Source organism: Eublepharis macularius, chromosome 12 (assembly GCF_028583425.1).
Source record: "Eublepharis macularius isolate TG4126 chromosome 12, MPM_Emac_v1.0, whole genome shotgun sequence".
NCBI lineage: Eukaryota > Metazoa > Chordata > Lepidosauria > Squamata > Eublepharidae > Eublepharis > Eublepharis macularius.
Window position 1 is genome coordinate 63,284,684 of NC_072801.1, and position 68,233 is coordinate 63,352,916.

General features: G+C 46.3%; 7 protein-coding genes across 17 annotated transcripts in view; 2 read left to right on the forward strand and 5 right to left on the reverse strand.

The window, feature by feature from the left end:
• Positions 1–2,649: 2,649 nt before the first annotated feature.
• On the forward strand, positions 2,650–12,949 carry TBX6 (T-box transcription factor 6). Its single transcript, XM_054995033.1, has 8 exons — positions 2,650–2,773; positions 3,673–3,901; positions 4,818–5,085; positions 5,804–5,947; positions 10,387–10,457; positions 10,786–10,853; positions 11,493–11,685; positions 12,700–12,949. The coding sequence occupies exons 1-8, from the start codon at positions 2,650–2,652 to the stop codon at positions 12,947–12,949; spliced, it is 1,347 nt and encodes a 448-aa protein (XP_054851008.1).
• An 801-nt stretch (positions 12,950–13,750) lies between these two features.
• Positions 13,751–21,474, reverse strand: PPP4C (protein phosphatase 4 catalytic subunit). Its single transcript, XM_054994960.1, has 9 exons — positions 21,368–21,474; positions 18,935–19,040; positions 18,772–18,823; positions 18,618–18,668; positions 18,420–18,521; positions 18,105–18,278; positions 17,498–17,624; positions 15,441–15,630; positions 13,751–15,227 (listed from the first exon to the last, which is right to left on the reverse strand). Exons 2-9 carry the CDS (start codon positions 19,030–19,032, stop codon positions 15,098–15,100), a joined length of 924 nt encoding a protein of 307 aa, XP_054850935.1. The 5' UTR covers positions 19,033–19,040; positions 21,368–21,474; the 3' UTR covers positions 13,751–15,097.
• Positions 21,475–25,003: 3,529 nt separating this feature from the next.
• On the reverse strand, positions 25,004–38,001 carry ALDOA (aldolase, fructose-bisphosphate A). Of its 2 annotated transcripts, none has more exons than XM_054992916.1 (9): positions 37,897–38,001; positions 31,614–31,739; positions 31,277–31,488; positions 29,773–29,827; positions 29,465–29,625; positions 28,268–28,351; positions 27,925–28,099; positions 25,763–25,962; positions 25,004–25,460 (listed from the first exon to the last, which is right to left on the reverse strand). In XM_054992916.1, exons 2-9 carry the CDS (start codon positions 31,723–31,725, stop codon positions 25,365–25,367), a joined length of 1,095 nt encoding a protein of 364 aa, XP_054848891.1. In that variant the 5' UTR covers positions 31,726–31,739; positions 37,897–38,001; the 3' UTR covers positions 25,004–25,364. The 2 variants fall into 2 exon arrangements, with proteins under 2 accessions (XP_054848891.1, XP_054848892.1); XM_054992917.1 differs by lacking the exon at positions 37,897–38,001 and adding an exon at positions 32,592–32,617.
• A 2,215-nt stretch (positions 38,002–40,216) lies between these two features.
• LOC129340736 (crk-like protein) lies at positions 40,217–43,955 on the reverse strand. Its single transcript, XM_054995693.1, has 3 exons — positions 42,337–43,955; positions 41,698–42,153; positions 40,217–40,940 (listed from the first exon to the last, which is right to left on the reverse strand). Exons 1-3 carry the CDS (start codon positions 42,508–42,510, stop codon positions 40,815–40,817), a joined length of 756 nt encoding a protein of 251 aa, XP_054851668.1. The 5' UTR covers positions 42,511–43,955; the 3' UTR covers positions 40,217–40,814.
• Positions 43,956–45,830: 1,875 nt separating this feature from the next.
• On the reverse strand, positions 45,831–49,774 carry LOC129339871 (uncharacterized). Of its 5 annotated transcripts, none has more exons than XM_054994444.1 (5): positions 49,451–49,774; positions 48,726–48,799; positions 48,013–48,150; positions 47,407–47,553; positions 45,831–46,109 (listed from the first exon to the last, which is right to left on the reverse strand). In XM_054994444.1, exons 2-5 carry the CDS (start codon positions 48,729–48,731, stop codon positions 45,984–45,986), a joined length of 417 nt encoding a protein of 138 aa, XP_054850419.1. In that variant the 5' UTR covers positions 48,732–48,799; positions 49,451–49,774; the 3' UTR covers positions 45,831–45,983. The 5 variants fall into 5 exon arrangements, with proteins under 5 accessions (XP_054850419.1, XP_054850422.1, XP_054850417.1 ...); XM_054994447.1 differs by lacking the exon at positions 49,451–49,774 and adding an exon at positions 49,307–49,325; XM_054994442.1 differs by lacking the exon at positions 49,451–49,774 and adding an exon at positions 49,245–49,310.
• A 4,352-nt stretch (positions 49,775–54,126) lies between these two features.
• On the forward strand, positions 54,127–60,230 carry TLCD3B (TLC domain containing 3B). Its single transcript, XM_054994441.1, has 5 exons — positions 54,127–54,384; positions 55,490–55,573; positions 59,083–59,314; positions 59,435–59,530; positions 59,753–60,230. The coding sequence occupies exons 1-5, from the start codon at positions 54,260–54,262 to the stop codon at positions 60,065–60,067; spliced, it is 852 nt and encodes a 283-aa protein (XP_054850416.1). The 5' UTR covers positions 54,127–54,259; the 3' UTR covers positions 60,068–60,230.
• Positions 60,231–63,336: 3,106 nt separating this feature from the next.
• The window catches only part of MVP (major vault protein), a 17,357-nt gene continuing 12,460 nt past the window's right edge, over positions 63,337–68,233 (reverse strand). For all 6 annotated transcript variants that reach the window (XM_054992707.1, XM_054992702.1, XM_054992705.1 and 3 more), the window contains exons 12-17: positions 66,854–66,989; positions 66,180–66,391; positions 65,038–65,154; positions 64,820–64,946; positions 63,864–64,052; positions 63,337–63,692 (exon numbers count right to left, since the gene is read on the reverse strand). In XM_054992707.1, coding sequence (XP_054848682.1) covers positions 63,570–63,692; positions 63,864–64,052; positions 64,820–64,946; positions 65,038–65,154; positions 66,180–66,391; positions 66,854–66,989 — 904 coding nt within the window. In that variant the 3' untranslated portion in view covers positions 63,337–63,569. The remainder of the gene's footprint in view (positions 63,693–63,863; positions 64,053–64,819; positions 64,947–65,037; positions 65,155–66,179; positions 66,392–66,853; positions 66,990–68,233) is intronic.

Below are 68,233 nucleotides of genomic sequence, written 5' to 3' on the forward strand. Positions count from 1 at the left end.
TTTGGAGGAATATAACCTCTCTTTTTCACAGGGCCTTCCTTAAAACAACTCATAAAGGTGCTCAAATATCACACCCTGAGAACTTTATAACATGAGTCATAGGGATATATGGCTCTTTGCTCTGTATGGCCCCTCAGAAGGAGACAGAAGGGGCACTCCACTTCAAATTTTGGGGGGGGGGGCAGAATTTGAAAATACAGTTGCTACAAACCTAGTATTTCTTAAAGGAATGCTCAAGAAGAAAAACTGACTTCAGGCAGTTTTGTCAACTATATCTCTTGCAGCTTTATGGAATTCCACCAACAAAATGTTGGTTTCACAAAAAAGGCCCATATGAGCCTGGCTATAAGGCAGAGGGAAAGGCAGCAGGGTATAGCCCTGATCTCATCAGATCTTGGAAGCTAAGCAGTGTCAGTACTTGGATGGGGGATCATCGAACAAGACTCTGCAGAAGAAGATAATGGCAAACCACTTCAGCTTCTCACTTGTCCTGAAGGCCCCTTGTTGGGATTGCCATAGGTCAGTTGTGACTTGAGAGCACTTTACACATATATACGGCAGAGAGAGAGAGAGAGAAAATGCAGAAACCTTCCTTACAGTAGAACTTGGGAATTCTAGCAAGCAGCACAAAAACACACTTTCAAAGAGTTCTGGATTCCAAGGCATCTAGGAGCCTGTAGCAGCTTTCCACAACCCTAAAAATAACCACCACCACCCTTCCTCCTCACCACCTCCAATCAGCATCATCCTGCCTGTCTTCTGCCATTCATGATACTCTAGGACTCATCTTTGGATGCTATAAACAGAAGCAGCTCTGCATTCAGAAACAGCAAGTAGAAGTAATCAATCAGACTAACTAGGAAGGCAAACTCCAATGCACACGATCTCTGGAGTACACAGAAGCCTGGCCAAAGCTGAAAATGACTAATCTCCATATGATTTAGCACCACTTATAGAGAGGGAACAACACTGGTAATATTTTTCCTTATGGATACAGTTTCTGCAGGGGGGCTAAAACCCACCTGACATACCCTCATCTGACGAACAACAGAATTTTGTGATAACACTGGTTGTCAGGGATGTTTGTTGTGTGGTGTGGTTGACAAAGTGGAGAAACAGGTAAGAGTGCAGGATTTAGCATCCTTAGAATAAAAAATTCCAGTTATTTTCTTTTTTAAGTACTAAGTATCTAGCCCTTAAGGTCACAAAAAGACTTGGAAGCATGTTCCAGCTGGGTAGTCATGTTGGTCTGCTGTAGAATAGCAAGATTAGGGTCGAGCAGCCCCTTAAAGACTAACAAGACTTTCAGGATATGAACTTCTGACAAAGGCAAGCCCGAAGGACTTCAAGCAGTGAGAAGTGGGGTACTTTTTTGCCCTAAGTCTCTGCTAGCAGAGAATACATTATGTATAGTACTGGAAAAATATTTACAAGTTATTCAGGTTGCAAAATTCAGCTTATCACAGAATATAGTTGGAGGATACAAAACATTTTTTTTTAGTGCAGAGTATATCCTACTGGCTGTAGACACAAGTGTTGAGCTTCAAATGGCATGATATGTGCATTGAATTTAGGCAAGTATAAATGGTATTATATATTACTGTGAACAATAGTATCAACAACTTCTCTCCATAGCATTTGACTATGTACACCCCTTTAAAGTGGTTACCATTACCACTTAGAACGACTGTAACCAATTTTATACACAGAAAGAGTTGTATTAGGAGGCTACAAAGAAGATAGGCATTAGCCACAATTTGGGGACCAGAATAATTCATTGGACTCCATTCCCAGGATCTTGCAGCTGTCTATCCCAGCTGCAAAAACATCTGGATGACAAATGACCATGGCACCTCCCCCCTCACCCACTTGTAAACCAAGGACCCATAGGTCAGGATCAATCAGGAAACTTTGGAGTCAGGGTGTTAATTAGGCAATTAGGAGGATTCAAGTGGTGGGCACAGAAAGGGACTGGGCCAAGCCTCTTAATGAAGTCTGAGATGGACGGGGAGAGCTGAGTGAGGGAACCACAGGAGGGGCCTTGGGCATCAGAACTGGAGTTGGGGTGGGTGATGGTAAACGGGGATCTTTGGAGGACCTGGGCTGAAGACAACTGTATGAAAGAAATACCTGCAAAGATGGAAGAGGGATAAAATAGAGGGGCACTGATAGAAATAGCTGGAGGGTGTGTAAGGAGAAGACATCCTGGGACTGAGAATACACGTCCCTGCTACTTCTGTGCGCCAGTTCCCCTGCTTTCAGCCCCAAACCCCTCCCCCCTCGAGGTGTGAATGTGCCATTTGGGGTTTCACTTCAAAGAGTCTTGGCGGAATCATAAATACAGCCTCAGCCAGGGGCTTCTCGGGGAGAGAGAAGGATCAGGAGGTGGAGGCATCCCACTCTGGGCACAGGAGACAGAACCAAGAAGACCTGGCCTCTCAGCCCCTCAGCCCAGTTCTACCCCAATAGCCTCCCCTCCCCTCCCTCCTGCTCCTACACCTTGTACCTCCTTAGGCCCCTAGAACGTACTGCCTACCCACAAAAGGCAGGAGCCCTGGCTCCCAACCTCACCTGTTCTACTTCACAAGATCCCCACTCCCTTCCCAGAAAACCCAGGAGTCCTGGCTCCCAGACGCCCTTCAGCAACCCATGTATCACCCTTCAGAGATGTTCTCGCAGTATGGGGGCTCCTATCCACTGAGACCTCCTCCACCTCCAGGAGCCGGGTATCCCCAGAGTCAGGCGCCCCAATATGAAGCCTTCAGATATCCAGGTGAGAAACTGGGACATGATGGGGTGACTGGGAGATGGAGGGGGGAAGCTGAAGAGAGATTATGTGGAGGAATGGGAACTAGGCATGCTGGATATTGATCAAGTAAATGGAGCAATAGGCTGGGAACAGCATTTTAATAGAGGAAGTGGCATACAAATGTTTCAGACTAAACAAGAATATAAGATTTCTATGCAGAAGGAACGGCAAAATTCTAGAGACCCTGGATGGGAATGGTTCAAAGGGTCTGAGAGCGGAGGAGGAGGAGCTGCAAGTCAGGACTTCCAAGTACTTTAGAGAGCGGAGGTGGCTAGCAGATCAGAGATGCAGAGTTGTCAGCCAGGACTCCTGGCTTTAGCAAGAGGGGGGTGGGATTTGAGCAAAATGAGACCAGGAAGCAGAACTCCTGGACTGGTAGGAAAGGCTGGAGAGAGCAACAGGGGCCGTAAAGCCAGGGATGCTTTGTGCTCCGGGGAAAGAGTGGGATTTAATCTGAACAAGCAACAGGATGGCTCACAGCCAGGCAGAAGCTGGGACAAACCAAAAGGCTGGACCACAGTAGTACCCAAAAGAGGAAAGCAACTGTTGGTTTGAGACAGATCAGTGGGAGGCCAGGAGTGGGATAACAAGGCTGAAGAATTCACAGAAATTCAGTGGCTTACTCTTCCCACCCCCCAATCCCCAGTCAGCTGGACTTTTAGCACCTGAAAGAGACCAACTGGTCAGGAGAAGAGGTTGGGGGGGGTGAGATTGGGCGGAAACCAGCAGAAGGGTGACAAATTCCTGGATGATGCTCCACAGCCCTGACTATAGCCCCCCCCCCAATTCTGCCTCACCTCAAGAAATACCCCTCTATCCTATTAACCTCCTTCCTAGACTTGTTTTCTCTTCTCTGCCCCTAGACCTCGATGCTGCCCCCAAGCTGGATAGCTTCTTCCCCAGCTTGGAACCTTCAGGGCGTCTCTTGCCCCCAGCTCCCGGCCTCCCTTATGGGTCAAGCCAGGCTCTGCCGCCAGGTCCCCCACCAAACACACGCCTCCCCTCTGGAGTACGAATGAGTCTGGAGAACGGTGAGCTTTGGAAACGGTTCAGTGCCATTGGCACAGAGATGATCATCACCAAGGCAGGCAGGTGAGATGTGATGCAGAGAGGAGAGAGAGCGCTTACCTTGAGTCAGGGTTCTTCAACCTCATAGGTGCCCTCCCTGAACCAGGCACCAGTCCTGAGATACGGAGAGACAGCGATTCTGGACAGATTGCATTATTTTTACCCCTAGGTAACCACAGCCAGGAACTGCCCTATCCCATCTCCAAATACTTGCTTTTTAAAAAATTAAATCATTCGCCAGAAACTGTTAACAAAACCCAGAAAGTTTACCTAGAGATCACATAAAAAGATTGTTGATGTTTTGGCCTGGGCCCCATACATGTTGTCATCTATATATTTGTGTATCTGGGTGTAAGGGTGTGTCTTTCCTACTTCCATAATGATTTAATATAACAGTACCTGTAATGCTCTGAAATGGAGGAAGGAAGGGGTGGGGCTTTGTGGGGAGCCCAACGAGTGAGCAGCCCGTTTGCTGTCCAGGAGCAGGGATTTGTTGGAATGCTCCTTAATGAATGAATAATGGGGATTTGCCTCTAAGAAATTAAAACACGGAGAAATTAAGGAAGGGGTACCTCTTCTGCTCCAGCCACCCTAATATGGGTGTTTTGCATGTTTCCATCTTCCTGCACAGTAGCTCACCTGTACATGCTGTATGGGGGAAATTTTAATTTGCTTCCAATGCCTTAAAGAAGTCTAAGGGCCAAAGATATGAAATGCATCAAGAGTATCTTTTTCCTTTAAAGAAGATGGATGCCAAACAGTAATCAGTAGGCAGAGTCTTCCCATCTTCTAGTTTCATTAGTCTGAAATGGTTAGCCTCAAATATGAACAATGATGAGGTGGGGGGAGAAGATTTCGGTCTTTCCTGCTCTTTCCCTGCATTCTACTTCAACCTTCCCCTAATTAGAATTCCTGACCCTCTTTTTAATCAACTTCCCAGGCGTATGTTTCCACAGCTTAAAGTTTCAGTAACCGGACTGGATCCCGAGGCCAAGTATTTGCTGCTGGTGGATGTAGTCCCAGTAGGCGGCTCCCGATACAAGTGGCACGGCAAGCAATGGGAAGCCAGTGGCAAGGCTGAACTGCCTCCACCAGACCGGGTCTACATCCACCCTGACTCACCTGCATCAGGGGCCCACTGGATGCGCCAACCTGTATCCTTCCATCGGCTCAAGCTCACCAACAATACATTGGACCCCCATGGGCATGTATGGAAAGAGGGAGAGAAGGGTTGTTTGGGAATGGCAGTCAGGAGACAACGTATGGGGAGAAAAATGCACCCGGGGAAGGCCTCAATAGGCTCTAGTGGAGAATTTCATATGATGGAACTGAAAAATATATGGGAGGATTTTTAGGCTGATTATGGGAGTGGGTGCAAAATGGATTACTGTAAACTGGTATGAACCATAGCTAGGCCTGTGAATTTATTTGCCATTTTATTTACTTCATTTATACCACACCTTTCTCCCCAATGGGACCCAACGCGGCTTATATTGTTCCCCTCTCCTCCATTTCATCTTCACAACAGCTCTGTGAGGTAGGCCCAAAGTCACCCAGCAAGCTTCCAAGGCAGAGAGTCGAAGCTGGGTCTCCCAGATCCTACTCTGACACAGTAACCACTACACTACACTGGATTGGTGCTTAAAATAAATTTTAAAAATCTTCCTCCAAGGTATCATAAAATTTACAAATGACTAGAAACTTGTAATCTCTCTCACACTATTTTCTTAATAAAACCCTGAAATCTGATTTTCTCGGGATGATGAATCCTGAATCTGCACTTGTGCAGAATTACAGAACGTGCCTTCATGGAGAGCTAAAGGATAAGTTGAGGAAGTGGGTAAACATGAGCTATGCTAGGGTGAATATTATCAGCAGCCGCTAATATGGTTATGATGACTCACCTCTGGCTCTTGTGCTTCTCAGCTCATCGTCCACTCCATGCACCGTTATCAACCGCGGGTACACGTGGTTGGAGCTGGAGGGCGCCGCGGTGCAGGAGGTGGCTGTGCTTCCTTCACCTTTCCAGAGACTCAATTTCTGACTGTCACAGCCTACCAGAATCCACAGGTGAGACCAAAGCCATCACTATATAATGGTACATCTCTCCTTAAAACTCTCCCTTTACTAGACACTCTAGAACTAGCACAAGCATTAAATCTTCAGTACATTCCAGAGTAAACATCATTACTTTGATTTCAGACATTGAAAGAGCAGCAGGCAAGATGGGCCCAAACCATGGGGTTCAGTTTAGGGAAATATTCCCCAAAGCTTAGCCTTGAAGTTGGGGTATGCCAGTGCTCAGTTGTAGAGTATGGATAGCTTCTGGGGGGTGGGGGGACAGCAGCCCTACTTCCAACTTATCGCAACCCTATGAATTAGTGATCTCCAAAATGTCCTGCTTGCTCAGGTCTTGCAAACTGAATAATATTTGATTTATACACTATCCTTCAGGACAACTTAACACCCACCCAGAGTGGTTTACAAAGTATGTTATTAATATCCTCACGACAATCCACCCCCCTCCTCCTGTGAGGTGAATGGGGCTGAGAGAGTTCTGAGAAGCTTTGACTGACCCAAGGTGGCTTCAAGCGGAGGAGTGGGGAATTCAACCTGGCTCTCCAGATTAGAGTCCTGCCACTCTTAACCACACCACCAAACCGGCTCCAGCCATGAGGTTCTCAGAGCAGTTGTCAACCGGCAGGAGGCGGTTGGAGATCTCCCAGAATTATATCTGATCTCCAGGCCACAGAGATCAGCCTCCTTGGAGAAAATGGTTGCTTTGGAGGATGGACTCTATGACATTATAACTCTAGCCCCTCTCCAAACCCCGCCCTCTCCAGGCTCTACCCCCAAATCTCCAGGAATTTCCCAACCTGGATCTCGCAACCCTGCTGCTGGCTATGATAACACCCTGTGTCTATGGTTAAGGAAAAGGCCTTCCAAGCAGCATTCAATATTGCATTTTATAAAGGTTTACAATGCAAAGATAAAATCACAGTATACTAAAAAAAAATCATTAAAACATTCAAAGGCAAAGTTAGCAATTGCACGAACATGCAATTTTAAGGAGGTTCTGCACAATTAGATCTCCCATTTTGTTCTACTCAGGGCTTTTTTTCAGGGAGAACACGGGGGAACGGAGTTCCGACACCTCTTGAAAATACTCTGCAATAGTGCTTGAAAATATGATTTCAAAGAATTCCATGCGTTTCTTCCTCATTTTCTTCTTGAGAGTTCCGCCACCTTTTTTCCCAGAAAAAAAAACCCTGGTTCTACTCGTCTCAAACCAGGCAAATGTCAAATTACATTATGTCTGCAGGGAGGTCTAGTATTGTCAACAGGCACCCCCACTATCAAATGAGCCTCCCAGCTCCTATTTGCCCCCTTCCAAAAAGCATTTCATGGATCTCAGGCCTTTCCCTGACTTCCCAATATACAGCCACTCCTCTCCTGCCTCTATACAACTCCATACAATATGCCAAACACATTTTACTACAGCCAAATCATGAAGTTAAACCTTTCCCATGTTAGTCTTCCGCCTCTAAATGAGCTCAACTCCTCCCCTGGGAATGTCTGTTCTCCTCCTGACATTAAACAATATCTTTCCACCTCCAAAAGGGTAAACATAAAATTTCTGTATGCTTCCTTCGATTTACCTTCATGTAGTACCCTATCTTCTCTCACCCCCATTATCCCTGGATTATGAAAAGAAGAACCATCTATGCTCTTACCTCCCCCTCCCTCCCCCTTCATTCAAAATACCCTTTCATCTTAGTAGACGTGTAATGGAAGCTCCCATCTTTATTATATCCCTCTGCTTCCACTCACCAGTCTGCTGACCCTTTCCCTTAACTATTTAGGAACGGCTGTTTTATTCTCATACACACTCCATTAAATGGCATTTCTTCCTACTTTTAAATAGTCCCTCATATCCTTCCGCCTCTTATATAGTCCCTCAGTGCCTTACCATTTATAGCTGTATCCTTTCAAGCCAGCCCACACGTTAATTGCCTTTCAGAACTGCGATGAGTTACAGTAAAGAACTATCTTGTTCTCCTTCAGTGCACCTCAGTTGAGTGGTTTCTTCAGGAACAAGAACAACTCATACAAGCAGTATTAAAAGTATATTGGAAGGTTGCCACTTCACATATTTTGTGGGTAGCTAAAACCTGGTTCACACCCGAATGAGGTAGTAGAATAGACTGCTGTGCTTCAGAATGCAGGTTGCGGATTTCATTTTTATTCCTTTGCATTATTTTATTTTTTTTATTTATGTCGTTTATAGTCCACCTTTCTCACCGAAACTTGCAAACAGAAAACCAGCCCAGCATGAAAACAGAGGGTGTAGAACCTTTTCCCCTGCTAAACTGGAAGCTGGACTACACCCCCTGCAGTCTGAAGTGATGCATTACTCCATTCTACCTTTTCAAACTCCTGAATGAGGAGTACACAGGGCTTTTTTTCAGCGGGAACATGGTGGAACGGAGTTCCAGCACCTCTTGAAAATGATCACATGGCCGGTGGCCCCGCCCCTTGATCTCCAGACACAGGGGAGTTGAGATTGCCCGCGGAGGGCAATCTAAACTCCCCTCCGTCTGGAGATCAGGGGGCGAGGGCCACCGGCCATGTGATCATTTTTGCCGAGGGCAATTTAAACATTAAAAAACTCCCTCCTTGTTCCAGCTGACCCAAAGTGATGTCATTGTGCGGTCCTGAGTTCCACCGCCTCTTTTCCCAGAAAAAAAGCCCAGGGAGTACATATGAATCAAACGTTAGACATAAGCTATGCCAGTAACTAGTGGTTTACTCACATGAGCAGAGTAACATTTGAAGTGGGAACACATGGAAAATTACAGAAGCTATTTTCACAACTAGAAAAATCAGATGCAGTCCCCACTCTCCCACCCCTCCAAAGACATAGACACTGATATTTGCGATTAAGAGTTGCCAACTCCACCTTGGGAAATTGCTGGAGATTTGGGGGGGTGTCTGGCAAGGGTGGGTTTTGAGGAACGGAGAGGCCTCAACTGGGTATAATGCCATAAATTTACCCTCTAAAGCAGCCATTTTCTCCAGGGGAATTGACCTCTGTTGTCTGGAAATCAGTTGTAATTCCTGGGGGTCTCCAGGCCCCACATTGGTTGGCAGCCCTAGGTAGCTTTTTATATATTAAATAAATATACCAATCACTATCAGTAACAGTAGGGAGTAAGGAGCCCAGCAATCAAGTACTTAAGGGAACCTGTCTCCCAGGATCATCCTGTTGTCCAGGAAGAAGAGAACCAATTCAGTTATGGGGCAGTCGGGGTGGGGGGCAGGGAGTAGTTGTGAATTTCCTGCATTGTGCAGGGGGTTGGACTAGATGACCCTAGAGATCCCTTCCAACCCTATGATTCTATTATTCTCGTTCCAGATCTTTGAGGTTGAATTTTGTCATGGCTAGGGTAAGAGGAGAGAAGGTTTGGATAGAGAACACTGGCTACTAGCAGACACATAGAGTTTATTTCTAGCTACCCACCACAGTTTCGTCTGTTCAGTGTGAGACAATGGCAGCTAAACTTTTTGTCATGTCAGGTTGTAAAAAAGGTATGAGCAGTGCAGACCCACTAGGGTTACCAACCTCCTACTTATCTTCCGACTACAGAGGTAAGCACTGCTATAGAAAATGGTTAGTTCAAAAGACAGACTCTATGGTATACTATAGAGACTAAGACAAATGGAAGCCCCTTCCCTAGAACTGCCCACAAATCTCCAAGCCAGAATTTCTCACTGGCAACCATACAGAACAGGGAAATTGAAAAAGATGTTACACCTACACAGGCAGCAACTGAAATTTAAGACTGGAATTTTAATACTAGTGACGTTGGTAGGTGCTATGCAGTGCAATGCGCCAACTTTGCCACCCCACCCCTTTGCCAGAACAAGCAGAGTGTTTCCTCATTCCTGCCAAGTTTCAGCTGTCATAACACTTCCAAATCAATTCCTCGCTCTCCCTGTCCTTCCTTCCCAAATAGATCATTGTTCTATATACATATACAAGACTGTATACTTAAAAACAAAAGCCAAAATGTTGCTTGAAGGTAAATTCAATTGTGCAGCCTAAATATATTAAATTGGGCAAACTGAACACATTTTAATAAATTTTCTTTATGCAATCTATTCAGTTTCTTTTAGACACAAGGAGAATTAACATAGGACATTTTTGTGCGTCAGAATCATGCTTCTCCCAAACTTCCTACGAGTTCCACAGGCATTACTCACACACCTTTCAAGCTTAATCTCACAGCAATGAGAACTAGAAATGTTTCACGTTGAAAAAGTGAAAAGCTAAGAAATGTTTCACTTTGAAAAAGTGAAAAGCTAAGATTCTCAGAACATTCAAAAAAATGTCTGTACATGTGCATTTTACATATAAAAACAGATGAAATGTACTGTATAGATGCGCATCATCTAGACATGTAGAAAGACCCCTTTCATCACCAACATTTACCTGCTTCCTTCCTCAGATCACACAAATGAAGATTGAGAGCAACCCTTTTGCCAAAGGCTTCCGGGAGAATGGGATGAACAGCAAAAGGTGAGTAGCGGAAAGGGAGGGAGATGCTGATAGCCGGAGGGACCATTCTAGTCTTCATACTTGCTAGCATCAAAGACTCCCTACTGCTAATCTGGCCCTGAAAACACTCAGGTTTCGGCCTGAATTAGGATCTTTAAACCCTAACCATCGCCTACCAACAAGGCAATGGGTCAGAATAATTACCCGCTGGAAGGTGGCAGGGTCACTAACATGGCTTTCTTCATTGGACCAATTGCTCACCGGGCCTAAACAACCACAGGAATCTAACCCAAGCCTCTTTATAGTGCTTTCCTACACTTTACTGTGCTTCCTCCATTCTAAAACACAGGGAGCGCGAGGCGAGAATCAAGAGGAAAATGAAGGCCAATGAAGGCGAGACCAATGTGGGGGAAAGTGGTAAGAAAAAGCATGCCCCTTATCCTGACACTTACCTTCATATCTCTAACTCTTCCATCACCCTAAAGATCTCTCCAGAATCTGAGGGTTTCTTCTGGATGCAGTTTTGAATATGGGGTCAACAAAGCTCAACATGGCCTCGCGGCTCAGCTCCCCCACCACAGTTCTAGGTAGTGGCTGTCTGCCATAGGAATCCTTTTCTCAATATAGGCCCTGAACTGCCACCACTGGCACCCAGTTCCTTTTACTGCCTATTATCCTCATATAGCCCATCACTTTCTGCCCCACTCCTCCAAGTCCTATTAAGCCATTCCCTCCCCCATTTCATTCTCTATTGTCATTTCCTAGGAACAGCCTTTCTCAGACAATGCACTCTTATCCTACAGTACCCACATAGTAGAGGCTTCCTGTTACGATTCCACAAGCCCACTGAATATAACAGACATTCCCTGTGTTTCAAACAACCTTCCAGACTTCTGAACCTATTGAGCTGTAAGCTCTACCTAAAGGGCTAATCACACTACGATTTTCACAGTGGTCTCTGTTTACTATATCCATACAACTTCCTCACAGTGTTCCAGTTTGGCTTCCGGAACTGCCCCTTTCCAGTTATAACCTTCCAGCCTCTTTTCCACCTAGAGAGCAAGAAAGGCCCGTGCGATTCCACCCTTACAGAAGAGATGCCTCTGGGCCAACAGCAACCCCCAGTGCTTCCACACCCTTCTTGTTCCTTCTACCCTCCTGGAGCGACTAATCCCAGTGGGGCTGAGGCGTATGTCCAACACCCAGCTGCCTTCCATGGTTTGCGAGGAGCCCCATCACCTTTTGGCAGGTGAGCACAGAAGGGCAGAACCAGTCCCATCAGTTCAGAGCACATGTTCCATCTTCATAAACTGAAGATTTTTGCAGCATTCTTGGGAGATTGACTGTGTATGCTCAGATTAAATTTAATTTGATGACTAAAGTTACCAATAGTGGGGCAACGGTAGACCTACCCTTTAAAGCAGCAGGGCCAGTCTGAGCACTTACAACGCACTTGGTACAAAATGTTGTAGTTTTTTTGTTGTAGTATCCTAGGCCAAGGTCAATTTGAACTGAAGCAGAAGGTAGAGGGCCATATATATGATGCTACCCAGCATACTCCTCCTCCTGTGTTTTTTATTAGACAAGTTTAAGAATGGGTATATAAATACATGTGCCACTTCTTAGGGCAGCCTAGATAAGGTCAAAACTGACTCCTAATCCAGCATTCAGCTTACTGGAATTTAAGACCTTAATGATAGTCGTCAAACCTGCATGAAGCCCCCACCTTCACGGCTTTATACCTAGATTAGTAGGCTCTGCTACGTGAGTTAAACAAGATAGCCATATGGCACCTTCCACTTGTCTTTGTTACATATCCAGGAAGAGCTATTGTTTCATTGGTTTTATGTTCTGAGCCCAAAGTCTGTGCTATTTCATCTTATTTGCAGGAGCTTCCCACTGAATAGTATCTCCAAAATCCTAGTGTATTGTTAGGCCACCCACCCTCATTCTCCTACCATTGGTTCTTTTCAGAAGGAACATTCTTTGAAAATAGTGGCATAAACCAAGAGGAATATGGCAAGGAGGAACATGGAGGTTTATATAGTGTAGGGAGGGCTGTCAGAAAATGGAGGAGACACACAAGGCACTAGCAGACATGAGAAATCTAGAGCAAGGGCAGCGTATAGAAATAATTAGTTCTATCTTCAACAAGGTGCAGTACTGTTCGCAAGCACGCACACACAAAATCACTCACCATCCCAAGTAAAGGAAATGTTCTCTGCTTTGACCATTTTGACTTCTCCCATCTGTTTTTCCACAGCCCAAGCCAAGAAATGGCAGCTCCTTCATCTTCACCCACTGCCAAGTCACCCCACGAGCCATCAGATTTCAGAGCAATGCTCCCAACGAGTTGGAACGGCCTGGATATAATTCCATTCCTTGGGGGGCCAGAACCACCAGATGCTTCTCCTTTCCCCCCTTTCAAATTCAGCTTCACACCTTATCCCCCCACCCCTCGTGTGTATGGGCCGCCAACTACCTATCCAGGCTCCCAGCCACCGATGGTCTAACCTGTTTCTCCTTCAAAACCCAGAAAACTGGCTCCCAGCTCTTCTATATAATTTTTGCTTTCAAGGTATCCTGGAGTTTCCCCCTTTCTTGTTTTATCTCTTTGGGGAAAGGCAGTTGTAAACTTCTGTGTATCATTTTTAAAATTAAATCCTTCTAAGATTGTAACATACAGTTCATTTGCCTTCTTCCAAGCGTTACGTAAAACAGATTACCGAAGTTCCATCCAGGGACTCTCCTTTCATTGGTGGTTCTAAAGAGGGGGGAGAGAACTCTGGCTGTTTCACTGGAGTTACATTTGAGGCTTTAGCCATTTCGCTTAACTTAGCAAGTCTTATCTAGAGAGTCTGAAATAAATCAGGGCAGAAGTTCTCAATTACAACATTTGTATAGCACATCATTTTGAGACAAACAGCACTGGCAGCGATGGGAACAGCAGCATGCCTTTAAGCAGCAGTAGCAGTAAGATCTAGAAGTTTCTTTAGAGAGATTAAAAGGTGAGATTCTCAGATAATATATTAGATGTGTTCCACAGCAGACAGAGCCCATGTGCTATGAAGATTTCCATGCCTGTCATCTTCTACTAGTTAGGAGTCTGTAATGGGAGGAAACCCTTGCTTTGCAGGGCCTACTTCTTTGATACAGAACTCAAGTCAGTCAGGAGTATCACAAAGGGTGATGCGTATTAGACATTTTTGCTCACAATCTTGCAGCACAGCTTTCAACACTCTCCCAACAACATTTGGAAAAACAAAACATGCAGTGTACAAAAGGTCATTTTTTTTTCTTAGTTTTATTAGAATTTTTTATCTAAAAAGTTGTAAATAGGAAAAAAAACCAAATGAAAACAAAATAAGATTAGACAAGAGAGATCACAGGAGATGGAAGGGAAAACCCCTCCTAGACGTAGGAAAAGTGGCAGGAAGCTGCCCACCCCTTCTAACTCTAAACAGATATCTGAACAGAGAATACCCTTTTTCAAAGGAATAAAGGGAAGGGTGGGGGATTTTGACCCTTGGGGTGGATGGGATTTGGATACACCATCCCCACAGGAGGGGGGTCAGGGGGGAGAGAATAAAACTGCACCCCATTGGTCAAATCCTTCAGTGTGATGTGGTCCCAATCTCCCCACCCAGGGAAAACAGGCAGGCAGGAAGAAGGGGAGGCAGGATATAGATCAGGTTGACAAATGTTTAATAACTCCACTTCCAGACCTGAATGGATTCCATAGATACCTGGAACCTCCAATGACCAGAAAGACTACCACCATTTGCAACTTCTAGAGCAATAACTGGAGACAGTTTAATCTGACACTGCCCAGGTAGTTTTTAAGAGGTGGTAGCATGCTTTGAAAAAAAAAGTCCTTTCTGGTTAACCCATTCCATGTAGTTTAAGCAGACTACACACTGAAATGCTGAGAAACCTATGTTCTAGGTCTTCCAGCAACCAGACACAGCAAGGTTTGAAGCACTTCTTGTGTTGGCTGCTTTAAATGTATTAGAATGGCACTTAATCCACAGAGTTCCATGGTCAGCTGACCAGAAAGGTACTTCCCACTTCCTCTTAAAGAGACAGAACTAGTTCAGAGACTTTTCCCTCCCAGGGAATTTAATATTTTGGCCACTGGATTGGGGGGAAGGGGGTGTACTTTAAATCCAGCTCTCTCTCTCTCTCTCAACTAAGTTTCCAGTACTTCTAGGGAGTAGAGACGCACTACATGTAAGCCAGACAGCTTAACAAGGAAGCTATCAGCAGTTCCTCTATGAAACCAGGGGACTTTAGGGCTACCATTCTCTGCATTCCTAGATTGATTCTTTTGCAAAGAGTGTTACGGGAACAAGAGAGTTCTGGGTTTCTCCAATAACCAGACATCCCAAGCAGCATTGTAGGTGGGGAATAAACATTAGGGCAGCCTTAAAAAGACCACAAAGGGTAGAGAGACTGGCTAGGATACAATAATGTGGAAAAATATACCCAATTCAGACTCAGGAGTCCAGAACTGAGGATTTATTGGGCATGGGGGTGGGGGGAAGGGGGTGGGGAAGAGATCAGAAAGAGAGAAACCTGAACCCTGCCAGACTTGGAAAAAGGGCTGCCCGCCCCAGCCACGATAGAAAACAGAAACTGCACAATGGAAATGGGAGGAGCATTCACAGGAAGTAGTCCGCAACAGGCTTCTTAGATGGGATGCCCCGAGTTTCTTGAGGGGCTGCTTCAAAGATAATAAATTCCTTCTGAAGGTGTTCATCTAGTTCCAGTATGGCTGCCACATTCCCACAGCTGCACATGAAAGAAAAGATGGGGGTCAAAATGAGGTGACTCCATACACTACCACCCAAATATCTGCTAGCACACTTTGCATGGGACAAACACCCACAATGTTGCCCTGGGCCCAGAGATTCCTTCCAAGTCCTAAGCAGCTCAAAGTAATATGCAGACTTAGATCAGTAATATCTACCCAACATTCTTAGACACATCCTTTTATCTCCTCACCGGTAGCAGTAGTTGGGAGCTGACCAAACAGTGAGAACCGTCTCGTTGAAGTGCCACTTGTACCCTTCCATGACTAGCTGGTGCGCTCGGCAGATCATGTCGATGTCGTTCGCTGCATTGAACTGTGCCACCACATCACTGCCAAATAAGTAGCCAGCCCCTCTAGGGCTCACCCCCCATCCTGTAGTGTCTGCAAAGGAAGAAAGGTGGAACTTACTATGTGAAGAAAACCAAGCGTCAGACAGGATCAAGGGGAAGAAGAGGACTGAACATGATGAATTAAAAAGGGCAAAATAAACCAGTGCTTGCCAAGGAGTGTGTGTGGTATGAGCTAGACTGATAGGATTCTGTTGAATGCCTCTCGGACTGTGCATGTCCATTCTGCAAAGTTATCACCAAGCCTAGCGGGGCGGGGGAAGTAGACTGATCTCCTTTAGCAGAGTAATATTGTTAATTTGGTTGCTAATTGGCCCTTAAGGACATGAAAGCGATATGGTTCTCCACCTTCCAGTGCCCAAAGTCCCTTTCTATTTACCTACCTTTAAGGCAGCTGATAAAGCAACTAGTTGCAATATATCAGCCAGATTTTAAAAAGCATTCTTCCTGCCTGGAAAGAAAGAGAAATCTCAGCCCGAGCTGGGGAGGCATCTGACACAACTGTCCATTGGTGAATCTTCTGCATAGGATACTCTGGTCTAAAAATGGAGATTGGCCATTCTGTACCAATGGCAACATGAGAACAATATTGACGGGCTTGAAAATGGGGCTCCTTTCATTCTGCAAACTATGTAAAACAAGAGCTGTTCAGGAGATCTTTTCTATAAAGCTAAAAGGACTGTCGAATAACAGAACAGTTCAGGAGGATGCTTTATAAAGGGAATGGGACTGTGGACAATATCGTTGCATATAGAACGTATTATCCTTTGGCTCTGTGTATTACCCTGTTGTCGTTTCATTGTTTTCTTCTGATGCGATATCAATTTTCTTCATTATATCCACACACTGTATCATGCCTAATTTTCTATGTTCATTTCGATTCTGGTAATCCTAGTGCTAGTTCACTGCTTGTGAGAGGCTTCCACATATTTATTGCATTGACTGACACTGTTGTTATGAAATGTCTCTCCATCTGGACCGTTATAGAGTTACGCTGTGTAATCATTTTGGACTCTCAGTGAGATAGGCTGATGGCAAATCAAATAATAAAACAGCACAGCCAGCCTGCCCAAACAATTTCCCCTCCACCAAATACCTTTTGAAATAAGAACACTTTACACATCTTCCTGAATGAGAATCTTCATTCATTCCTGAGAATGAAGACACTAACCCCCCCGCCCCCGCCCTGCACCCAGTCTGGCAAGCTACTCCAAGGGATTGGTCCTACCACATATCCAACAGCTGCCAGACACAGTCCTAAGAGGGGACACCACAAGGAGAACAGTCTGAAGAGCACCGCTGGGTGTATACTGGAAGATCTATCAAGCACACACATTTTTAATCCCACTTGTGAGGAGAGCAGAATATAAATTGAATAAAATAATATCCTGCCCTTCTTCCCAGGAGCTCAGGGCAACATGTTTGGGCTCTCCCTTCCTCTATTTTATCCTCACAGCAACCCTGCAAGGTAGGCAAAGGCAGGGACAGAGGGACTGGTCACCAGACAAGTTTCACAACAGATTGGCTGTCTCAGCCCAGGTCTCCCTGTCCTAGCCTGACACTTTTGTTTCCCATTAAAACATCCTGACCTAAAACTCAAGACAGTCTTATTAAAATTACCACCACAGAGCTCCATAATTACGACCTCCCTAGTTCCTTGTACAGAACAAATTAATCAAAGGGTAAAATCAAATTAGGTAGGGACCTCGAGGCAACAGCCACCCTCCCTTAGGGTACTAGAACAATTTTACACCAGTGTAAAAAGGTGTCTCATTCTACCAATATTCTAAGGATTACCCAACTTCTCTCCTTTGCTAGAACTTCCCTTATGAGTCATGTTTCTGAAACAAAAACCTTGACCAATTTTAATGGAGACCACCCCACTTCCCTCACAGCTGTACCTTCAGGGTCAGACCAAAGAAGATCACACATGGGGCCATCGTGAGGAACTTCCTGTTTGCGGTCTATCGTCCTGATCTGGTCCAGTGTCTGGATGGATGGGGAGAGACCACCATGGACACAGAAAATCTGGAGAGCAAGAAAGGAACACTATCAATGACAAATATTCAAGATCCCAGTAAAGGTGAACCATAAGGCCGTGGTACTCAGTTCATGGCTTGTGCGGAGCCATATTCATATTTACCATCAACCAAAAGAGCCATGTTTACTTCCATCCCTGACATCAGGGAGGCTCACAGCTTACCCATTCCTCCAGCAGTAACTGTTTCAAGGTGGAAACCACTGGCCAACCACAAACCCTACTGATCAAGGGCCTTGCCAGTTTCTTAAAGCATGGTGCGTGTGCCACATTAGAGAACAGTGCCCAGAAAAGCCACAAATAGCATGTCGGAGATCCACTGACTGTTAGTGCTACAAGGCCACAGTTTCTCCCTCCTATCACCACACTTAACCTTGAAATGTTTGTTACCACTTCATTTATTCTGATAGCTGAGCTCAGTTCTAATGTCAGAAAACTGGACTGTCCAGATCTGCAGCCTTCACTCTCACCTTGCCATCAATGATTGCAGAGAGGCTGAGGTAGTCAAAGATCTCAGTGCAGTATCGCCACACAGTGACAGAGCCATATTTCCTCAGACATTCATCATAGAACCCATATACCTGGGTGATCTGCCTGCTTTCATGGTTGCCACGGATCAGGGTGATCCGGTCAGGGTAGCGGACCTGTACGGAAAAGGAAATCAAGCCAACTTAGACTAGGAGCATGAGAAGTTAAGCATCATGCAGAACCCAGAATTTTAATCGAGGTAAATCAAAGAAAATTGAAACTCAGTATTTGGGAGATTTCTTGGGGAGGTTTCTAACCTTAAGGGCTAGCAGTAGCAAGAATGTTTCAACACTGTAGAAGCCACGGTCGACAAAGTCTCCCATGAAGAGATAGTTGGTCTCAGGCACATCACCCCCCACCTGTAGAAGGAAGAGACACATCCAGTAAAGAGTTTGCCAACAAGAACTTAAAAGTTGCAGAAGGGACTCAACAACTGGAGGGATAATTGTACTCACCCTGAAAAGTTCCTTAAGGTCATAGAATTGGCCGTGGATATCCCCACAGACCTGGAATGAAAGATGCATTAAGAATTGGGAAGGAAATAACTACTATCACTCCAGTCCCAGCCTACTACTAAACACCCCCAATTTTTCCCGAAAACTTTCTCACCGTTACTGGAGAATCTACTCTCTGGACATTGCTTTCCTCCACCAAGATCTCTCTGTTAAGAGAAGGATGGAGATGTGTTAGCATCAGACGCTCCAAGTCTCCATCAGATACATCTCACATTCTTAAAACAGCCATTCTTCTAAAGATGCTTGCCAACTCTCACCTCGCCTTGGCACAGAGGGCTTTGACCTCACTCTCTTTGATGAGCTCACAGCGTCGTAATTGTTCAATCTGGCGGTCGAGGTCACTGATTTCAGCCATCTTACTCCCTGCAGAAGTAGAATTGCAATCAAGTTAATTAAAAAGAAAAAAAACCTGTAGCACCAAGGTATATTGTTTGAGCAGAAGAGAGTTAAAGCCACCTCAAGAAAATCTTCTGATTGCAAGAAGTAAGCATAAATAGCAATTGTTATTAGGACCCAGATTGCACATTCAATATTCTACTATTGCTCCATCACCAGGAAGGAATGAGAGGAACAGAGGCAGAGCATAACAATCCATAAAGGATTGAACCATTCTCTGCAACTGTGGTGTACCTATTAGCAATGTTAGGGTTGTGGGGTACCTATTAACACACGCACACATCCCACAGCAGCCAAATCAATGCCTTTCAGGTAGGCAATACACAAAAGCTAAATAAAACCAATGTAAGGAAATTTCAATAACATTTCCACCGGACTAATGAAAATATCTATACAGCTCTAAGAGGACAGGAAGATGTTATGCCTTCTGTAGAGTCAAGATTGGTGACGTTTGTTATACAGGAGGGCTCCTGTCAGAGGGACTCTTGGGCTATTCATCAAACTCTGCAAATTGTGCCACAACTACAATGTGCCCTTTACAAGGTCTCCTGCTAAAGAACTTGCATGGCACACCCAGCCATACAAGATGGTGCCAAGATTTAAAAGAGATGGCAACAAGATCTTATGAAAAAGACAGTCCTTTCAGTTCATTGAGGACCTCTGTCAGTTTCACCTGCACTGAAAATCTGGGGCAGGGGAGGGCAAGGATGAAACTTACATTATTTAAAAACGCAGTGCCTGGAGATCTCTCATATTTTTATTTTGCCTTTCCTCCAAGGAGCTCAGGTCAGTGTACATAGTTTCATCCTCCCCTTTACTACAGCCATGCTATAACCCTGGGAGATATGTTAAGCTGTTGGTGAGCGAACAGCTCAAGGTCACCCTGTGAACTTCACCACTAAGTGGGGATCTGAATTCAGGTCTCCCCCATCCTACTCCTACACTCTTACCCATCACATCATACTGCCTCTCAGGATGTGCCTTGCAGCACTGGACGGGGCACAGCACAGTATCAGCAGTAGTAAGAGCAAGAACTTGGATAAGGAATCTCAGAGCCCACCTAGGAAAAACCACCCTACCAGCCAAAATCCTGATCTCCGCATCATCAGCTCAGCAATAACCCAGAAGGGGTGAAAAAGGGAGAAGGCAAAAGAGGCCAAACCCCTCTTGTGACCCCCAGCTGCTCCTGAGACCCCCTCCCCCTGGAAAGCCTTCCCAAGGGGCACCTATCCCACCCTTTAAGAGCTTCACCGGCCCCATTCTAGAGGTTCTTTAAGAGCTTCACTGGCCCCGTTCTATACATCCTTTAAGAGCTCCACCGCCCCCATCCTATAGGTTCTTTAAGAGCTTCACCACCCCCATTCTATACATCCTGTAAGAGCTTCACCGCTCCCATTCTACATGTCCTTTAAGAGCTTCACCATCCCCATTCTAAATGTCCTTTAACAGCTTCACTGCCCCCATTCTATAGGTCCTTTAACAGCTCCACCACCCCAATTCTATACGTCCTTTAAGAGCTTCACCACCCCCATTCTATACATCCTTTAAGAGCTTCACCATCCCCATTCTAAATGTCCTTTAACAGCTTCACTGCCCCCATTCTATAGGTCCTTTAACAGCTCCACCACCCCCATTCTATACATCCTTTAAGAGCTTCACTGCCCCCATTCTATAGGTCCTTTAGAAGCTTCACTGCCCCCATTCTATAGGTCCTTTAAGAGCTCCACCACCTCCATTCTATAGGTCCTTTAACAGCTTCACCGCCCCCATTCTATAGGTCCTTTAATAGCTTCACCGCCCCCATTGTATCCCACCCTTTAAGAGCTTCACCACCACCATTCTACACGTCTCTTTAAACCATACCGATATGATTTAGAGAAAGTAAAAAAAGCCACAAATCGGCTGTAGCTTGTGTCTCACCCTATCTAAGAGCCCCCATCCAAAGGCCTTCTTTTTGGCGCCCGCCCACCCTACTATGCCCCTGTGGTAGAATGCAACCAGCCCTACACTCGGGGGAAGAAGCCTTCTCTTCTCCTCGGAGGCGCCCCATCACCTGAGCCCAGCTGTCCCCTCCTTCGCCCCAGGCCCCCCCTCTCTCCCTCCCTCAGGCTGCCTTTGCGGCCCCCGCTACCAAACCGCAGATCCCCTTCGCCGGATCCACAGGAAGAACCCCCCTCACTCCTCTACCGGCCCCCGCCTCTGTCTCTATAGCAACCAACTTCGCTGCCCCCCCCACCCCAAAGAGCAGGCACAGTGAGGGAAGACGCATGCGCATCGCGGGCCACGGCGCGTACCTGGGGTCCCGGTGGCAGCAGCGGCGACGGTGGCGGCTGCTCCGCGGCTCCCTCCGGCTGCCGGGCCCGGCCCCTCCCCCTCTTTCTTTCCGGCTCTCCACCAACTACTCGATGGTGTACGTCACTTCCGCTTCCTCCTTGAAAGAAGACGGTCCGGGTAAGGTGAGGAGAACAGAGGGTTTTTTACCCCTAGCCCTTTAAGGGGAGGGATGTTTGGCTGACGGGAAGTGACGCACATCGATCTCTTTTTTTAAAGGGACAGAAAAAAAATTGCTGCTACGGAGGGGAAAGAGGTGGTTTAAGAAGCCGGCCTAGTACCGGAAGTAGATGTTGTGTAAGGGCGGAAATGACGTTAGAGAGTGTTTAAAGTACCGCATGTCTTTTTTTTCGGTTGCCAACTCCAGGTTGAAATATTCCAAGAGACTTGGGGGCTGAAGTCTGAGGAGGGTGAAATTTGTGGCGGGATCTCAGTGAGGTATAATGCCCTAGAATCCCTCCTCCAAAGCAGACATTTCCTCCAGGGGAAGTGATCTCTGTGGCCTGGAGATTCCCGGAGATTTCCAGCCACCACCTGGAGGTCGATAACCATTATATATGATTTGGTAGGTGTATAGCCTCACGATGTCTAAAGAAAATGCATTCAGCTGATTCGAAGGGGAAATTGAGGCAGGGGACTTTGATCCCAATGTGACATTATATCGTAGGTTGAGAAGCAGCTACCTTTCTCAGGGCAGCTAAACAGAAATAAATCCTTTTCTGTCTTCTTTGCATTGGGTTGGCTTCTGTTTAAAAGTAGGGCTGAATTGATGATGGTAAAAATACCTTCATGGACAGAGCAGGAAGGGATTGACACGCAAATTAGAAAAATGCTGGCAATAAGTCCATGAAAGAGCCAGTGTGGCATAGCAGTTAGAGAGCTGGACTAGGATCTGGGAGAAACAAGTTCGAATCCCCACTCTGTCATGGAAGCTTGCTAGATGGCCTTGAACCAGTCACACTCTCTTAACCTAACCTACCTCACATGGCTGTTGTGAGGATAAATGGAGGAGGATGTCAGCTGCTTTGGATCCCCATTGAAGAGAAAGCAGTAGTATAAATAAATAAAATAAATAAATAAAACGATGCCTTTCCCACTTGTTTGGCTTTCAGTGGGCTAATTATGAAAACATGAAAATCAAACATTCCAGCATATTTCCACTTCCCCTTCTTATGGGGGAAGATAGTGAGGGAGAACATTAGACAATCATGAAGGAAGAGTGGAAAAACTCAGAAATGACCAGTTGCACACAAGTGCTTGCAAAATGGACATCAGCTAATCAAATTCTATTGTGTAGAAACTAAAAACCTCAGCAAATCCTTTTTATTAGACCCAACACATGTCACACAGTAGTAAGTGAGCAAGATTTCAAGTTCTCCATAACTCATCATAAGCCCAGTTGTTGAATACAAAGAAAAGGCAGTGAAAGGATTTCATGGTGAATGAACCCTAAAGTCTGCAGTTTGGGTGGGTTTTAAATTGTACAGATTTAAACAAATGGCTTTCTCTGTTGTTTCCCTCATGTGGTGGGAGGTCCATGTATTTCATAGGCCTTTCCTGTCCAATGGGGGATGGGGTACACTGACTGAATGGTGTGGTTGGATCTGGTTTTAATGTATCGTTGTAAGTCATCTCCCCGAGTGTCTTGTTGGAGAAAGGATAATAAATAATAAACAGAATTGTTCATGAGGGCATTTTTATATAGGGAATGGGGTTGTGATTTATTGTACTGTTAATTATATGAATTATCTTGTTTTTACAGCATTGTCTTCTAACTCATGTAATCCATTTCTTCTGCATTGCTTTTGTCTTGTCCTGGTTTTGTATTATATTTTCTATTATTAAAATCCATCTTGAGTTAAGTGAAAAGTCACATTTTTGACAAAGCAAATAAATGTCACCCACTCCTGTTTTGAAGATACGATTAGCAACAATAAAGCATTTACCCAGTTGACCAAGGAAATCACCTCCTTCTCCCAAGCTGGCACGGTATCCTTCTTGACCATTATGTATTACATGTATAGCCTCTTTCTTATATTATAGAATTAAGGCACTTAAATAGATTGCCAGATCACCTCCCAGGTTCTGACCAGCCCCACATCTGTTTAGTCCTCCAATTGTATCTCGCTTTCTTTCCCATCATTAAGACGGTGCGGAACTGGAAATCTGCCTTCCTCCACAAGTTTAATTCCACGTGTTTCTTAAGGGTGCCCATTCTTTATATAAACACAATGATCCATTTTCAGATTTCATCTTACCATGACAGCGACTAGCACTGCAACATTTACGTCAGCATTCAAAAGCATGTTTACTCAGATGTAGGTCCCATTGAGCTCAGTGGGGCTTATATTGTAGCAAGCATGCTTAGAAACATGTCACTTAGACTGCTTAAAAGCTTCTGATACTTTTTTTCTCCAGTAGTATAAATTTCTGCACATTTAATCATTTAAAGCAGAGGTGCTCACTGTGCGGCTCACAGAAAGCCACATTTGCAATTACTGTCAGCTAAAGGAGCTTATTTATTTCTTTCCTTGGCATGATTCCTGCATCTCAGGGAACCTGCAGTTTGCCCAGTTCCCCCACCAGTGGCTGTTTCTATGGTCAACCACAAACCCCATTAGGAAGTGCCTTGCCCATTCACCTGAAACATAGGACAGGTGTCACATTGGGGAACAGAACTCAGAAGAACCACAAGTTGCTCCTGAACCATTCAGTATCACTCAACTAAAGAGTTCATTGATTAGGTGATAACCTTAATTATCATCCATTCTGTATTACCCAAGACATATTGAAGTGCTTAGAGGATTACAATCTTTTAAAACTGAGACCACTCAAAAGGTGTAATTGATGGTTGCCCACAGTATCCCCAGTTTAACAGGGCTGCAGTTTATCCTTGGCAACTTTTCATACATTGACCTCAGAGGTCCCTAATAGAGCTGATTTTTCAGGTTAATAAAACAAGCTTGGCTCAATCCAGAAGTCTTTCTTCTGTACCTCCTGCAATATTCAAAAATCACTGCTAACTTGGGTCTGATATTAGTTAAAGGCAGGCAGCTGTGAAGCCTTGAGGAACCTTCACACAATCCACTTCTTTCCATCCCAGGCAAGGGGCTCATGCATAAACAAGCATGATCATCTATGCATTCCTGAAAGTAGGTAACAAGAACGTCTAGTGTGTTGACTGCATGAAAAGCCAAGGGCTCCATGGTTACTACCACAGCTGAACAAACAGAGACGTATAAGTATCAGGCTATACAAGTATTCCTCTCAAGGGCTTAGGGTAGAGAAAAAGGAAGACAACTTAAGTTTAGATTCCTGCACTGAAAGAAAGGCCGTGACAGTACAGCACCCCTCTATGCCCCACAGGCTCTTTTTAAGCATTTTTGTAGCATTCAGCTTGATGGAGAGTTCTAATGAACTCAAATGCTCACATACTCAAGTGCCATTTGGTTGGTCTTAAATAAAAGGTAGTATGTGGACTGTATTTTTTGAGGTATGACACAGAAGAATCTTAAACCACAGAACCTAGCTCACTGGAAAACCAAAGGAAACAGGTCTTATACCTGCTGCTGTTCTCTGGCAGAACAAAACACAGTGGCAATGTTTAAATAGATTCTCTTTATTTCTAGCGGTCCGGGAGTCAGGTGTCCCAGCTCCGGAGACAATTGGATGTTTTGGCCACGGACCAGGAGTGTCGTCGGTCACCAGAGGGAAAAGCCGGAAGTCACAAACAAGCATACAAAGATGAGGATGGAGTTAGAGAAAGGAACAAGCCAGGACTTGTGTGTTCTTCCAAGGCCAAGGATGGGAAGACTTCCAGCTTTCCCTACTAGAGAAACTGGCAGGAGGGGGGAGGAGCATGGGAACAATAGGTGAAGAACAAACAGGGGACAACACAGTAGCTCAGGCACAATGCAGTAAACGGAAGTGAGAGCAGACAATGCAGCCAAGACCCCACTTTTAATAAGCATGGTTGGAAACAAAGAGGGACTCTTGGGCAGCAGATCCAGCTTGACCAGATGGAACATATTTGCCCTGGGCAGCAAGACTGTTGGCCTGCGAGGGGGGGGAAAAAGAGCATGGATAAGAATAGGCACTCATCTCATTTGCTGCCTCTTAAGCTTACTGACTATGAATTAGGACCCCAGAAAAGACACATAGAACCTTGAGTTATAACATAGAACAATCCCCATACCATCATGCTAGTAATAATAACAAAATCCTAAGTTTCAGATACCACCTCTTTGAGAGTCTCTCGGGGAGTTAAATCATACATACAAATGGTAGAAAGACATCCAGCCCCCTCCCTCTAATGTGCTCATCTCCCCTAAGGATTTGGGAGTCTGCACAAGGCATACCAAAGCACGCTTGATGTACTCCTCTTGGGCGTTTTTGGTGTTCTCCTTCTTTCCACTCCAGGTCTTGAGGGCGGAAGCTTGCAGGGCACGGCCATAGGAGAAGGTCAAGGCCCATGGCTTGTGCAGGGGGCACTTGTTGATGGCATTAAGATTGATGGAAGCCTCCTCTTCACTCTGGCCACCAGACAGGAAAGTGATGCCTGTGAACAGGAAACAGAAGGTTAGCAACCTGCAGCCAAAAAAAAAAAAAAAGATGCAGGACTTAGGTTTTAAGATCTGCTGAAATGCAAGTTTAAAGATGGAGAGAGAAAAATAAAGTGTTTCCATTAAGTAGTTAGTAGTTTGATGGTGGAGAATTTTAGGATCAGAGGATAATCAATCCTTGTTCTTCTAAGTTCCTCTGAGTTCAGTTTTAGGTTCATGGGAGGTTATAAAGCAAAAAGTTGTCCAAGCAGTAGGCTGGAGTCAGGAAGAAACAGGATAGGAGAGTAGATCCTTTGGACCATATTCACACATTAGCAAGGTGTAGTGGTTAGGGGTGTGCAATCTGGGTCTGTGAACAGCAAAAAAGCCAGATTTATGGCAATCTGGCCTAATCCAGCTATGCTGGTCCCCCAGAATGAACCCCGGATCTGACCCAGGTAGCTGGACTCCGCTGGGCTGAATTATCCAGCTATAGGTAGTTGCTACAGGCAGTCACAGCACAGTCAAGCAGCTCAGAGTGAGGAGGCAGAGATAAAAATGGAGCCAAGCTCCTTTGAATGGGGACAAGCTCTACATCACTGCAGGAGAGCAGCATGAGGTTGGCAGGGTGGGTGAGGAAGCAGCAGGCAAAGTGAATTCCCATCCCATTCTGCCCCTGCCCAAGTTTCAAAAGAGCCTTTCAAGCTGCTGGCCTTGCTTCAGTAGAAGGATTATCTAGTCCGACATTGGCTTCCTCGCTGCAATTTGGTTCTGTTGGACTTTGTTGGTTAAGCTTGCAAGGGAGTTAATGTCAAATCAGAGAATCCCAAGCAACAGGGGTGGTGGGGAGAGACAAGCCATGGAGTTTAAAAGCCTAGGGAATTTTTCTTTCATAGGAAAAAATGGAGAGTGTCTAAGGGAAACTTGTTCAGAGGCTCATAGAACTAGACCTGGGGTCTGATCTTCCTGAAATTTGGAGGGTCTTTAGTGGACAGTCTGGAGTTGGTTCCCTGCAAATTTGATGGAGTTTGCTTAAAAAATGCCCCCCCCCCGGACATTTTCCCCATAAATCTGGAATTCTTTAACCCAGATCAGAGACTCTGACCTGGATTTTTCATCCCTAAATCCAGGACTCGGACTACCTTTTTTTGGTGCACACCTCTCATATTGGTTAAAGCAGTGGTTCCCAAACTGGGTCCCCCCCCTTTTGGGGAGATTACCTAGGGGTCAATAAGAGGCAAGGGGTGGCAGGGGGGCACTGGAGGTGGGCCCTTTCCAGTGCATTGTTCACCTATTTATGATTGACCTAGAGCAAAATATCTTCCTTGCTTCAAGTTTCTGCCTCTGCACGGTGCTGAAATCTGGTGGAAATTATCAGGATTTTTAGTAATCACATACCACATTTTGAGAAACTGTTGTCACTGTGATGAATGTTATCTTCCTTTGTGGGTTGTGCAAACTGCTTTTTATAGTGTAGGGCAGGGGACACTGGAGATGAGATTCTAGAAGCAACAGGGTGGTGACCCAAAGAAGTTTGGGAACCACTGGGTTAGAGTGTCAGACTAGGATCTGGGAGAGCCAGATTTCCATGGAACTTCCCTGAATCACAGACTTAGCCTAACAAATCTCAGGGCTGTTGTGGGAATAAAATGGAGGGAGAATGGTGCAAGCCAGTTTGGGTTCCTTTTGGGAAAAGCAGAGTACTGTATAAGTATTTAAATAAATAAATATGGAAGCCTGTAAAAACCACTTCATGGTATATGGCCATATTGCACGCGTAGTTCCTTTGTACCGTTGCAGACACAAGACTGCTAGCTATACACAAACTTTTAGAAGTGCAACTGAATTTTCTCTGTAAGGATGGACACAGCCACCAGTTACGTCCAAAAGGGTTTCTGGAAGCTACCATATCACTAAGGAACTGCACAAGCTTAGGAGACTTGAGTACTTCTGAAGTGCTGGGAGTACTCTTTTCTTACCAGTGACAGCTGGTGGCACAGTACGGCGCAGAGCAGTAACCGTTGCCATGGCAATCTCCTCTGCGGAGTATTTCTTGGTGCAGGCATGACCAGGTGTCACCATGTTTGGCTTGAGCAGAGTCCCCTCCAGGTAGACGTGGTGGTCACTCAGAGCCTTGTACACAGCCGCCAGAACCTGTGCACAGCAGAAGGAATAGGAAGTTGGTATTTGGAGATATTTGTACATAAAACAAAGTCTATTCCCATTTTCTCAAACCTGAAGGGACGGGAAGAGTAGATAACAACCACTTAACTTATTAAGCTCCTCCCCTTGTCAGTAGACTCCTCCCACTTCCTATCTCACCTTCTCTGTCACATACTGGCAGCGTTTGAGATCGTGGTCACCATCAGGGAGGATTTCGGGTTCCACAATAGGAACAATCCCATTCTAGAGGGGAAGCGAGAGACAGCACGGGGGAAGGATTAGATAATGTATCAAATAAGCACACATGTAAAGATGCCAAAGGAAAGGAAGTGCAGGGTGCCCAACAGTCAACTATATACCAAAACATTAACTCAACAGGCTGAAACATGTTCTTCCTATGAGGAATCTCCCATTGTCAGGATTAGAGAATTTAAAAACTACCATGTATGACCATCAATGGGAGGAAAGATGGCATCATATAGCCCAATCTCATCAGATCTTGGAAGCTAAGCAGGGTCAGTACGTGGATGGGAGACCACCAAGAAGGCCTCTGCTTCTCACTTGCCTTGAAAGCCCCAGCAGTGGTTGCCATAAGTCAGTTGTGACTTGACGGCACTTTACACACATATATGACCAGCAATGGCTGAGTTGGCTGGTGTAAAAAAACCCAAAAAATCTTGCGGCTGGCAGTCTGATACTCAGATTCTTTGCTGCCCCCTTGTAGCAACATGTGGGTACTGCAGTTGCAGAAGACGGCCTCCACCTATTGGCAAAACAAGGACACTCATATCCTTGGGAAATTTTCCAGAGCAGCCGCTGGCGAAGACTACTCATCTGCCAGACACCACCACCATCACCTTGCAACACACTGTGACTGAGTGCAAGGAGCTGCCCAGGTCAGTCCATCAGACAGATCTGATGAAATCTGCCTTCTTCTGATATTCATCCACCTCTGATTGGTGGCAGGTCCCCAAAGTCTCTGCCCGAGACTTTCCTCAGTCCTCCTACCAGAGGCCTTGTTTAATTAATTAATTAATTTAATTAAGTGGATATGCCAGGGAGAGAACCTACGATGTTCTCCAAGCTCCACCAATGAACTATGGCTTGCTTGTGTTCTCTGTGGATAGTGGCCCCCATGGTTCAAAAGGCAGTGATTTTCCCCAAACCTGCTCTATGACAGCCTTTAAAGAGAGATGACAGAATTCAGTTTCTCTTGCAATGCATGTGCCCTTAACTAGTGAGGAATTCCCCAAACACAGGACTTCACATGGACTACCAACAGAGCATGGCAAGGGGGAGATGACCATTATCCAGTTCAGATGTGCTTCCCTGCTCTGAGGGGCCCTTGGCACCCACCTGCTGGCAGATGCTGGCATAGCGAGCGAGCACATTGGCATTCTCCATGATGGCCAGACGGGAAGGGGTGGTTGGGGTGATCTTTAAGACGCAACGCCACTTGGCAAAGTCAGCTCCATCCTTCTTGTACTGGGCACAGCGTTCAGACAAGCCATCCAGACCTGCATGGTGGAGGGAGGGGAGGACAGTAAGGACAGGCTCCTGAGGAAGCCACCGACAGACTCTCAGCTGCTATCACAGGTTTGCCCATTCCCTCTCACTGGTTCTGTAGTTTCTCAAAATTTGTCCCATGCACATGTTCAACTCACCCTGAGTGGTGGTCTCCCCATTAGTTCCAGCAAGGGGCACAACACCTTTGTCAACCTGGAGGAAAGAAAACGAGAGGGAAGTCAGTCAAGCTATAGTCCAGTCGCTTACTTCCTGGAACTCTTCTCTCATCTAGAGTGATGCATCTGATCTCTCAGAAAACCATTTTAGGAAGACTGTTTCCCATTTTTCTACCACCAGTGTCGCCCAAGGGGTCCTTCCCTTCTCAGAAGTCAAGTAGTACAAGCAAAAGATGACTCATTTCATCCTTAAAGCTGCTGAGTCACCTGTGGGAGTCAGCACCACAATGGTTGCATGGATACTTGAGTGAGAGATTCCAGTCTACAGCAATGGGAGAGCAGAGATAGAGGGAACATCAATCAATCCAGCTCAACAGAACCCAATAATGTTATTTTATGTGTGTGCTCCTGCTGCAGAAACTCCCTGCTCTGTTCCCAAATGACCCATTAAGTCCTGGCCTCTCCTGCTTTCACTTTCTTCCCCCTTTAAATAGCACCTCCTGCATTCCCACCCCCCCACAAAAGAAATTAGGATTGGAATTAGTCTTGCAATATTTTTATTGATTAAAGAACTACCCACAATCTGACAGCAAGGTTGTAGCTGGGTTTGGGTTTTTTTTAGAAAGTTGAATTATTTTTAATGTACATGCTCACAGAAAATTTGGGCCACAAATATAACCTTAGAAAAGAAGCGCTCTCTCACAAGGGGGCTGTCTCATCTAAGACAAATGGGTGTCACCCAAAAATGCTTTCCAATATTATTTACACGCAACTTTAACAACTGAAACATATGAGATTAATGGTGCAATGCTGTCCAAAGTTATTCCAGTTGGAACCCATTATGAAACCAGTGGGTAGTTCTGCTGAAGATTGTACTGATAACTAGCAGCTAAGATACTTCTTTTGAACAGATTATACTAAGAAAAAGTTCTTCAATTCAAGTCTTATGTGGAGAGACATTCAGAAAATCTTCTTCCTCCTTTCACTTTAATAATGGAGGAAAACTGTGCAGTCTTCAGTTTCACAAATTATTGTGATAAATTAGCCGAATTAGTTCAGCAGCATGTGAACATGCAATTTAATTATTAATCTTCTTTGACCCCATCCCCCATTCATTGACACTCTACAGGTCTGAGCTAGCCTTAAATATTAAAGTCCCCCCCTTACAAGGTCATACATAGAACCAGTATGGTGTAGCGGTTAGAATGTCAAACTAGGATATTGGAGACCCAGATTGGATTCCCTGCTCTGCCACAGAGACTTGCTGGGTGATCTTGAGCCAGTCACACCGTCTCAGCCTAGCCTACCTCCCAGGGTTGTTGCAAGGAAAAAAGGAGAGGAGAACGATGTAAGCTGCTTTGGATCTTCACTGGGGGAGAAAAAGGCAGGGTATAAACAAAGTAAATAAATAAAGATACCCTTTCTAAACACAAATCTCCAGAGCAGAGGATGGTGATTTTAGGGAAAGGGTATCTTTGCTGCTTACCTTGATGCCAACAATAGCACCCTTATCCTTAATGACCTTGGTGAACACACGTCCATCATCAGCCTTCTGGTACATGGTCTCATGGAAGAGGATAACGCCACCGATACAAGGATTGACACGGTCATCGGCAGTGAAGAGCAGCTGCCGATAGTAGCGGCGGTTCTCTTCAGTGTTCTCTGTGCCAATGGAGCTCAGGCGCTTGGCAATACTGCCTAAGGGGCAGATTAACAGGACGGGTCCATCAAAACTGCAGCCCCTTTAGGGGGTTAAACTTCCATCCTGCCTCCTCCCCTCCCTTCCAGCCCCACACCCTCCAGTCGGCACCTGTGGCTCTTACCAGTGGATTCATCAGCAGCAAGGATGCCTTTGCCAAGTGCCACGATGCGGTGGGCGATGTCTGACAGCTCCTTCTTCTGCTCAGGGGTCAGGGCTGGGTATTCGTGAGGCATCTTGAACAACTAAACTGCAGAAGGGAGGCAAACATGAACAGCCTCGCAACGTGGTACCCAACAACGTCCCCTAGCGGCACCAAGAGGCCTTACACTTGTCTCATTGCATCGACCCACTCCAGTGCCCGGCAGCTTGCAGGAAAAAGTCGGGCACTCGGGTCAGACCAACGACCTTCACGCCTGTACAGAGGCTGGCAAAGCAGGGGCTGCAGCTTTGCTCCTCCCAGTTGCTGCAAAGATCATCGCTCAACAGAGATGAGGAATTCCCAAATCAAAGGCATGAAGAGCTGCATATTTTAAACGAACTCTCCAGTAGGCGAGAAGTTAACAGAAATCAGGCCAAGGGCGTTTCAAGGACAGAGGCTTTCCCCCCTCTCCCCACAGGCCCCTCACCCCAGGTGTCGAGACAGTAAAGCAAATAAAATCGTCCTCGATGCGCCAAGCTCTCCCCTCTCCCACCCAGCCCAGGGGTCTCCTGGAGAACTGGGAAAACGAACATTTGGCAGCAAAGCGGATAGAGTGGAGAGGGGGAAGAGGAATTTTTACAACGGGGAACTATAAACCTTTCCCTTCCTGCTAGATAAAAGCCGTGGCTTCTCTCTCCCCCATGCAACAATTGCACGTTAAAGCTCACCACGTGACTGCCTTCTAGCCCTCCCCCGCCATCCCATCCCGTCCGGCGTGGCGTTCTCCTCCCTTCCCCCATCATATTTTACCGTCTCCATTTTACTTCTCTTTAAGACCTTTTTCTGTAGTTTATAAACTAGAAAAACATTTTTTTAAAAAAATCCATAAGCGCTTTTTAATCTTTTTAGAAAACCTTGCCCCCTCCTCCCAAAATCAAAACGACCTCTTATCTCCCTCACCTTCGTTGAACGTGTGCGTTTGAGGGGGCAATCGGCCTGAAGGAGACTACCGAGGTGTGGGACGCGCGGAAGCGGTGTGAAGAGCTGCAGCCGAACGTTCAGAAGCCCAACGTTCTGAAATCGAACGTCATGTAGCCCAGGCAGGCGGAAAAGGGTGTGAAATTGACTCATTGGGGAGGAGGCGGGGAGGAGACTTAAAGAGCCCGAGTACTTCCCCCCCCCCCAATAGATGGAGGTATTTATATAAATATAAGGAAGCGAAGAAATTCTTTCCTTCTTTCTCGAAAGCTTATGCTACAATAAAATTGGTTAGTCTTAAAGGTGCTACTGGACTCTTTTTGATTTTGCTACCACAGACTAACACGGCTAACTCCTCTGCATCTATTTCCTTCTTATTGAGTCACACACCAAGGAAAAGCAAGATTCGGGCCCTGTAGCACCTTAAAGAACAACTAAATTTCCAGGGTATGAGCTTTCGAGAGTCTTTAAAGTACCATGGGACCCGAATCTTGCTCTTCTACTACAGACCAGCACGGCTACCCACCTGGAACTAATCCCATGGAAAGAAAAAGGTTTGATATACGCGGCCTCACCAGCGGCTGCGTAATCAAATCAGAGTCTTATGTATTCTCGGGGATAGTATTCGTCGGACTTCCGAGTACAAGCTACGCAACAGTAGCAAATATGAGCTTGCTAAAAAAATTAGGGGATAAACGTGTGAAGGAGGTGAAATGGGTATGTATACAAATGCTGGGGTGAGGAGAGAAAAAGAGGCCATGAATGGAAGTGATATAGTGGAGCAAGGAAAATAAAATTGCCCAGTGTAAACATCGTATAGTGACAGACTTATACTAATAATAATAGAAAAGAGTCTGCTACTACAGACTAACACGGCTAATTCCTCTGGACAAATAATAATGGGGTGGCTAGACCCTTGCCAAAAAGAGAACAGCAAAACCATACACGCACACACACAGGCCAGTATACCAAAAAATAGGACCTTGCAGATTAGCCAACATAAAGACTCTCCTTCCTAAAGCAGGCCTGATGAGATCTAATGATGCTTCGGGAGGCAGGGAATGTTGAGAGAGAGGTGAAGAGAACTGGACCTTGCCCCAGCCCCTCAGAGTCTGGAAGGCCAGACTACCTCCCACTACCTGTAATGTCTTACAGACCCTCCTTTTTTGCATTATTATTGAAGTTTATATCCCATCACCAGCCGAAGGAGCTCTACCACAATTTCAACCTAATACAAGATCACACCTCGAAATCTTGATCCCTTCATTGCAGTAATTAATAGGGATTTGAATATCTAATACAGGAACTTGCAATTAAAGGGCAGCAAAACCACCCTTATACAATTCTTTAATCCCTCCCTCCGTTGTAAATTCCTCTTTGCTAACTACAATTAAACCGAGTGAAGAGTCCTGTATTAAGCAATAAGGGGTGGAAGCCACATAAAATTCTTGCCTTAGGTATTTTTCTATGACCTGACACCCCCTACCTACAATTTCACTCTAGTCATTCTAAGGAATGAAGGGTCCTTCAAATGCATGCCTTGCTGTGGGAGGGGAGAAGCCAAATTCGTGGCTCCAGGGGTCTTTTTCCCTTTACACCCTCTCCAGTTTCAGGTGCTACAGTACTCGAATCTTGCTCTTCCAGTTTCAGAATTGACCTTTCAAGGGGATACCCGATCCCCCCTTCTCCAGCTCCTCTGTCCTTTTCTGAAGGACACAGAGCTATTTCTGGATCTCCCCATTCCAGGAGGGTTGGGCTTAGCTGCACACAGCCAGGCATGGAGATGATTGTGCAAGAGAAATAAGTGGTGTGGCACTATTGGGGGCGGGGGGGCAGGGAGAGACGCGATAAGGAAACGCTAGTGGAATGGAGGAAAGGGAAACGAACTTTCAGAGATGGAGGGGAAACATAGAAAGCGGGATGCCTGAGATATCAGGAAGGAGATAATGCACCATTGCATGGGAAATTGAAATCCATTGAAATCAATGCACTTCAACCCACCTGGAGAGATGTCAAGGGGTCAGAGTGCTAGTTGATAAGAGCACCAGCTAACGAAGCTGACATGACTTAGTTGCCTGACAGGATTCATTGGGGGGGGGGGAGAAGGGTGCTTTAAGAGGCCCCCATCACTGCAGCCTGTAAGCTCTCCCCACACCTGTAAACAGTGAAGCGATGGGGCAAAGATGTCAGAGATAGTTAGAAGATAATGCTGAGAATCCACACTCAAACAAGCCAGCTGTAAAAATGTCTCCAAGCCTTAAACTAACTCAGTCACAGCATCTGCCCCATTTTGAATCCCATCCAGAGCTTAGTTCCAGCCAGGGCTTTCCCCAGAATTTGTTTCCACTGGGTTCTGCTTCAGTGAAATCCTAACCAAGAGTGCATCTGAACATGAGCTGAATGCCTTTGCTCGCTGCTGATGAATCAGATGACCCACCAGTTTCCTTAATTGTGGGGGAGGGGGACTGGAACTAGAGGGCATGACTTGGGTGAAGCCAAACCTTCCCTCCAGTGAGAAATTAAGCGCTAATTTCTATCTGCCTTCCTGAGCCACTAGTCACCCTTGATTTAAAGGAAGTTCAGAAAGAACCACTTAAAGCAGACACTTTTAATTAACTTGCTGTGTTTTATAATCAGGGCGGTTAAAGAGTGGCCAGAGAGTAGCTCCCCCTCCACGCTCATTTTCTTAATGCGTGTTTATAAAAAGTATGCGTTGTAATCTACATTAGGAACTTTAAATAGAAAACCAAGGCAGATGAATTCATTCATGCAAGCCAAATATTAGAAGTACATGTATGAGGTGGATGCTAGCATGGAGGGACATCTCTCCAGAAGGTGGGGGGGAGGCAGTTCCTCTTTGTGTGTGTGTGTGTGTAAGCAGCAAATGGAACAGAAGCTGAACTAGTCCCAGCATTGGCAGAGAGGCAAACTGGATTATATAACACCCTAACTGCTGGGAAGTGAGAGGCCAGCTACTAGTTGATTGATGACGGGAGAGAAAGGCCAGCCACCTGCGAGGTCAGGGTGACATAGGGTTACAAAGTTGTCTTTGCCTGGTCCCCCAAATCGCAGCCAGAGCCCTCCCAGCCCAGTTCCTAAAAATCCAAACAGGGCTTCTCTTGGCTTGATTACGGTAACCGCTGAGTCACTGGTCTCTGTGCAGGAAAGCACGTAGCAACCCGGCAGGGGGCTGGGAGGGAAGCCCTCTTTTTTCCTCACTGGGACCCCCCCTTTTTTTTTGACAAGCAAATCAGGCTATTTGGAGGCTGCCCTATCAGAACCAAACGTAGTGGAGGCTAGAAAGGTCACCATCCGTTTCACATTCCCCTATTCCCTTTCTTCATTCACAAGTCCCACCCCCTATCCATCCAGGACCCTACAAAAATTAATCAGTCTGTCTTGATCTTGCATTTAAAGTTCCTAACACAGATTAGAGTCACTGCTCTACTGTTATTAACTTACTCTCTCCTCTTCCCTTAGCTCCCCCACACCTTCATCAAATAAAGTCACCCTTTCTGTTCCCCCTCCCAGCTTTGCTGTCTTGAATGACAACCTGCTATGCAGCTATAAAGAGGGCAATCTACCCCCTCACTCTGTTGGGCGTGGGGAAAATCACCACCACTTGAATTCTCCAAACTCATCTGTTAAAATGGGGGAGGAGCAGCCTAGGCACATAGCTGCTTATTCTGCAGGGCCCATAACTCACCCCTTTCCTCCTGGGCACAATCATCTCAGTTTACTCTGCACCACCTCTCCCATCCCCCCCCAATCCTGCAAAGCTCACACTGCTTTGAGCAATCTTCAAATATCAAACCTCCCCCCCCCCATTATAAAATTACTAGCCCCACAATTTAACAAAACGGGAGAAACAGACAAGGTTCAGATTGCTGGTTTGTTTTACTGGCAGCATTCCTGGTGCATCTTTTACAAGCTGCCTGCCAGGCAGAATCTCCTGATGTGAAGCTTTCCCCCCATCACTTCATCTCCATACTAGGAAAAGCTTTATCATGATCATTGTTAAAGGCATGACAGCCACCCTCCCCCAACAAGCTGGCAACTTTAACTGTAGAGCAGGAGGAAAGCAGCCAACGCGAGGAGATGAAATACTCCTATGTCCTGCACTACACTACCACCACTTGGTGAAATGTACAGAATCAAAGCAGACCCACCCCCAAAAAGCAACTGCAATCCACAGTGAGCTGATGCTTAGTAAACAGAAAAGAGCACGCTTCGGATCCAGTAGCACCTTAAAGACCAACTAGATTTCCTGAAACTAGACAGAAAAAGGTACAGCCCCTGCTATCAAGGGTCCTATTTTAGAAGTGTTCACTAGTGATATTACAATAAATTATTTTGGAAGGTCAAAATATCTCTATTGCAGAATGCAAAGCAGGAGGCCATTTTTTTTTAAAAAAATCACACAATATACATTCTGTTCAAAGGGAGACTAACATTCCAGTTAAATATGTGGATGCTGTAGTCAGTGGTTACATTTTCTGCTTAGGAAAACTGCCTTGCATGGAAAAAACAGGGTGGGAGACAGGGAGACACCTGAAGGAGCAGCGAAGGTGAGTCATAGTTTTGACAGGACAAAAAAAATCAGAAGCTCTCTCTGTCACACACATACACAAGCATCAAAGCCTAGAGCGGACAGATTGGGCAAGCAATAGCGGAAGGATTGAGACAGCAACCCACTTTCTGCTCCTATGCCCCAGATACCAGGGGATTAGGAGAACATTATTTCCTCTAATAACCAGCAACTGCATAAGACTTTTTGCAAGTCATGATAGGGGTTAGAGGAAACAGCTGTGATGGATAGGGAAGGGGAAGGTTCAGTAGCTCCCATCTTCTCCTGAACGGGGAAGCCAGAACTCTTGGCAGGAATAAAGGATAGCTGTTTCAGGCCTTACCAAATACGAAGGGAAGAAAAAGCAAGGAGGGAGGGGAATGGGCACCAATGTTTGCCTTAAAACCCTTTAAAATGGCACCCTCAGAGAAGGGGAAGACAGCAAGACAGGCTTTTAAAGGGAAGGTCTATTTGCAATGCATTCAGACTAGCACAGAGAAGCATGCTTTTTTATAATCTTTTGTAATCAGCCCCAGCACCCCATTTCCTTAGTGAACCCCTCCATGTTCCCCTTATCTGTAGACAATTCCTCAGATCCTTCTGCTTCTCCTTGTCAGCTCTTTCAGTATTGATAGGCCCTCTTCAAACCAGATCTGCCAGTCTCGAAAGTGGATTTCCAAAACCATCCCAACCCCACCCGCGCCTCCAGCTCCTGCATACCGTGGATGTAGCGGGGGCTCTGGCAGACACGGCGGCTCCGGAGGGTGCTGGGTGACTGGCAGAAGCTAAGGCAGTGGCCGGGCTATAAAAACGGGCCGGTGGGTGGGAGGGGCACCACTAACCTTCTCTCTAACCCCTGGCCTTTTGCAGGGCAGGCTAAATTTGGGCCTCTGGATCTGGGAATGTGAAACATGAGGCACTTGACATTCCCTGCAGAGCAAGGAACAGCTACGATCACGGGGCTAAGGGCTGAGAGTGTTGAGGGACTCCCCCAACCCCAAATGTGGCTCGATCCCAACCACGTTTGTTGCCGCTTCAGTTTGTCCCATCTCAGCCTGCAGTCCAGTGTATCAACCCTTTGTGACTGCCAGCATGAAGACACAAGGCTGCCACAAGCTGTTATTCCCCGGCCAATAGGAAGGCCACATGAGGCTACTTTACCCCCACCCTCCATCTCCAAGTCCCTTGAGGTGCCTTCAGTACTCTCTTGAAAGGGATCCAAAGGATTTCAATTTCTGCCCCAGGATCTCAAGTCTCCCAGTGCCATCTGCTGTCCCCCACAGGGAACTGCAACTCAACTCCAAAAGAGCGTTTCAGGTGGGTAGCCATGTTGGTCTGCAGTAGAAGAGCAAGATTCTGGCCCAGTTCAGCTTTGACTCTCAAAAGCTCATACTCTGGAAATCTAGTTGGTCTTTTAGATGCTAAAGGTAAAAAAGGTAAAGGTGCAAGCACCGAGTCATTACTGACCCACGGGGGGACATCACATCGCAATGTTTTCTTGGCAGACTTTTTACAGCACGGTTTGCAATTGCCTTCCCTAGTCATCTACACTTTACCCCCAGGGAACTGGGTACTTATTTTACTGACCTGGGAAGGATGGAAGGCTGAGTCAACCTTGAATTGGCTACCTGAACCTGGCTTCTGCCAGGATCGAACTCAGGTCGTGAGCAGAGCTTGGGCTGCAGTACTGCCGCTTACCGCTCTGCACCACATCTTCCTTGGCTCCAAAAGACTTTCGGGCATCAGTCATCGACGTGCAATTGGGAAAAATAAAAGGAATGTCTTTGGAGGGCAGAACTTGGCTTCATCAAGCACAGATTCTTGAAATCTGGGGCCTGGAGAGTTGAGGCAGATTTGGAGATTAGAACTTTGAACCACATATGTGCAATTCATTGAGTGTGTGTGTGTGTGTGTGTACCAATTAGACTGCAGCTGGAATCAGAATCCAACTGTTTTTGTACAGGCATCATACCTGCAGGAGGCGAGCACCAGCCCCAACATTCTTCTGATAAAAAGGTATTCTCATTTTACAGTACATAAAAGCAGCGCCTCAGGGTGAAGCACGGAACGAGTACCAGCACGACCAGAATGCTTTCCTGGAGGCGGGTGGAGTCAAAAACTGCAGAATTTTAAGACAACCTGCATTTTCTTGTTGCCTAGAAAGTATAACTTGTTTATACATCTACAAGCTGGGGGCTCAAAAGGACTGAGAGCAGGGATAAATAATGGGGCAACTTCCCCACTACGGAAATCTCCTCCCCCTAGGATGGTAGGAGTTTGAACAGGCTACTTTCCACATCTCTTCCCTCCCCCACTGCTGGCAATATTCCATGTCTTTAGAGCATATTCAGTTTTCATCAGGTCATTGGGAAGTGTCTTTTTAAATCAGTAAAGTCATATTTCTCTGTATACCTGAGGACTCCCTTCCCAAGTAAGGCCTACCACGTGGTTCCAAACGTTGTATGTTAAACATCACCATCTCTTGCTGAACTGTCCTTATAATTTTATACATAAAATAATATATGCCTGTGCCTTTGTCATCAATATACTTACAACACGGTTGTATTCAAACGTGCCTAATTTCACTGTGCCATTCAAATGTATCCTTTAAATAGCACAATACTGGAAACTCTGAAATACTGATTATACTAACAAGTGTTGTTAGATAACGTTATCAAAATCGGGTTTCTACTAGCCAAAGAGAAACAGTTGGATAGGAAGATTCAGGAAAACCAACACCGAATAATGTGGTTTACCTGTTCCACAGACGCTGCTGGCATAACATGGAAAATGAAAAAGGACTCCCACAAAATGCAGAAACATCACTGAGCTTACAGGTGGAAACCAAGAAGGCCAAAAGAGGCATTGGAAATAACGGCATTAGTCTCCCTTCTGCCTTCAGCAACAGGCTTGGATCCAGTTTACTATGGCAACGTTCTAGGCCTGAATTATGATGCTGGTTACCGTAGCAACACTGCCACTCTTCTCCCACATTCACCCTTTGCCCTCTTCCCCAGGAGTAAATATCGGCACAGAATAGTTAGCAGGAAACTTTTAATTAACAAGGCAGTTTGGAACAAACAAGTGGGGTGGGAATCCCGTCCTCCACCAAAGCCAAGCACGTCCTCTGTCCCATGCGAGCAAAGTCAACAACAACAACAAAAAATACACAAAGAAGTAAAGAGGTCAACAACCAAAGCCCAAAGGGCAGCAGTAAAGGCTCAGAGCTTATGTGGGGGGCAGGGTTGTCATAGGATTTTGAACTGCAAGATTCAAGGGCACATAACCAAGTTTCAAACCACAAGGCCAAAGGGTCAGTATTCCTAATGAACAACTATGAAGGAGTCCATAAAAGGTAAACGTTCAGAAGGTCAACTACCACAGCATTTAAGAACAGTCAGTCAAGGAGCAATCTTTATAAGACAAGGAGTTCAAGGTGGTAGAAGCAGTCAGTATCCAAGCATTTGAGCATCAATGAATCAATGCTCCATAACATCCAAAAGGGAAGGTCAAAATTCAAGGTTTTGTATAAGGAAGTATGGTTTTCAAGATGACCAGAAGCTCACAGGTGTGGGTCAGAGTCTAGGAGTTGTCACCTCCACAGGGGAAATCAAAAGTTCCACAGTTACACCAAACGCTCAGCTGGCTTCCTCAGGATCCAAGACCTTGACGTGGGTGAATGGAAAGTGGCCACGGCGCCCGTTCAGCTCTCCCTCCCATTGGCCATTGACATTCATCTTGGTAACAGCAATGAGGTCACCCACCTGTAGAGCATCAACAAGACACCAGGGATTAGAGAGCAAAGGTCAGAGGGGGTCATTTCCTATCCCTAGCCCCTCACCACAACAGATGGGCTGCCAGTCTTAATTTATCTTTTCCCATTCAATACCTTCTGCAGTATACACCCTCAACCAATCAGTTGCAGCTTCGCATCCTTGCCCGAACAAGGATCATGGTGCTATGCTGTATCAGGTTTGCATCTGTCCAATACCGCTACTCAGAAATATTTTCTATTTCTGATGACCAGGAGTGACAACCCCCCACTCCCAATAGCCCTATGTTTGTTTGTTTTTAAAGTTCTGAGCTTTCATGATCACAGAGAATATGTTGTTATCTAGCAAAGCAGTGGGCTGGGGGGAACAGTCTAATAAAGGAGATTGCATGGGCCTTTTGCACTCCGTGTATTTTATTTATTTAAGTAGGACCAAATAATTTCTCCTTTGCCCCTGGGAATGTACTATGCCGGCCTCTTTCTCTCAACCACTATGCTGCTTCATGAGCATTCATATCTGCAATCATCATCCCCAAATTCTGCAAATGCAGCCACTTAAAATATTTTATCTGAACTAGTTTAAATTTCCAAGACCCAGTCAGGATTTCTGTTCAGGTGTGTGAGGGCAGCTAGCACTTGAAGGTACAGCCCACTGTTATTGCAGACTCAGGTCTACTGAGCATACCCCCTGCATGCAATTGTTGTAACTTTCTGGATCCTGTCACAATTAGTGTCACGTCAAGACTCACCTCAAAGGCCAGGGCTGTCTTGTCATTGGCCCCTGGCACCCTTCGTTGCACTGCTCTTGCGATTACTGGAGCGTGGCGAGGGGCACCATGGCTGCTGGGGTGAGCATATGGACAGGGCTGGACGTATGGCACAGGAATCATTCCGACACGCCCATCCGCACGTTGCGCTGTCCACCATTGCTCTTCGGGCTTAGCCAGCACCCTCAGCGGTTCCCCCTTGGTGAACGGGAGGTCCTCCTGATCACGGCCTACGAAGTCATAGAGGGCACGCACCCATTCGCCAGCAGGAGGGGGCTGAGCAGATGCAGGGGCCATGACCCGACCCACAGGGGCTACCAAGGTGGTAGTGTCCAAGTAGTGGAGGCGGTAGAAATCAAGCAGAGCAGGGAAGCCGTCGAATTCATGCTCCCCAATCCGTAGACGCCCCGGGAGACTATTTATGATGTAGTGAGAGACCTGGTGGAGACAGAACAGCACAGAACTAGGTTGTCATTATACTGCGACTCTCATGCACATGGCCAAAATCCTGTTTTTCATGTGCAACCAAACCCATACCATTGAGTTCTTCAACAACTGCAGCACCATCCTTCTGCTTCTAAAGCACCTTTTCCCACAAAGACACTGAGGCTCAGAACTCACCTTGGAATTCTCACTGACAGAGAGCACGTAGTCACCAGGGCATGTGGTACTATCCCGCACCAAGAAGGTTCCATGGCGGTGTCCCTGGAGGCATGCAGCTGCTTCCTGCCGGCTCAGAGCTCCCATATACCATTCATGAGCATCCCCAAAAGCTGACATGGCTTGGAGGCACATCAGGCGGTGGAACACCCACCGCCCCCCTTTGACAATATTATTCTCAAGAAAATGGATAAAGTCACCCTAGTGTTCAGGCGTAGGTTTTATGAACAAGAAAATCAGCCTGTTGAATATTTAGAGCCCGACTTCCATTTAGCAGGGATTGATTCCCTCAAATTCCACACAACTATTAAATAATCCAGCCCCCACTCCCCAGAACACAGTAACTCCTTGGTATTGTATAACTCCACCCAAGATTTCTTACATCCCCAAAGTAACCAGAATGCCTCCCCCAATAATTACAGTATGTTTCCAAACTTGAAAGAAACCTCTAAGGAACACAAATAAAACTTCAACAGTCCAAAATGAACCTGTTGAGATTAATGGGGTGTCACACAAAATAATGTAGTCCCAAAGTTCTTCTCCATCTCCAATTTAATACAAAACTTCCAGAATTATAGCACAGCTTTCCGTCAACTAAACAGATACTCAAAGACAAATTCTGGCAAGTAACCTTCAATATTACTCCATGGACTATCCACTGGGGAATAAGTACAGCTTTTTAAATCCTCTGGCACCCGGAAGTTCCTACAATATTAAGGGGTGCATCTGGTGAATTAAGTTCGTACACACCCATTCATTTAATGAGGAAATCCCAGCAAAGTGATATCAGGCCAGTTCTCATCTCCACTGAGAAAATCACCACCTTCAAAATGGGATGGAGTAGTGTATTTTTTAAGTGAAGGTTTGGGGGAGTTATCCCTCTCACAGCCTAACGTTTCCCAAATGCCAAAGCACACAGACCCATGAAATTAACAGAATAGCTTTTACAGAATTATAAAGCCCTAAAATTATACACACACCAATTCACAGGTATATGCCCTAAAAGGAATTCATATTCCAACAGAGAATCCAATCCACAAAATAATCAATGGGCCCTCTAGAAATAGCCAACCTCCCCAAATGCTGATCATCCAACACACACCAAGCCACCCAAATCTTATCCCCAACTGCCCAGCCAGGATCTCTTCCACCCCAAAGCAAAACACCACCCCTTAAAATAATGCAACCCTTTGCCCCATTACATCTCCCACTCCACTGCCCCAGTATCTTCACAGAACACCCCGATACTGCATTGCAGCCCCTTCAACTCTTCTCAGCAACCTTTTCCCTTAATGCACCCAGCACATCAGCCGTGCACCCTACAAATGCTCTTCAGTGTGCCACTCTGCAACAGCGCCACAATAAAGCCTCTTCCCTCTAGTTTGCACATGTCCTTCCTTTATACCGTCGCTTCTCCCAGGAAAACTCAACGATTTCCAGCTCCCCCTTCTGCAACCTATTAAGCCCCCACTCCCCACTCAGAGGACCCAGGCATCCTAGCTCCCATTTCTACCTCTCGAGCCCATCAAACTCCAAGAATTCCAGCTGCCACCCAGCCAGCCTCCCCTCCCCTCGCTCAAATCTCTACCCGCAACCCTGGCTGCAGCCACAGAAGGGCTGATGGGAAAGTGACGCACCCCCCTCTCTTTCATCCTGAGATGGGTAGCCATCTTGGGGCTTGGCAAAAATGGCCTTGAAGCCACACTGAAGGGAATGCCATCATCTTGCCTATGGGCGTGCTCACCCAGTTCCAAGATGGAGGCGGCTTTCTAATTCTCAGGGTTCCGGTGCTGCAAAGCAGAATGTTCAGTGATTCGAGCAGTTATCCAGTGTAATATTTAAAAGCTGTTTCTTAGGATAACCATGGGAAAAAAACACTGAGCCTCACCTTACAACGTTGTGTTACTAGTGCTCTCCCTTTAGGACAAAAACAAGGTTCATTTTTCATTTGTATATGCTTATCTACTTATTCAAATCTGGAAAGGTTTCTCCAGTTACCTTCAAGATTATCATCTTTCCCTGCCAAGTTGCCTTTTCCCCATTACCTGCAGGCACAGCAAAAGACCAGTTCGAAGTCACTCTCCTAACATCCTAGGGTTTTTAATTGAAGGTATGGTTTCATTTTGATCAATGCTTTACAGAAGCAGAGGGAGATACGGAGCTAAAGAGCAACCTTAAACCATTGTAACCCATACACCTATTTCTGCGTTATTTGGAACACTTTAGGAAAATGGTCAGCAAGGTTAGGACTCCACCCACCCTCCATGTTAAATAAGAATGTGTAGACTTCACCATCAGCTTGCCTCCTGTTGGCACAATAATCGAATCAGAATGATAACACTGAAGTGGTAAAATGGGCTATACCATTTCAGGCTGTAGGTGAGGAGAATTACATTTTTAATGCCCCCTTCATGCAAAAAAAAAAAAAAAAAAGTCTATCAGGGAGACAGGTTCTTGTTTGTTTGTCTCAACTTTTAGACCACCTGCCCCACAAGCGGGCTCAGGGTGAGTCACAAGAAGCATAAAACAATAGGTATAAGTACATTTACAGCAATAAAACCAATAAATGCTACACCATCATACAGCATAAACTAGTTTCCCAAAAACTGCAGCTCATTCTGTTCATCCCTGCCAGAACAGTGCAGAAGAGGAGGTCTCGGCTAGCCCTTTGCATACCATGCTTGTTTTCTCACTTACAGGTAATTATTAATGTAACAGAACTTTTTTAAAAAAAGAGCAACCTCTCACCTGTGTTCTGTTGCAGTGCAGTCCTCTCCTCCATCTCAGCCCTCTTACTGCTTCACAGGGCTGCCTATGAAAACCAGGCCTGAGCGTGCCAGTGCCAGTGAACATGCTTTTCTTGGGCTTTTGTCACCCAAAAGCTTAGCCTAAAGCCACACGTATAGGCTGTATTAGATCACCCTGGGTAGGGCCATCATAGGATGTGATGACCATAGCTGTGATCTTGTAATTCAGTTTGTACAGTAGCTACATAAGTATGTGGCTTTCCCCTTGCATTTGCACTTGTGTTCTGCACATTTACTTGTTGCTCTCTGCACGCCCCCCGTTGTTCATATGCCATCCCCATTCCTGATTCCTGCCAGGTCTTCTTCCCTTTCACTAACCACATGCCTTTGCATATTGGAAGACAGCTGATCTCCCTCCCCACCTTTTCAGGCCATTGGTTTTCATGCAGACCAGCTTGCAACTCTACTATTCTTATCACCTTCCTCCCAGCCCAAAATATAGTGAAGAGAGAAAAATAATTTGAACAGCTTTCCATTAATTCAGACACCAAATTCTATCCAATACCCTCACTTTCCGTTCACATTAAAGACAGACACAGAAGAATATATAATTCATTTTATTTTTTAAAAAAAATGCAGAAGCTTTTATAAAAACAATAATCACAAAGACACAATACAAAAAACAAAACGCATTGGGGGGGGGGGGAAGAACAGGAAGAACTTTCAAATCTCTCTTGGTTCTGAAGACCTCTTTTTGCCAGGCAGGCAAGTCCCTCTTTTATGGTCTACTATGAGAACAGACACCTCCCATGCTTCTAAATCATGGACATAATTTCCTGTAGTTTTCAGATCTGGAGCCCCTTATCGTAGTTTAATCTCAAAGCAAATGCAATTGATGCTCTGACAGTCTGGGGGCTGGTAGGCACAGGCACAGTCACAGAGTGGACACCAACTGGGAAGGGTGGAGCAAGTCCCCATGTCCCAGCCCTATGAGAAATAGAGAAAAAAACACGCACATTGTTAATTTGCCAGACTACCTGCATCAAGATGTTCGTTCAATAAAATGGGAGGAATTTGATGGCAAGTACTGATTGTTGAGGAAAGAGTTGTATTCAAAGACTGGCGCTAGTAAAAGGGAAAGTTTGAATACTGTAGCCTGAACATTTCTTTAAAACATTTCTCTCCTGCTTCTCCCACCCCCCAGATGCCCAAGGTGGTGAGAAGTCATGTGCTGCTCAACCTGTGAGGCAAGCTCTTTCCTGGAGGAGCTCAGGCAAACACTAATGGGATAGTCCAATCCTAAACAGTTATACTCTTCAATATCCATTTAAGTCAATAGGCTTAGAAGGAGGCAACCCTGCACAGAACTATGCTGAAAGCATCCCTGATCCTCCCCATTCTCACTCAGTAGCTCCATCAAATCCCTCTGATTCCGCCATTCCAAGTTACAGCCAGACTCTTCTGGTTGGCATAGGATTGTATGGTTTGAGTCAATAATAAGGACTGCTGTTTCAAAGAAACTATTTCCTTGAAATAATTCAGCTGGCTTGCTTTTTCAAGACAGAGCTCGCACCTGCTATTTTAGAACTTACAGCTTTATTGCCTGTTCAGTCAAAATGAGATACACATGAGAAAAACCCATTCCCAGTTTGGTTTCCAGAACAGCCAACTCCTCCTGCCCCTGCCAATTTTAAAAAGTGCATTTCTTTCTGACTGCACACAGCCAGTTGCTTTCTGTCTCAAAACTTCAGTTCAGCTTCTCACTCTGTCTTTATCAAGCGTCCCTTGCATTGGCAAATAGCCATAAAAATTTGCCACTCTTAATTCCCTTACAACTGTCTTTTCTACTATCAGGAGTTGCTCTGTTCTCCAGACTGCAGTATAGCACCCAGATGTGTTAGGTTCTATCCTTGTCACATCGTGTTAAACTGCTTCCCAGGTTAGATCAAGCCCATAGGCTACCACTAAACAGTATCTGCAGCAGAAAGCAAAAATGTTGTTTTTTGTTTTGAATTGTAGTCTCTCACCCCAGCATTGATGAAAGGGTGCTGTTGCCTTGACACTTCCCCCTTTATTGTCACAAAAATAATCAGAAACTCTTCCAGAACACATAAGATGGTTGAAATTGGGTCAATGCCACTTCTCACACTTTTCTATGTAATCCCTAGGAACTCCTTTCAGCATGAGGGTTCAACATTGTCTACTATCTCCCAGGGACTATTGTGAATTGATGTATCTAAAGAGCTAATTAGTTACTGGGGAAGGGTGAGATGGAAGAACTCACATTAGTGCAATGGCAGCAGTCATCCAGGTAGCGAGCTGGGGATGGGAGAGCACAGTCACATGACTCTGCACAGGCCAGACAACATTCACACACACTTGGCAAAGACCCCTTTTGGCACGAACAGCAGTTGGCACAAATGCCTCGGGACTGGGAAGAGAGAGTGAAAAGACACAGAACACAGAGTTGGGCTGGCATATGTGAAGTTGGCTTCCTTGCCCCCTATTTATGATTAATGTTGTCCATTTGATTGTTGTCACATTTTATTATGCCACATTTTGTGGATTTTGAAAGTAATCCAGAACTTCGGGATCAGCAACAACTCGCATTTACAAAACATGGTTTGAAGAAAAAACAAGCCCACATCGAGAAACTGAAGGCTGTGATGTTTCTTATAATGTCTTTGAGGGACTGTCAAATAGGGCCAAAGTCCTGTAGTACATAATGAGCAACACAAATCCATCCTTTTTGTTCCTTGCCATACTACTGTTTCTGAGGAAGTACCATTACTGTGACACACAGGGCCTCATCTTGCTTAATAATTCCTCCACTAAATACCTACAGACCACTTCTTTGCCCCTTCAGCTGTCAGTCCCATGCCCCAATTACCAGTAGGCACTGTCGGAGGACCAGGACCACGACCAGGAGTAGCAGGTAGGAACCAACGGCCAAGAAGATGATGGCAGGGAGGGGCAGGAACAAGGTAGCGGCAAAAGGGAGGTCTGGTGGAGGGTTCGGTGATGGAGTCTGTAGGGTGGGGAAAACCAGAAAGGGGAAGTTGGCAGCATGGAGTGGTGAAGAGGAGTTACATGGCTTAGCCCCAAAGCCCAATTTCTGACTTTTGGGCTACCTGCTAAGGATATTTTCCTAGAAGTAAGCTCCATTGAATAACATAGGAATTATTTATTTGCTTATTTTATTTCATTTAAACCCTGCCTCCCCCCCACCCCACCCCCCATGGAAACCCATAACAGCTTACATTATTCTCCCTGCCTCTGTTTTGTATTTATGAGTAGACTGGTTTAGGATAGCTACTTTTGCCAAACAGGAACAAAATATTAGAGAATCATCAAACACACAACAAGATTCTCTGATCATTAGTACATAGCTGGAAATCAACGAGATGATCCCACAACGATCTGTATTTTTCAGTCACAATATTTGGATAGGAACATGTAGCTTCCAAGTTTTCCTAGGCCTATTTCTAAGTAGAATCTTTCAATCCTCATCAGTCCCACTGGCAGAAGAGGAATATCAGGGTAGTTTAACTAAAGACATAAAGTGCATTCTGATTATATAGGTAAAGTAGAGTCTCTGCTTACTGCCATTCCAAAATTGGAAGGCCTTCAACATGGGAGGTATTAAGATCCAGACCCTGGAGGCTCCATTGATGACCCTGGAAGAGAGAAATCATTTTCACATCTCCCTCAAAGTGCCCATCCCATATCAATGACGAAGACCCCGCCCCCAATTTAATCTCCTTTCCCCATAACTACACAAAATAGCATCCTTAGAATTGCTTCGTCCCGATACCGAATGAGAAACTAGGAGAATTGCCAACTTCCAGGTGGGGCCTGGAGTTCTCCTTGAGAAAATGCAGCTTTGGAGAGTGGGCTCACACTAAGGCATCACACCCCGGCTGAGCTCCCTTCTCCTCCCCAAACTCCACCCGTCCCAAACACTGCTCCCAGACCTCCAGGAATTTCCAGAGCTGAAACTGGCAGCCCTACCAACAAGCCCCGTGAATTGACCACGCAACTTTATTAATAGTCATCAGGGGCGGGAACTCCAATTCATATTCAACCTGCCCGAAGACTCAGGCTTACGCGTCCCATCGTTACCCTGGAGACCGCTGCCGAAGCCGGAAGTAACCCTACGGAACTACAGTGCAACCAAATCTCACAAGCGGGCGTTATTCCTCGGAGGTCCCATTCAGAGCCGAACTGGATAGAGTGAGGGACCAGCGGAAGTGCTTCTCCGTCACCTCACAGGACGCCTTACCGACGTTGGTAACGCAACCGCCCCTCCCCCGCCCCAGTATACTTGCCTCAACTTCCTGTCGGAAAAGCAGAGCGTGCAACGGAAGTGACGTCACTAGGGTGGCTCTCTTATGTATTTTAAATAATGGAGAGTGGAAGAACCCAATCGAGAGGGTGGGGTCTAAGCCACGTCCATCTTTTCAACGCGATAACTGCTGGCCGTGAATTTCCGTACTGTTTGGCCTCGCGTATCTCCGCCCCTTCTCATCGTCACTCTAAATATTATCCGTTCAGACTTTTCCTTCTCGTTTACATAATCCGAAGCGTCCTGTCACAGAATTTGGTGATCGAAGGAAGAGATCTGCCCAGCAACGAGATTGTTTTAAAGAGGCGCGTTGGCTCATTGTCGCAACCAATCAGAGTTTGAGGAAGGGGCAGTCCCTCGCACTGAAAAATTCACAGTCGCTTCAGGAAACGGTTAACTACACTTGCCGCGCATGCGCATCGCCTCAGATTAGTTTCAGGCGTTTCACAAAACTACGCATGCGTGCGACAGTGGGACGAGCTCAAAGACGGGCGGGAGCGGCGCACATGCGCATAGTGCTCTCAGCAGATTATTGCAGGCGGTTTACCGTTGTCATGGAAACCGCGACTCTTTCTCGCTACAACGGCAGAGGAGGAGCGAGGGAGAATGGCAGGCAGTTAATTAGCATGGCATGCAAAGATATTCTGTAATAATTTAAAGATATTAGCGGATACCCCCTTAATTAATTCCTTGGAGGGGGGAGGGCAAAAGACTCTGCATGCAAATTTATTCAGATTGACCACAGGGAGAGATCTGAATTAATTAAAATACCGTTTTAAACAATGTGCAAATCCTCTAGCGAATTTAATTTGAAAAAATGTAGTAGCTTGGTTTCATTCATATTCTTGACAGCTAAAAGCTCATTAGCCAATTATTGCCTAATGTTTAATTTGCTTTTTTAAAAGCCTCTTTCCCACTCCCAGTATATTGAGAATCTTGTTCTTTTACAAAAGATTGTTTGGGGTGGCGACTGCCTTGGTCTCCCTAAAGCAACTTTTGTGAGTGGATGCGGCCTTTTTCTAGACATCTATTTTTTAAAAAATGTGTTTATTTTAAATGACTGTGTGTTTAATTTCTGTATGTGTGTCATACTAAGCTTGTGTATGCACATGCAGAAAAAGTGGGAGAAAATCTTTTAAGCAAATAATTTTTTTTCTAGGTGCCATGATAAAAAGTTTCAGTGTACCAACCACCTGTAATTTTGTTCCTGGCTATCTGCTTCAATTTCCCTTAATCCTTCCTTAATGATGCATCATAACAGTTAATTGGGGACAATTGGAACAAATTTTATTCTCCACATTGATAGCCAAAAATGATATACATCTTTACAAAGTCTGGCTCTTCATACGCCATTAAGAAGCAAACACTTCAATAGCTTTTCGGCATCTTGGTTAATACTTTTTCATGTATTACCAAAAAGAAGTACTGATCAATTATCATTAATATGCTTTCTTGCAAGATGAGTCTGCAGAAAGCTAGCTACAAATGGCCATGTGATCAAATGGGTATGTGATCAAGCCCCTTTGGGTTCATGAGTGTACTGTTCAAACAGAAAGCTGTGAGATCAAAAATGAACATGCCATGTACTTAGTTGAAAAATTGTTATATATTTGTGAGCTTACTGAATGACTTATTATTTAGGTGTTTAATGTGCTAGTGAACTAATATATTAAAGGAATAATCAAGAAAGGTGCCTGCATATATATCTTGACTTTTTTGTGGAACAGCAACTCTGTTCACAGTGACACAAACAGCTGAGAGTAAAACATACATGGTATAGGTTTCTGGAGTAAGGTTGAAACCTGGAATTGCATTGTTACATTTAATAATGTAGAAGCAGTTGTGCTTTCCACTCCGTCCCATCTACAGTCCCTGTCACTCATCCTTCCCCCCCAGTTGCTGAAGCAAGCTGGGGCATCAGTTGTGGCCCATAGCAGATTACAGAAAAATGAACAGTGGGGCTGGTGAGAAGTGCAGAACCGGCAATTTCCCCCTCTACTTGTGCGTGAGAAATCCCAGTTCCACTGGAGTCCTGACTTGACACTTCTGGTACTGTAGAAAGTAGCCCCTCCATTTGCTAGCCAGGTAAACAGGGTTTGCATCATATGGATCCTGGCCAGGGTAGCTTTCAGTTCAGTGCCACTCTACTATTCGTATTTGTTCTGTGCTTATGCACTGTGAAAGGTAAAGGAGTAACTGCTCCAAAATGTGGCTTCCAGTCTGAATTTCAGAATAACTTGATATATTCCCAAGAAGCAGGACAAAGGTTAGCAAAATATTGACGCTTCATTATTAAAATCAATATAAATGCAGTCCAGCCTGGGATAAGCCTATTTAAATACAGTTATTTCCAGTGAGAGAAAGTCTGTGAGCTCATCTGTCCTGGAGAAATTGGTAGGCTATAAGAGCACACAACTTTGCCTAGACATCCCCCCCCAAGTTGCTGTGGCTACTTAGGTCATTTTTCATTTTTTAAATTTCATGCTTACATTTAAACTTTCTTTGATACATTTTAATCTCACTTTTTATCCAAGGAATTCAAGATAGTATAGGTGTCCTCCCCCTTAAATCTGATTCTCTCACCAGACCTACACACTAGATACGGCTGTGAGATAGGGTGTGGCCCAATGGAGCTATATGGCCGTGATTTCCACCCAGGTTTAAAATGTGGTTTAAACCCAAAACACGCCCACTGATTTGATCGCCAGTGGGTTGTTTCATTGCCTCAGCTGTTTCCTTTCTGATTAATTAATTAATTAATTGTGATGTTGGGATTTGGTCACTTAGCTGTTATTAAAGCAGAATATCAGCAGATGATGAGGCTTCAATTACATCTAAATTAGTCCCTTAGGGAGAGATTTCTTCTCAACGTACCCACACCCTCCGTAGATGCAGAGACGCAGGACAGCCTCAGTGTAATTGACTCCTTATGCTGTACTTATTAAGATGACCCAGGAACAGGTAAGTTGATTGGTTGAGGGCTAATATAGGCAAATGCATTCATTGTTGATTTTGGTACCATTGAAAGGTATTAATATTGTGCTCACTGAAGTAAATCAAGTTTTAATTTTTGCCCAACAGTAGGTAAGAGGGAGGGGAGCACCAGGACTTGGGTCAGGAAACATGGTGGTGTCCAGAACTTCTGGAACTATGAGTTTAAAAATTTTATATCAATTTAATCAAAAGTATACTTTGCTTACAATTTATTAAGAATGAAAAAATCTCAAGCTGAAGATTCATCTAGTCCAGCATCATGTTTCTAGCCCAGAGATTTTTGGAAGATTTTTTTAAACAAGGCATGAAGTGTATTCCTTCCAGTTTGTCCCCAGCACCAGGTTCTCAAAGGAACATTTCTTCTATTCATGGAGGTTCCATTTAGTTATCAGAGCTAATAACCACGGATAGGTCTCTCTCCTATGAATTTGGCTATACAAAAAAAAAATAACTGGGCAGTTGGGCTGGCCTGGCAGGATGTGGTATGCCATGGGTACTGCATAAACTTACTCTTCAAAGAAGAGGCTTGTGTTTCTCATTAGAAAGGTAATAGAGCAATGAGCTGCTAAGTCTCTTAATTTCTACAGTCACCACCCTTTTGTAGGTACCCAGTTTGTTCATCCTGGGTTTAGCCACCTATCCTTCCTTTTACTGGATACTGCGTTTGCTTCTGATTCACTTTGGGAAAATGGAAGAAGTCTATGCAGTCTATGTATCTGCCAGGTGAGATGCTTCCGGGACGCCTGGGTTTTCTGAGAGGGTAAGGATGTCTAATGGGTTTAAAGTAATGTACAAATTTGAGCTCTTTGGGTAGCCAGCACTTTGCAGTTTTTATATTCAGCCAAAAGGTGTCACTGTTTCTTTAGTCTCTAGTCTTTTTCCAACCCCACCTATCAAAGGTCACATCAGGGTCATCTACTCAGCAGGTGGAGCTTTATTGGAGGATTAGCCCTAAAACCCTGAGAGAGGCAGGAGTTAACTGCCCCCTCCTCATCACACCTCTTCCTCCCAGCCCAACATTGACCTATCCTCACAAACCAGGCTCAGATTATGGAATGAACCAAATTATCATGTAAGCATACCTGTTTGCTGAGCAAGACAGGGTGTACAGATTGGGGGAAATTATGACCGAGCATTCAGAGGGTTAAATTCTGCTTCCCCCGCCCCTGCCCCATTAGACGGCTCTGGGCAGAGTGGATATCCCCAGTCTGATTAGCTGCTGCGAATGCAACGTGCCAGGGAAACTCTCTGCTGGGGGTAGTCAGGAGGAATTTTTAACAGCCAGAGAGGACAGATTCCTCTGCTGTCCCAAACCCTGAGCTTCCTCCTACCAGTTTGAGTCACAATCCCAAAGTGCATCCCCTTCTTAGCTTTCCATCCACCCACAGTGTTGAGCCCCAGCCTGCAAACTGCCTCCTCTGTTCGTCCCCCACAATGTATTTCAACCCTGATCCACAACCTCCTTGCAGTTCTGCGTCCTTAGCGTTTACTACTCTCTAAGCCGATCCACTCCTCTTTGCCAGTCCCTCCACACACCACAGGCCACTGTCTCTTTAAGTTCCTCCCGCACTGTGCTGACAGCTGCTCCCCCGCTCCCCCTCCTTCCCCTGGCTCTGTCTCTCTCTCTGTCTGTCACAGCAGCTCTGCTTGGGACCAACCCGCCACACCGCCATCCCCCCCCTTCCCTATCCATCCCCCCTTGTCCCCTCCGATACCATGAGCCTTCCCCGAGGGTAGCCCCCGCTGACCCTCCCCATCTGTGCTGCCCCCCTCCCCCAACCCTGCAGCCTGAAGCGAGATGTTTCACGCCTTGGTAGCAGGGGGCATTGTCTTCCCCGGCCTCTTCTTGTTGTCCAAGAACAGCCTAAAGTGGCTGCCGTGGCTGCGATGGGAGGAGGCCGACGCGGTCATCGTCTCAGCCAGGTAACCAGGGATGCGGAGAAAAGACGCAGCGAGGGATCCAGAAGTGGTGGGTGGGCAGTCAGCAGGCCTCAGGTGTGGGGATAGGACCCCTTCTTTGTCCTTTTGGAGGGGAAAGGGAGAAAGCAGACAGTTTCTGGGGCTTTGGCAAAGGGGGTGGCAATCGAGACTCCTCTTAAAGGGGAGTGGTATACGTTGCAGTAAAGAGGAAGGTTTGTGAGGTAGGTTTCTCTAGTAAGGCTTGGTGGGTCGAGAATGAGAAGAGGCTGGGAGCCGGGATCCCAAGGTCTGATCGGAGTGGGATGTGGCAGGCCACAAACTGAGCCTCCTTGCTGTTCAAGTTTTTTTATGGGATCCAAGCAAGTAAGGAGAGGCCAGAAGCCAGGGATCCTAGAGCCTCTGGGCAAGGTGTATGGTCTAGTTGATTACAGTGAGGCTGCGAGCCAGAACTCCCAAGTCCTCTGGGAGAGATTGAGGCTTATTAATTTAGAGTGAAGGTTTGAGCAAGGGCTGGACCAGGATGTTAAGTTGTCAGTGGCTCGTGATGACAACCTGTGCTAGTGATAACCCATAGATTTCCTTTTGGCTGAAATGCTTGAAGCCACAAACTGAAGCATGTGAGCTTAGGGTTAGTTAGAGTTTGGCAAGTTCCACCAGGGATGAGGGCAATCAGCTGGGGCATGCCAGGGAGTACCAAGGAATGCCTCCTCAACTGCGCTGGATGATCTGATAAGCAGGATGTCTTGTTTCTCTCATCCTTTAGAATGGGCACTTCTGTGCCGATAGTCTCTGGTGATCACATGATAATGCATGTCAGAGTGAGGGAGCAGCTGGGCCTCCCAACCCTCTAGCGCTCATCAAAATTTGTTGCTGATCCCCTTAAGATGTCCTGTAGTTAAGGGCAGGGGGAAGGACTACAGATAGGAAGTGATGCTTTGGGGGGAAAGGGCTGGCATAGCACATACTCGAGAAGCATTTAGAGGGGTTTGCCAGTCTGGAATACAGAGTTCAGAATGGGAATGGCTAGCAGGTGGGCTCTGAAAAGAGGGCCGAGTGGAACAAACAGCCCATTCAACTTGTTTCCATTTCCCCTTTCTCCCCGCTACAGGCTTGTTTCTTCAGTGCAGGCCATCATGGCTTCTACAGTCGGCTACATCGTTTCCTCCTCCTGCAAGCACATTATCGACGACCAGTAAGTCAGCATTTTGCCTGCATGCCGGGGCAACACTGCAGTGCGGTTCCTCTCCCCCCCACCACCACACACCGCTCCTTCCAAACCTTGGGTTTCTGTATCCAGCCCAGCAGTGTGTTGGCAAGGTCACACTAGGGGGAAACCTGACTCCTGCACTGGGACAGGTACCAAATTTAGAACAGGATGACAGTGACATGTCAATGGCAGATGTGCAGTTCAATAGTGGGAAGAGGAAGCTGCTGTGCAGCGCATTGGTCTTGCCAGCAGGAGGTGCTGCAGGGGGCAGTGCAGAGGTAGCAACTTCTCAGGCATGAGAAAGCGCCTTGCTGTTTTGGTTCTGTAAGGAGAGGTTGGGGCAAGGGAGGTCAAGAAAGGACCAATAGGAGCGGTGCTTGTGCATGGAGCTTCCAACAGGGGGCGCTGGAGGGAGCAGGGTATAGGTGACTGTAGCTGCTGAGGCTTTTTGGCCCATCCAAAGCATAGAGCTGTCCATGGTACCTGCAGACACCCCAGACTGTCCTCTTGCCCTTCAGCACCATGGACAGCCCCTTCCACCAAACATCTCTAAGTGCCCACGCGATCTATGGGGGAACTGAGCTCGGGTTTCCCAGAGAGTTTGCTGAAGTGAGTGCAGGGAAAGAATTTGGCACTCCCATTGGATTCTGGGAAAGCTGCCAGACCCAAGTCTCTGCAGACACCAGTTTGGCAGAAGGGCAGCTCTGCAGGACGAGCAAGAATTTAAAAGCACCATCGGAGCTCTCTGAGGAGGGGGCTGGATATTGGAAGGTGTGAGTCCGGGAACCAGGGTGCCTGGTCTCTCTCCATTTCAGGTGGCCCCTCCTGGCTTCATCATCAAGATTGCTTCCTTTCACTCTAATGAGTTTAGCAGGGATTAGTTCCTTCCCCTGGAGAGGAGAGACTCTATGGGGCATGTGTGCTAATTCCCTCACAGGATGGAGCAGGGTAGGGGATTAGACCAAAGCAACAGCTGTTTCCACTGCTGATTTGAGTTCTTTGCACCCATGATTAGCTTTATTGGGCAGCCACCGATGACAGATTCTTGCGCTTCCTGGATAGAGAGTGGGCTCTGAAGTGCATGAAATCTAGATGAAGGCTGCGTTTCTCGGTCCTCTGGGAATGATTGGTTAGAGTACAAGGTCTGAGAGGGCAGGACTGCTAGATTCTTTTGTGGATGAAGAAACAGTCTCAGTTAAGTTTTGCCCATTCTCACAAAGATATCTGTATGCTTGTTTATTATGGGAATCTCAAAGCTTCTCTGGAGAGTGACAGGAAGTTTCCCTGGCAATCTTTCAGCTACACTCGATTGTCTCCTTAACTGACCCCTCCGTAGTGCTGTGTCCTTAATTGACTGCCCCCCCCATGCCAGGAATAACAAATCAAATCATACTTTGGTCCTTCATCAGGGACCTCCCCCACCCTACAAACGCAGAGACACGACGTCCCCCCCTCAGATCTCGCAGGATCCTTTGCTCTTCCAGTTCTGGGCACCCCATGAAGTCCATTTAGGCCTCTGAGTCCTGCGTAGCACTGCAGCATCTAGGCAGCTTCTCTGGCATTTGGCCTAATCACCTTGCATGGAGTGCAGGGCTTGTTGTCAGCACAAATACCCAGGCACGCTGCAGTGAAGAAGGGAGGGAGGAGGGCAAAGAGAACTCGGTCAGGATGTGGCAGGAAGTCACAGCCCCTATTTAAAGAAACAACACTCCGTTTCACATCTGACTCAGCCTAGCTTCTTGGGACGGGGGGGGAGGGAATGGATCAGGGCCAGAAACACATTTAGGAGTCCCAGAATTTTCACTGCACCTCATCTGCGAAGGACCAGAATTAAATATGCAATCCTTTACAGTTAATCCTATTGACTTTTAAAGAACTTCCCCCTCCCAGCTTTGAAGCAAGATTCCAAGTCAAAAGGCGGGAGTTCACAGCCATGAATAAGCCTGAACTTCCTGCACATTAAGGGGATTGAAGATGCCCTGGTAGGGGTTGGCTGTTATGCTGGATGGTGGCAACCAGTATTGAAAGGGGAGTGGCAGGACAGGGCAGGGAGGAAAGTCCCAGCCCACTGTCCATTTGAACCATGCTTGACGTTGGTTGGGAGGCAACAGAACTGAGTGGGGAGTCAGTGCCTGCAGTAGCTGAGGATTATGGTATAGACCTGAGGGGCCTTGTTGGGGAACGGGGCTTGGCAGAAATGGCATTCTCGTTGACCTTCTGAGCAAAGCACATCAGCAAGCCATCAATATTCATTGATTGTGGCCTTCAGCCTGTTCCGAGGTGGTGGGATGCCCTCCTGCTCCCTGATAGGAGGCAAACTCCATGCTGGGGGTTAATAGAAAAGGGATGGAAAATAGAACGGCCAGTGCGGTAAGACCCCTGTATAGGTCTGTGGTCCATCCTCTTCAAGAGCACTGTACACAGCTCTGATCCAGAGGAGTTAGCCATTTTAGTCTGTAGTAGCAAAATAGTAGAGTCCAGTAGCACCTTTAAGACTAACCACGTTTACTGTAGCATAAGCTTTCAAGTTCTCTTCGCCAGATGCATCTGACAAAGAGAACTGTGGTTCTCGAAAGCTTATGCTACAGTAAAGTTGGTTAGTCTTAAAGGTGCTTTACTATTTTGTATACAGCTTAAAGGTGCTTTATTATTTTGTATACAGCTCCGGTCACTGTATTTCAAAAAAGATATTGCAAAACTGGGAAAAGTGCAAATGGAGGGGTTGGAGCACCTTTTCTATTAAAGAAGGCTAAAGAGATTGGGCCCTAGAGGTCCAAGCTAGCTCAATTTTGTCATATCTCAGAAGCTAAGCAGGGTCAGTCCGGGTGAGTACTTGGATACCAAGGACATCCAGAGTCACTATGCAGAGGCAGGCAATTGCAAAACCACCTCTGAACATCTCTTACCTTGAAAACCCTACAGGGTTGCCTTAAGTCATCTGCAACTTGATAATGCTTTCTACCACCAGAGTCTAGAGCTTTGCAGCTTAGAAAAAGGATGACAAGATGGAGTGGCATGTGGTAGAGTTTTATAAAAGCACGTATGGAGTTGGAGAAATGAAACAGAGAACTTTTCTCTCTCCCCTAATACAAGCACTCGTGGGCACTCAAGGATTTTGCCATGCAATAGATTCAGGACAAACCGAAGGAAGTACTTCCTAAATTGTGGAATTCACTGGCAATGCATGTAGCGATGGCCCCTTACATAGATGGCTTTAGAAAGTGATTAGACAGATTCATGGAAGAGAGATCCATCAATGGCTACTAGTCATGGTGACTAAAAGGGGCCTTCACATTCAGGGACAGTAAACCTCTGAACTTCAGGGAAAGGCGCTGGCTTCTCTGCCTTCTTTGTTGGTCCTTCGGGGCACCTAGTTGGCCACTGTGTGATGCAGGATACTGATCTAGATGGACCACCCATCTGATTCACCTACTCTGACTGTAGCATAACTCCAGTTCTTCTCGCATCCCTTTCCCTTTCCCCCACCCCTGCAGGCACTGGCTGACAGCTACCTACACCCAGTTCGCAGTTCCCTACTTCATCTACGACATCTATGCCATGTTCATGTGCCATTGGCACAAATACCGGGTCAAGGGGCACGAGGCAGCATCAGGGTCAGCAGGAACACGATCCCTGCGCACTGTAACCCGCGCCTACTTGCACAAGGAATTCCTCATGGTGGTTCACCACCTCTTCATGGTGCTGGTCTGCTTCCCCGTGTCTGTGGTGAGTGTGGCTGGGGAAAGCGCATGATGCACCCCCCCCCCTTGGGGCACAGAAGGGATTCTCTGTCCTTGAGAGCTGCTCCCCAGAATGGTCCCTCCTCTCCAATGTCTCCCACTGCAGCTGTGGCGCCAAGGCAAGGGCGATTTCTTCCTGGGCTGCATGCTGATGGCTGAACTCAGCACCCCTTTTGTTTGCCTCGGCAAGGTCCTCATCCTGGTAAGTACGTCCTGACTCTGCTGGGTTTTCTGGGGAGAGAAGGCAATCCAGTGGGGCAGAGCAGTGTCTTCTGTGAAGAAGAGAAGCGCCTGGCAAGCAATAGGGGAACCGTTCCGGTTTGTGAAAAGGAAACTGAGTTTGACAGAAGAAAAGGTGGGGTGGGGGTCAGAAAAGGCTCCTCTGAGTCTGGTCGCTCTCTCAGTTCTCTCCCTCTCTCTGCAGTACAAGCAGCAGCACACCCTTCTGCATAAGGTGAACGGGGTATTCATGCTGGTGACCTTCTTCTGCTGCCGGATCCTGCTCTTCCCATACATGTACTGGGTATATGGGAAGTACGTTGGACTTCCCCTCTACCGTGTGCCCTTCTCTATCCCCGCTGAGTACAACTTGGGATCAGCAGTCCTCATGGCACCCCAGCTTTACTGGTTTGGCCTCATCTGCCGGGGAGCATTCCGTGTCTTTTCCCGTGCCCGGAGTGCCGCGAAGGAACAGGCATTGCGAAATGGGCACAGGCCAGAAGCACAGGGGCTGGACTGATCTCTACCCTGACCTTCAACCACAGATGGACAGAACACATTTTCCTCTAACTTATTTATTTATTGGGGATGCGGGAGGGACTGGAGTATGGGGGGAGTGGACTCTTGAGGCCAAAAGGGGACTTGGAAGGGGGCTGGAACGAAGTGTTCAGGGGGGCATAACACCGCAGACTGGGATCCTCTGGTTTCTTATGGGATTCACTTGCCAAAGGCAACTCTAATTATAAGCAATTTTGGAGTTTCTTGGGGTGGGGTGGGGTGGGGTTGAAGTTAGGGTCCCAAGCCAAAGGAGAATACATGGGATCTCTCCTGTAGGGAGACTTTCAGTCCAGGGTTTTTAAAAGGCCAAGAACAGAGTATGGCTGAAGTTTCTCTGGGGTTGTGAGACAAAACAAAGGGGCCGTGGGGGTGTTGCGGGTTCTGCCAAGCCAAACAAAAAAAACCCAAAGTGTTAATTTGCAGTATTCCCAACTTTTTGCAGCATCCCAATGAGGCTGGCCCCAGGTTGATCCGGGCATATGCTAGGCAAGGATACCTCCAGCCATTTGTGTGGGAAGACACTAGTAATATGATGGGGGCAGACAGACAAAAGGGGATTTTCTTTGTTATTAACCATAGGACATACAGGATCTCCAGTATTATTCAAGGTGCTTAGGGATTTTCATAGGATGCCCAATAAAGAAAAAAAAAACCCAAGAATTTTTGGGTGCTGCTTAAATAGGAAGTAATCTTCAGTATTACCGGGGTGCCACCCACCAGGAACATCCCAAATTGCACAGGGTAATCTTGCATACTCTTTGCAATGGGAAGGTGACCAGAGGGGTGCTTCCTAACCACTATCAGGCCCCCAACTAGCAATAACCAAGTAGGGGAGCACCTGCCCCCTTGCCGCCTTCTCTTCTGTTCAGCGCACAACCCCCTTCGCTCCTCCCTCCTAGAAATCCCCACTCCACCGGGCAGGGGGTCCAGCTGTAAATAGGGGGTGGGGTGTATTTATAACCTGAAGTCTGCAAAGTATTAAAGGAGCCTTTATCTAATGCCAGCAGAGGGCCACATTGTTGTCTTTATTGCCCTCCCCCCCCCCCGAGCTGTCCACGGAACCTACAGTGCTAAATGGGGGTTTACAAGCTGTTAAAACTTGTGAGCCTCCTCCATAAACACGTTTCTTTATTCCAACCCTCCTGACTGGACCACAGGCCTCACAAACTGTGAGTGCTTTATTGTACAGGAGTGATGCCGGAAGAAGGCAAAGGGTGTTCCAGATGGCCGTGGAGCAAAATCTGATCTTCCAAAGTTTTTACGCAGCCCCTTTTTTGCCAAGCCTGAAAGAAGAATGGAAATTAAAAGGGTGGAAGCAAATCATCACCTGCAATGACTGGGGAGGTGATGTTGGGGAGAGCATATGCTTGCAGCAAATCACACAGTGCAACACGTACACTTTAGTGCAGATCTGATAGAGGAAGAGCAGAAGGATGAGCACGATGGAGCCTACCAGGATAAAGCGCAACTGCTGCGGGAAGGTGCCTGTAGGGGACAGCAAGAGGGAAGGGTTATTTGTGGGAGCTCCTTGACCATAGACTAGCCACCACCCACAAAACCCTGCCTGAAGCCGGAGCAGCAGGGCAGCAGAGCTCCTTGTGGAGGGGACTGAGTCTCACTTGGGGCAACAAAGGCAGGCTCTTCTCCAATAAGCTTATAAACAGCAAGGATCTTCTCTTTATCGGAGTCTGGATAATCAAACCAGAGCGATGGGTGTGATGAAGACACCTTTATTTCCTTCACACGGCCCAATTCTTCTTTAGGTTCTGTAGCCCAGAGAAGCCTCCATCAATGACAGGTCAAGAGTATGGGGGGAGGTGTTAATTCTTTTAATTTATGAGAACATTCATGGGTTGTTTGGAGAGTTTCCCATTCAGTGTTTTCCCAAGAACATCACTGGATTATTATTAGCATCTCTGCCAGTTCCGATTTAGGCCCTTTACACGTGTGTTGTTTGGCCCAACTTAGATCCTATTGGGGAGCGTGGTGGTGGGGCTCCTCCTCTGTTTCCCCCACAACATTGTGGTGCTTCTGCGCACCACCAAGTTTTCCCTAGTATTTCCTACAATCTTTCCCTAACTCTGCGTTGATCTTCAAGGAAAGATTGCAATGAAAGCAAGCAGGGTGCTGTCTGTGTTCTTTCTCCCACCCTAATACCTATTACTCCACCACTGGAGGGGCCTTTTGAGTGTTTAATCAGTAGCTAATGTATCAATAATGGTATGTCTGTAACTAGTGCCAAAATCCCCTGGAAAAAGCTCCTGCCCCCAATGGTACAGGGTAAATGGGTATGTTGGGACCCGGGCAAAGGAAACCTGGGGAAGCCCACCTGCTGGAAGATTTTGCACTGGTTTGGCATTTGCAATGACATTGGACCTTCCTACAACAAAGCAGTACCATGTGGAAGGATATTTTCTAGCCCCCATTATGCTGGTGGAACAGGCATCCCTTCCGTTATTTGACTGGAAGAGATACCATGAAGGACAAGGATATGTTCCTTGGCGCAATCTAGACTGCAAGATAGGTAAGTCATTAGTATTGGATGATATAATAATACTAGCAGGACCTCACCAGCAATATTTTCTACTGGGCATCTACAGGATGCCGGGGAGGTACAGAGATGTTTTAGTAACCATATCATTCAGGTTCTTATGTAGTGAGATTTAAAACTCATTTCAAAAGACTTTGCCCTTTCCATGGAGTTAGTAGAGCCAGTAAAGAGTTTTCTGCAAAAAAAATTTAGAATTGATGGCTACAAATCTCTACCCCCTACCCCCTTAAAAATGCAGTTTCTAGGATTCCTTGGGGGGAAGCCACAACAGTTTAAAGCAGTATGTACTCAAACATACCCAAGGTGAAGTCCTACTGCAGCCAAACACTCCATAGTACTAAATGAGATCCCCTACCTATGGTTGAGTTTTGCTGCAGGGGGTGCAAATGGGTGTTAAATTATTGGGTGATATGGTACAGGTGGATGTGCGCTCACCTGTCACATGTTGGGTGTCAGCCAGGGTCACTATAGTGAACTTTGTGAAGATGTACAGGAGACGAAGTAGCAGAAGTTCCCCTTGGTTCAGCATTGTAGTTCTCTTACTCCCCCACATTCTATGACCTCACAATGTATGCCTTCCCCCCCCCCCCCGCTCCATTCTTTTTCCTCCCTTTTTCAAAAAACGATCACGTTCCCAGAAAAAGAGCACCCTAGCACTGTCAAAAAGACAAGGCAAGAAATTGTATGGGACAGAAGACTTTATTGTAGGCGATTCTTTTTCCCCCTTCTTATAATCAGCAAGCAACAACTGGAGAAAGAAAACTCGTAAGACAGAAGGAAACAAAAAAAACACATTCAAGTGAAGGCACATTCAAGGGGGGAAGCCCCAAACGAAAAGGAAGACTTGCCCCAGCCCCATCGATCTCTAAGGCACTCAGAAGCTTGGCAGGGAGGTGTGTATTGCCAGCGTCCATCAGGTCTCAGAAGGCTTGGGAAGAATCCCCAACAGCCCTCCTGCAGCTGTAAAAAGATTAATCGGGGAGGAACCATCTGTGATGAGTGTGGAGTGGATGCCCAAGCCCTGGAGCAGTTTTGCCTGAAAGAGAAATAGAAAGTGAGACTCGGTTATTGCTCAAACAAACAAACAACCCACCCTTCTTCCTACCACCCATTCTCTGGCAACAGCTCTCTTTCTTTGGCCCTTTACTCCTCTGCCGGGACCCTGTGGAAAGAGCCACCTCCACATTTCCCAGACCTCACTTCTCACCTGAATCTCAGGCCCAGCCACGGCAATGTCACGGATGGTGTTAGCCCCCATTGCCTTTATCACCGCCTCAAATTTCTTCACTTCAACGGTAGCCAAAGCTTCTGCACGGGATACGTCCAGATCAGCCTGAGCCTTGGAGAAGCGGAGCTCCTGCTCCCGAGCCTGAGACAGGCGCTGCAGTTCTGAGGCCTGCGAGGATCGAGGCGGGAAAGGGAGAGAGTGTAAAACCCTTTCCAGTGTCACACGGGACCCGCTTCAACTGGAATAAAAGCTGAAGCGAAGCCCACCAATATCAAGAACACCGCTCTAGGGGAAAATGCCTACAAAATTCTTCCCACCTCTGGAATGGCCAGAGTCAGTCCTAGGGCTTCAAAAGCGAATGAATCACAAAATACTTTATATTAACACTGATTAATATGTACAGCAATTGCGCTCACATTGAATGAAAGCCACATAGCTCCAAAGGGGAACATGTAAGAACTTTGTTTATAGAAGTAGGATCGCAATAGCTTTCCATAGGAAAGAGGGGCAGTTGAAAGAAATTATTTCTGGAATTCATTGCCACAGCAGGTAGTGCTGGCCGCTTTGGAAAGGAGGTAAACAAATTCCTAGAGAATAGCCATTTAGGCCTTATAGCCATGATGGTTAAATGGAACCTCCATGTTCAGAGGCAGCAAACCTGAAAGCCAGGGTTGGCAGCTGATTGGCCACTGAGAGAAATGAGGATGTTGAACTAGATGGACCACTGGTCCAACCCAGCACAGTGGTGCAGTTAAAAGAAAATTGAGAATTTAAAAAAATGGAGAGAATAAAGAAGGCTTGAAAGCAATGTGGGGATAGGATAGCAATTACCATGTTTTTTAAAGGATGTAGATTCCCCCCAACCCCGCTTTCTAGTACAGTCTCAGAGCTGAGTGGGAGACAAAACAATTCAAGGAGGGACAAGCAGGACTCACAGTCTCAATGGTTGTTGCTTCCGCCTTCAGCTTGGCCTGCAGGACTGCTCCTTCACCCTCAATCCGGGCTGCCTCTGCCCGTGACTGGGCCTCAGCCTTCGCAGCTCCAGTGCTCTCAACCGCCGTGCTACAGGAAAGGGGAGAGAACAAAGATGGACGCTGCCTTGCTGCCAAGAGGAGCTGAGCCCACCTGGCCCTGTCAGCCTCCGTCCTCCCACCTCAGTGCTTCCAACTCCAGCAGCTCCTTCCGGGCCCGTTCGGCCTCAGCCTGGTCAAGGATTTTCTGCCGCTCCAGACGTCCCCGTGCCTCTTGCTCCAGTCGCTCCGCTTCATGCCTGAGACATGAGAGAAGGAACCAGAGACAGAAAACTGAAAGAGGAAAATTTTATCTATGTCAGGTGTCCTTAGGAGGCAGCCCTTCAGGAGAAAATTGGGGTGGAATAGCTTGAAGGAGGAAGGGTGGCCACAATCCCATAGTTTGGAACGTTCAAAAAGAGAAAATCAATAAGGAGCAGACTCCTAGCAGTACCAGAAGTTTGGAAAGTAATACTTTAATGGGCCCAAGAGATCTAGAAATGGGGAAGGGCTGAAGGTCATAACTTTGATGTTGAAAAGCCTCCATGTTGTGGGAAGGGATCTGGATACAGCTGCTGTGCCCTGCCCCACCATTTTCCTGAGAGAAATCGAGCTGATTTTAGCCAGAGGCAGGGAGGGGGACACACAAGAAACAGATACTCTTATTGTTCCTGTCTTTTCTTTCCAATTGGTGGCTGGGGCAGGGGGGGCTATAAATGAAGTAAATAAATAGCAGAAACTTCCAGGCAGGCAAGCAATTTGTCAGAGAAATGGTGTGATAAAAAAAGGATCAGGCATTCTCTAAACTGCCCCCCCTCCTCAATGCTGCTTTTCAGTGCTGATCTGAACATCAGAGGAGCAAGTTACAGAGGTCTCACATAACTCCATCCAAAGACTCCAAGCAGCGGCACAGCCCCTCTGCCCCTCCTCATAACTGGACGTGAGAAAAATTACGCAAAACAAAGCTTAAGCATAGTGCTTTTGCATAACCAATACAAGCCAAAGAGATGACATTTTCTTTGGCATAGTTTTCATCTCCTATTTAAAAATGCTAAGAATGCACAACTCTGGGCGCATTGATTCCCAATCATTCCAGGAGGAGACTGGTTGTGCCAGGGTGTTCTGGGGTCAAGCACAGCAGGGGGAGAGATCAGGGACAACGGTGCTAACAGAGAGGGGGGCGGGAAAGGAGCTGTGCAGTTTGGGCCAAGGAACTGCCAGATTATGTGCCGTTGCTGCAGTCTTGCCTGCGACTGGTTCCCCTCCCGCTAGAACAATTCAATACCGAGCTGCTGCCTCCTGAGAGTTGGTGGTGATTTCGATCGCAAGCTGGACACTGCGTTGGAGGGCATCCCGAGTCCTCTGGTCCACCGGCTCCACGCTCTGAATGTCAACACTGCTGATGATAAGGCCGTTGGGGGCAAAGCGCAGGGAGGTCCGCAGTGTCCCTTCGGCGTCAAAGCCAAACACAGCCGCACAGATGAGACGGTTGGAGTTCTGGGGACATTTATTTCAGCAAATGTGAGCAATTTATGCTCACCATCACAAAGACACCGAAGCCAATGACAAATTTCAGGTCGGCTAGTACCATTCATACTATTATGTAGAACAAAACAAAATAGCACTCTTCTCCCCACCTGGATGGTGTTGTGGCTAGTTCAGTGGGCCAGCCCATAACAACAACTACTAGGCAGAGGAGGACAAATATCACCTCTTACCCATCCATCTCACATGTGGTAATGGCTCTTCCTCAGCTCAAAGGAACTGCCTACAAGATCCAGCTGGCACAGGACTTTCAGGAGTACCCCAGGCAGGGGGCAGGGAAGGACACAGCACTGCTGCCCGCTCTCAGACCCCAATGCTCTACAATCCAGCCAAGAAGAATGTAGACGAAAGAGCTGCCTACCTGTGTTCAGGGCAAGAAAGAGGCAAAGAAGCTGATGGGAATGGGCAACTTACCTTGTGGAAGTCGTCAAATGTGACAGCGGCCACAGCCCCTCGGATGCGTGAGGCCACCGTCTTGCAGGCATCACCTACAAAATCCAGGACACTAAAGAGGCAGGAAGCCTCAGCAGCAGCAGGGATCTCAAAGTGCCTGGTGGGAAAAAGAAACGAATACTAGATGTTGTTGCTGTTCTCAAAGAAGACAGCAGCACTTAGCCAAGATGTCTTCCACACAGGGAGGGGGTTTTGTAGTTTCTCCGTTGCTGGTGCAGCTGCAGGTTAAGCACAGAAGCCGCAGGGCTTCCACATGGCAGGTTTCCTACCATTTCCAATCCCCTGGAATTTGTCACTCCCCTCCTCCCCTGGGCCAACAGGGTTCTTGCAATTTTTTAAAAAAGAATCAGCTCTAGAATATCGTATCAATATACCGTTGTAATGATAGGTGTAGCAGGTTCCCTGAAATCCCAGGATTTTTTTAAAAAAAGAAAGTAAGTCTCCAGCCCCTTTCCTTACAAAGATATGCTTTTTTTACTTGTATCTCTGCAAGGGAGGGGGCTAAAGACTTACTTTTTAAAAAAATGAAAATTCAGAGAACACTTCTTGGCACAATGGTCTATCAATATAGCAAGTTTTATAGCCCCCTAGTGGTGGGGGGGAGGAAATGGCTGCTTCAAGGACAACGTCAAGGAAAATGGCTGCCAGGTGAACCAGAAGATCCGAATTTTCTCTCACACACAGAAACCTTCCTAGCTTTACTACAAACTTTCCCAAAACTTCAGAACAAAGCAGGTTTGAGAAAGAACAGAGAAAAGCCAGGAAAACTCCCAGAATGCACCACTATGCTGTCTGGAAGAAAGAAAAAAAATTGGTTTTCTAAAAGCATTGAACTTGGACCAGATAACTAGGTTTGTCTGGTCACCCCAACAACCAGGATGAGGTGGCCTCCTGGTACTTACTGTTTTAGTATACACATGAGCACTTCCAACCTCAGAGCAATGACATCACTTCTGGCAGTGACATCATCATGCTCCTAATGGGAATGTTCTGAACGTGAACCTTCTGGAAGTGACATAATTGCGCCGGCTGGGAGAGCAGGCCCCACCCGCTTGCCCAGGTTGCCTGATCAGCAGACACAGGAGCGAACTGCTGGGAGTTTGCCTGCCACTGGAAGGAACCTTGCAAGCCTCCAGATGACTCATGTGGAAGGCATTCCAGACTCAGAACATACACGGGGCAGTCTTAGTGATTCTGAGGCCCTGGCCAAAAGTCCAAAACGGGGTCTGGAATCACAATCTCTCTCATACACACATACACACTCACACCCTGCCACCACCTGCAACGGGGCCAAGCAAGGAGAGGCCCTCACCCCATACAGGGTGGGCAGGTGCCCGATCC

Bases quoted from the DNA above. Each gene is read 5' to 3' on its own strand.
- PPP4C (XM_054994960.1), bottom strand. From the start codon at position 19,032: ATGGCTGAAATCAGTGACCTCGACCGCCAGATTGAACAATTACGACGC. The intron at 17,625-18,104 runs GTGAGAGTGAAG...CTTGCTCTCCAG, and splicing joins CTGCAATCATTGATGGCAAG to ATTTTCTGTGTCCATGGTGG. The intron at 15,631-17,497 runs GTACAGCTGTGA...CTTCCTTTGCAG, and splicing joins TCTTTGGTCTGACCCTGAAG to ACACTACAGGATGGGGGGTG.
- TBX6 (XM_054995033.1), top strand. From the start codon at position 2,650: ATGTATCACCCTTCAGAGATGTTCTCGCAGTATGGGGGCTCCTATCCA. The intron at 3,902-4,817 runs GTGAGATGTGAT...TCAACTTCCCAG, and splicing joins ATCATCACCAAGGCAGGCAG to GCGTATGTTTCCACAGCTTA. The intron at 11,686-12,699 runs GTGAGCACAGAA...GTTTTTCCACAG, and splicing joins GCCCCATCACCTTTTGGCAG to CCCAAGCCAAGAAATGGCAG.
- LOC129339871 (XM_054994444.1), bottom strand. The intron at 47,554-48,012 runs GTAATTGGGGCA...CTCTCTTCCCAG, and splicing joins TCCTCCGACAGTGCCTACTG to TCCCGAGGCATTTGTGCCAA. The intron at 46,110-47,406 runs GTGAGTTCTTCC...TATTTCTCATAG, and splicing joins ACTGCTGCCATTGCACTAAT to GGCTGGGACATGGGGACTTG.
- LOC129340736 (XM_054995693.1), bottom strand. From the start codon at position 42,510: ATGTGCCTCCAAGCCATGTCAGCTTTTGGGGATGCTCATGAATGGTAT. The intron at 42,154-42,336 runs GTGAGTTCTGAG...TGTCTCCACCAG, and splicing joins CTGTCAGTGAGAATTCCAAG to GTCTCTCACTACATCATAAA. The intron at 40,941-41,697 runs GTGAGTCTTGAC...GATGCTCTACAG, and splicing joins AGACAGCCCTGGCCTTTGAG to GTGGGTGACCTCATTGCTGT.
- ALDOA (XM_054992916.1), bottom strand. From the start codon at position 31,725: ATGCCTCACGAATACCCAGCCCTGACCCCTGAGCAGAAGAAGGAGCTG. The intron at 28,352-29,464 runs GTGGGTGCCAAG...CTTCCCCTCTAG, and splicing joins ATGCCAGCATCTGCCAGCAG to AATGGGATTGTTCCTATTGT. The intron at 25,963-27,924 runs GTAAGAAAAGAG...TCCTGTTCACAG, and splicing joins TGTGCCACCAGCTGTCACTG to GCATCACTTTCCTGTCTGGT.
- TLCD3B (XM_054994441.1), top strand. From the start codon at position 54,260: ATGTTTCACGCCTTGGTAGCAGGGGGCATTGTCTTCCCCGGCCTCTTC. The intron at 54,385-55,489 runs GTAACCAGGGAT...TCCCCGCTACAG, and splicing joins GCGGTCATCGTCTCAGCCAG to GCTTGTTTCTTCAGTGCAGG. The intron at 55,574-59,082 runs GTAAGTCAGCAT...CCACCCCTGCAG, and splicing joins AAGCACATTATCGACGACCA to GCACTGGCTGACAGCTACCT.